General features: G+C 41.0%; 1 non-coding gene across 1 annotated transcript; it reads right to left on the bottom strand.

The window, feature by feature from the left end:
* Nucleotides 1–49,623: 49,623 nt before the first annotated feature.
* On the bottom strand, nucleotides 49,624–51,130 carry LOC114304315 (uncharacterized). The gene is made up of 2 exons (XR_014350277.1): nucleotides 50,334–51,130; nucleotides 49,624–50,133 (listed from the first exon to the last, which is right to left on the bottom strand). It is a non-coding gene; the product is annotated as an uncharacterized LOC114304315 (transcript).
* Between the last annotated feature and the right edge of the window lie 20,959 nt (nucleotides 51,131–72,089).

Here is a 72,089-nt window from a genome sequence, read left to right as displayed (position 1 = left end):
CGACCTAATTTACGCCCTGGTCCACACAAGGTACATTTTACCACTTCATTTCCATTTGTCAATCAAATCCTTCCTTATATTTCCTGCAATTGTAACTGACTTGTCTTATGATCTTTCTGTACAAAGTTTCATCCCTCTGTGCGTCATAAGTTATTGGTTGATATCGTTATGGATGTCAATAATTCAAAGATCGTAGAGTATCGGGAGTGCATTGATATCAGCAATGCCACAAACTAGGGCAGTGATGGGAATAGGTTGGCAGTACGCCACTAATTTGGGTGGCAACAAGACTTCACTAATTTTTTATTCATTGATTTCAATATAGATGTTAAATATGGCTCCCCAGTATTGTTTTTACTAAAGGATGTAAAGATGAACGAACTGAAAAGTGAAAGTCATATGTAAACATGGATCAAACATTTCGATGTGGCTGCTGTGTTATTACTATTTTGTTTACGCATGTTTGCTGTACACATAATTCGGATGAATGCGACTGAAACATATATAATTTACGGCTGTTTTTTTTACTCATATTTTGAGGAATGTACTTGCTAGCCAATTTCTGAGCATAACTTTGATGTCGTAACTGTAATGTTAGTTATAACATATCTATGTTCGCTGGAATTAAGTACATTATCTTCATGATGTTGTTACTCAACAAATTATGATGTCATACATAATGCGAGATTGATTTGACACATCTCATCAGTATTCAATATTGATTTTCAGAGATGCTCCACAGCTCTCTTTTTAGAGCTGTCATTAAATCAATTTGTTGTGGTTGCTGTCTGCTGATTTGGCAGCTTCGATTACTTATTTCGATGTTGCACTGTCAACAAACAAGTACAACCAAACTTTTGATTTCATTTATAACAGTTAAACATGTCACTTCATAACAATAATTATATTACAAGCTTTATACCATTAGAATCGATAGGTCCAATCTTACCGATGTAACATCAAACTTACTATTACTACACGAAAGTACAACTAGTCGTATGATAAGTTCAGCTACTCCCAATCGTCAGGAATTAAAGAAGAATGCACACCAACTGAATAAACAGATCAACCGACTCTTGACAATTTGGTTCAAATTTAGTTAAATGTATGACCAGTTATTTTGAACAAATTACAAACGAGAAGAGGGCTGGAGTAAACAAAGTACACACTGTAATTTCAAAATACAACCAATTTCATAAAGTTATGTAGCACAATTTACAGAGGAAGTACTCCTAAATTACAGAACAACTCCCCAGACCAAAACCGATTAAAATGTTTAGTTGTTCATGTCCCTCATTCCAAAATCCATGGCTTTTATATCCTCTCCCTTGCTGTGTGGCCCACTATCACATGACTTTGAATCTGTAACTCCCCCTACCTCAAATGCTTCAATAACTGCGGCCTTACTCAAAGGATTGGGACTCCAAATATTTTACTCTACTTGTCGAGATACTTTGTCTTATGATGGCACGTGTCCCTCAACCCTTTTGAACGTATGATCGACAGAGATTAGCCCTTACTCTGTACTTCAACACTTCTGCAAGAACCCATTAAGTCCATGGTGAAGCGTAGTAAGTCCTCTATCACTTGGAACAGTTGTTGCATTTCAGCCATTCTTATGATGCCACCTGTCCATTTCAATGATGAAATACTCTCAGTTAAGTCAAAGTGGCACATGTCACCATCTGTTTTATCCACCTGTCCACAAGAATAATCCATAATTTGGTGCAACCAATGCCCAACTTGTATAATTTTAATGTAACTAGCGAGTGGCACACGCGATGCGTGTGCAATTCAGATAAGTAAGCATGCATACAAATATTAAACAAATAATGAGTGTTCTGAATGAAACCCAACGTCTTGGGTTCAAATCTTGCTTCCTGTGACGAATATTTTTTGCTTTGAGGATAGAAAATTTGGCACATGGTACAAGGACAACCCACCATACTTTTCGACACCATTTCAGTGTTTATATATGTAATAGTACTAGCAGTTGGAACACGCAATGCGTGAATAATTCAAATAAGTACAAATAAAATAAAATATTTATTATATATAGAATCAACAATGAACTGGTAAGAGTCTTCCTCATTTCACATAATTCCAAGGTTCAAGTCCCCTCCTGTCATCTATCAAATATGTTTTTATTTTTTAAAAAATAAAAGGTGGACACATGGTAACATAAGAAACCAAGGGTTGAGGACACCATAATGGGTGTTCACTTTATATATAGTACAAATGGATACATAAAATTATTTTCACTTCAACAAACCCCCTTCTTCGGCCCAGCTAAATGTTTACATAATTAAAATCAAACAAGGAATGGGCCCAACAATAGCTATAAAAGCTTCACGTCTTCAACGTCAACATACTTCAGACTACCCTTCTTTACTTCATAAGCTTTGTAGCAGCTCTTACACAACTTATAACCCTAAATGACTCCCAACAGCAATATTGCTTACTAAAGAAGATGAACCTATTGAAAAACTCATTTCATTTCCAAACGCCATTATGTAGCCGTTTGTAGCCATTTTATATGGGTTTCCCATCGACAGGTAGAACATTTGGGTGGTGACACGTGGTACAGTGAAAGTGAGATTTTACGCTCAATTAAGAGGACAAGTGACCTTCAAAGTTGGAGCATCTGCAACGGATGGCTCTGATTATGTGGCAGTTATAAACTTAGGTCACGGACTTGAAAAGTGCATTGCAATAAGACTTGTGTGCAGGGTCAAGGGTTTTCTCTATCGATATGAATGCCAAAGTATTGAGGGGTAGATGGCATCATGGTATAGGAACAGCTCGACCGATAGAAGTGCAACTTTACTCGGGTTTGAGATCCTTCAATTGTATGAGCAGTTCAAACACCGAACCATTAGTAGTTACTGGATTGTGTCGACAGGGGCCACAGAAAGAGGGAGACTAAGAAGTTAACAATTGCGGGGACCAATACAGACATCAGCAACACAACAATATGCACGGTGTACACTTAGTAGTAGTTCTGTAATTTAGGAGTCGATTCTGTGAAAAGTGTGTGTTGTAACTTTGTCGACTTTGGTAGTGCTATTATGAAATTGCCTTCCCATATAGAACAAACATAAATGGAAAGTAGTTGGATAAAATTTTCAAGCGATGTGGGAAAATGTAAAGAAGTAATAAACCAGACTTTACAACATAAAGCATTAACATTCATTAAAATTATTACAATAGCTTAGAGTTTGGTTAAAGTCTTTACAAGAGGTGGAACACAACCAAAATTCAGGTGTTGGGGAACAGGATGGCAATCTGACTGGGCATCTGCAACCATAGCTTGGGCTTCGTCAAGTTCTGCTTTGATGGCTTCGATGGATGAAGGACCATTTCCAATTTGTGAGAGCATGCTCCTTGCTTCTTTGCCAAGTTGGTCCTTTTGTTATTCTAGTAAGAGCCTTCTTCGCTTGACAACAACTAATTCTGCCTTCAGTTTTGATTGTTCACATGCCAACACCTTGTCTTAGTCAGAGATGTTGGAGGAGTTCTACTAAGTGAGCTTTAGGGAGTTCAAGATGGTTTGGGCATTAGCTAGGAAATTTTTCTTCTCTTTGATTTCCATTGAGCACTTCTGAATCATTTCCACCATGGTTGGTCATCCATTCACAATTTTGCCCAGTTGTTTGACTTGACTAGGATTGAAAGGATTGGGAGAAAGGTGTTGGATGGCTGTGAGGCAGGCCAAGGTTTCCTGAGGTTGGTTGAGGGTAATCTCTTTAAGAGGAGTGTTAATGAGTTTCAGAAAGTTGGTCAAAAGTTATTGGACTTCCTCTGTGAAATTATGCAGCCTTTGGGGGAGGAGTGAAATGTGCTATAACCTCTGCTCAAATACAGCAATTTCATCCCATATGTTTTCACTTGATGTGGTTGCCTGTCGACAGTTGAAAGTTAAGTAAGCGTTGGAAAGTACGAACTATACAAACACAGAATGTAGAAGGAATAAAGATATTACCCGCACATCAGTACATGTTGGAATGGGTGTACGTTCACTTGTGGGTACTATAGTTGGGGTTCCCTTAATTGCTGATACCTCAGTTTGTTGAAGATTGGTTGAAGTGGGAGGTTCATATATGGAGGAGATAGTCAACTCTTGGGTTACTCATACAATTGCCTTTGTGTTTGCAGCTGTGTGGGTTAGCTTATTTGAAGGCTTGGGGTTGGTAAATGAAGTTCTTCTAATTATTGTCCCTACCCCTGTCAAAAAGAGTTAGTAAATTGATCAATTTATGAAGAATATGATAGGTTACAGTGTGCTTACCATGAGTGATTTTAGTGTCCGATAGGAGAGGCTCACTTGTTTGGTCCTTGGGAGAAGTATGAGGACTAGAGGGAGATGATTGACCATTTTTGCATGGAGTAATGTCAATTGTCTCTGTTTGCATGGTGGAAGTTGGGAACCTACTGGAGTCAGGTATTAATAGATGATGGGGAAATACTGCTGGACAAGTGATTGGTTCAGTTTCACCAGGGCAATTATCTTTCACTGGCAAGGCTCCAAGTGTTACCTCAATTGTCTTAAGGGGGTTCACAGTGAATAGGTGGAATGGATTGGTTTGGAGTTGGTATATTTTGCTTACTTGCAGTGATATGAGGGGGAGATTCAGTGGTTTGTTTGGGATATGGCATGGGGCTTTCTTCTTCGTCAGAACCAGTTAACGTAAGAAGCCTCATCATTTTCATCTACAAGGAAAGGATATGAGATTAGAGTTTAGATGTCATTGAATTTACTGCATGTACAAGAATAAGTGAGATACCTTAGGTGTGTGCTCTGAAGATGCTGAGTGGTTTGGGCAACTAGTTTGCTGAGTGGAATATCACATTCACTTGAATCTGGAGATGGATTGAATTCTCTTTTCGTGGTTCGAATCTCTTTAGATGGTGATTGGGCGGTTATTGTCTTTGTTTGTTCCTCTTTATGGAGAGCTGTTATTGAGTCTTCCAAAAGTTTATGCATAGACGAAAGGGCTTTAGGATTTGCAGTATGGTCCATTGGTGTTTTGCCTTTGGTCTAGTCTCTGACAGGAGTTTCAGTGGAAGCAAGCTTCGCTACAACAACGCAAAGGAGTTAACAGAAAGCAGAACAGACATGTAAAAAAATGTGAAGTACAAGTGGGTTAGTAGCTACAATAAACTTACTTGAAGTCTTAAAGCTTGAAGTGGGTGGTTCCGACCTTTGATTGTCAGCTGACACATCTCTCAGATAGGTCTGAAGAGGTTTGGAGAAAATTGTTGCTGCCATAAAGGTCCACCAGTGTTCAAAACCCGACATGAGGTCAGGAACAGACTTGAAGTAGAAGTGGCTAAAGCCTTGTAGAAGTTTTTCATTCTCCACTCCGATTAGTTTGGCTTTCGAAGAAGCTATGATGTTGATCCTTGTCCATATTTGTTCTTCAATGATGGAGTGGAAGTAAGGGCAATGTGTGGCTTGCGTAAGTCCAAATTGTCTGGCCCATTGATTAGGGCAATAATTTTCAACACTACAGCTAGACAATTTGTTGGAGGAGATAAAACATCCCACTAGGATATGTCTGGATGTCAGAATATAGTTCCATGTTTGAGCTTGACAAATCTTTTCGTCATCTATTAGGTCCGACGAATCCGTGAAAAGATGTTTTACACCAAAAGATGAGAATCGAGATGGTTGAAATGGCATAAACAGTAGGGGGTCTTTGTGAGATGGAAGGTTGAAGGGTGTAGTAATGCATTAAGAGAAGCTAAGTGTGGGCTTATCAACAAAGGTTAACAAACATTCCACATAAGAGTAATGTTTGGGGATCATAGTGTTTGGTTTGGCAGGTTGTATTTCAGGAAAATACGCATACAACCATGCTTGGAAAAGCCAAAATGGCCCACCACAATTACCAGATATTTTCTTATCAACAAAGGAAAAGATGCCTTTGTAAAGTGTGACAAGCAAGTAAGGAGCAAGGGCCATGGCTTGGCCATCTTGAAGGCGCAGAGCCAGAGAGAGGTATGCTTTAGTAATCTTATTCCTAGGAACACAGAAAATGAATTGGCATAGCCATATGAGGTAAAAGGCAGCCCTTTCTTGGTCAGTGACAGCATTACCTCATTTGCCTTTGTATTTTTTGGTAAATTTAGTGTAACTCATGTCAGTCTGAGGGGTGAAGGGTACTTTAATGGGTTCTAGCAAGGCACTAATTTCTAGCCTTAGAATGGGAAGTCCAATGAGATAGGCGACATCAAGGACAGTTGGGGATATCATCCCAAATGTTAAAAGCATAGAATTACAGTATGTGGACCAGAAGCATGCAACAACGGCTATCAACTATTTATTCGTATTGAATTAGAGGGCGGACAGACGAATTACCTGGGCAATGCCAAGATATTTCCACACATCGGAGTCATGACCTCCAATTCGTTTGACCCAGCTCTGCCAAGTGGAGTCTGGTTGCCTCTATGCTCGAAAGGGAGTTTTGCTGCTCTCCCAACTCGTCTAGTTCAATTTGGGTTAGTTAATAAGCAAGGTTTCACCATTGGCAAGTGGGTAGTATGGAGCCAATTCATCGGGGAAGTGTTATATGAAGGTAGGGCCTAATGTTGCTTTCGCGACAATGCTACTGCTTGGCATCAGAATGTAGTCAAGTTTGAATGAGTTTGTAAGGTCTCAGATGCGTTTGGGAAATCGAAGTTGGTCTGCATTGGTTTCATCTTCTTTCGTGGACTGCAATTTCTTCGGTGCCATGGGTTAGGGTTTTAAGATGGGAAATTTTGAGAGGGAGTAGCATAGTTCGAAAGTTTTGAAAGAAGTCTTTTCGATGTAAGCAAATATAAAGGTTTGAGAGATGAGGAGACCAGGTGAAGTAAGACGAAGTTGAAACCAAGTTCCTTCTTTTATAGTTTCCGTCGGGCCCAGTCGTTGGGTGGGTTGAAATTGGAAAATATTTACTTAAGTGAGCCCAAAAAGGCTGGTTTGTCATCCTATATATGATTACGATTAAAAAATGGGGGACTTACATGTACATCCTAACAAGTGCATTTATTGTCTAATAGATCTTATGATAATTAATGACATTTTTCATTAAACACTACTAAAAAACGTCACTAGTTGTTAATTTTCACGACAATATGAAAAATTTGTTACAAAAAATGTAACTAATTATAAGTTTCAGCGACAGTTTAAAAAAATCATCACAAAAAAGTGTCACTAATTCACAACTTTTGGTGACAATTTTAAAAATTCGTCATAGAAAAACGTCACTAATTGTAAGTTTTAGCAACAATTTATAAAAACCATGACAAAAATAAGACACTAATTGATAATTTTTAGCGACATATGTAAAAAATCGTCACAAAAAAAATATTTTTTGTGACGCTTTTACCAGGACTTATTTTCAATAGGACTTTATGGAAATTAAGTCCAAATATTAGGACCTATTGGTAGTTTACCCTTAAAAATTTCTGTTTTTGCTTTGCGTAGCTTGGTGGATTGTTTCGGATGATATAAATAAGTGTATTTTTTTATTTATTACAAAAATCTTTGCCAAAAAATAGAGACATAATGTCACCCAAAAAAAGATAAAAACTCTACTTATATAGTGTACCCCAAACCAAACGCAAAATGCCACATCATCATGCTTTGTCCATTTATGTATAAAGTTGAACCAAAAGTCAATTTAAATTTTAGGGCAACTTACCCACACCTCCGTTAATGCTTAGCTAAATTACTGATTCCCCACTGAGGTTTCAGAAATTACATCCTATTGTCCAAGACGTATGTTCGCATAACAATTTAACCCGTACTGGTAAGTACACATTAAAAATGGTTAGCTGACATAACCAAAATATAAATTGATGGATGATATTGCCCCTCCTGAAATCCCTTTGATAAATGAACAAATTTTACAAAAGAATTACGCTAAATGGACAAAAAAAAAACTTAAGTTTTTCGAACCATGTTTGATTTGTTGTTTAAAAAACAATTTGAAAATTTAAAAAATAAACAAAAACTAATATAATAATAAAAAATATGAAAAGACATATTTAATTTGTACAAATAATTTGTAAAGCACTCAAAAGATAAAATTATATAAAATTAATAATTAGTTGTATTTTTTATTTGTTAACCAAATGAATTTTGAATTTAATTACAAAAAAGTAAAAATTAATTTTAAAAAATGAAACCAAATATATTAGAAGAATTTTTTTACAAGTCATTTCTTGTGTTTTCAATTTATTTAATTATTTGTTAATTTTATGAGATTTTCACCAGCTGGCAGTACAACATATAAGAGTTTTAGAGACCAATTATTTTGATCTTTAAAACTGGAAAATTGTTGCAACAAACATTTAGGGACTAATTTCTATCGTCCTGAGGGTACTCGCTAAAAGGTCGCTCTAAGAAGTCAAAAATAAAGCTTTCAGTGACAAAATTGCGAAAATGGCAATAATAAATAGACTTTGTGTAGACACCCCATTTTTGACCGTCCTCAAGACTTGGACGTCGCCGTTTGAACACTCGGTGATTATCCATGTTTGTGTTCGTTTGGAGTTCCCGGAGGTCTCGGCCACGCGCCTTGTCTCAGGATCTCCGAACTCGACCGTTTAGTGTCTGGTTTTGCACCAAACACTTGTGTTTTGCCTTGGAAGGGCAGGGTAGGGCTTGTGGACCATCCCCACCCACCACCGGCAGTGGCTAGAAGCCACCGGCTGGTTTTTGCTGCCACCGGCAACGTATATTGCCGGCCGGCACTATTTGTTGCCGGTCAGCACTATTTAGTGCCGTCCGGCACTCTTTTTGGCCAAGATGGCATTTTTGGCCGGCCGATTACTGTGCATCTGCTTTTGCAGATATTTTAAGACAGCTGTCTTGCTTTTGCTCCCCTCCATACACGTGTATAGAGGGATCTCCCTCTTATGAAGCTTGTCTTGTAAGCTTTACAAGACAAGAAGTGCCATATAGAGAGAAAGGTTGGTCTCTTGGCTTGAGAGGTTAGAGAGTTTAGATATTTTGAGAGCAAAAACAGCCATTGTTAAGCTCTGGTTTTAGGGTTAGGGTTAGATACACTTCCTATCTCTCTTTCCATCTCTTTTGTGCTCTAGGTGTTTTGTGTCTTACTATTGCACACAAACACCTAGTGTTTCACCTTCCTTTGGTTACTGAGGTTCTAAGGGACTGATTTTGAAGTTTTGGTGTTGGATTCAAGCCAAGGAAGGTCATTGGAGCATCATTGTTGAAGAGGTCATCAAGGGTAAGAAACTTACACCTTTATTCTCCATTTTTGCATTGATTTTATACCTATCTTAGAGCTGTTTTCGTGCTTATTGTATAACACAAAAAAGTTCTGTTTTTAGACCCTCTTGGTTGTTTGTTAAGAGTGTTTTGTGGTTTGGGAAAGTTTGAACACCCTTAGGCCTTGAAAGGCCTCATTTTGTGCCCTTTTGTGCTAGCTCCGGGATTTTGGTGTTGGGGTCTCTTCACCACTGAAATCTTGAGGGATTTCAGTGGTGAAGGTGATGCCTTGAAGTCCCAAGAAGGAGAGGGCCACCCCCTCTCCTTGTTGTCCTTGAAAAGGGCATGTTTTAGCCTCTTGAGAGAGCATTATGTTTGAGGGTGTATTGACCATGACTTGGCTGCTTTTTATGCTTAATATGTCATGTTATGCCTCTGTTTTTACTTGGTTTTGGTACTCCATGCATGCTTAGCATAGTTGCCATGTAATGCCATGTTATTGCCTCAATGTGCCTTAGGTTGTTAGCCTTTGTTGGAGCATGTTTTAGGCTTAGTCTTGTGAAGATTTTGTGCATGTTTTGCCATGTTCTAGGTCTGTCCTAGGTTGTTTGGGTCGAATTTGGCATGCATCATATAGCCCCTTTGCATTCCGGCTTGTTGGCCTTAAGTATGTGAATGTATAGCATGCTATCCTTGCATTGTTTTGGTGATTTGGGACCATCCACTATGCCATTTCAGACCTTATTGTATGCTTGAGAGCTCGCATTTGATGTCCCTTTAATGCCTTGTAAGGTTGTCATCTCATGCTCCATGTTTTGGTGTTTATGCATGCCTTTGTTTTTGAATCATTTAGATGCCATCTAAGTGGTCCTTAGGCCTTGTATTAATGTCCTAAAACTCTGTTTTGGGTCAATGATTTCATGCCATGTTTGGTCTTGCTAAGTGTAGTCCAATGCTCCATTGGTTTGTTTTGAGCACTTAGGCCATTTGATGCATGCTTGGCTTGATTTATTGCTTGGTTTGGCACCATGTTTTAGCATGATTTCAATGCTTATGTTGCATGCTAATTATTAGTCCATGATTCCCCCTTTCAAATGTGTTTGAGGGTTGTCCAATTTGTGCTTAAGCGTTGGCCTTTCAACATGTGTATGTGTGCATGTGTATTTGGTCCTTCACTATAGCATTTTGGCTACTGTTTTAGGCCTATTTAGAGTTGCCTAATTCATGTTTAAGTCCATCTCTCCATCTATTTGCATTGCCATATGTATGCTTGTATGCTTGCATAAGTTTGTTGCCATGCCATGTTGCATCCTTAGCTTGTATGCCTAGGTTGCATTGCATCTTGCATGCATGCCTTGTTCCTTGACTTAGTGATAGGAATTGGGCCTTGTTTGATTTGATTTGGTTTGCATGCATTTGAAATCAAAGTTGCATACTTGGTTCTTTGGGCCATCATGCATGGAAATGCGTGATTGGTGGTCCGAGAATCGAGGCACATGCCCCTTTGAGTCATTATCATGATAAGGGACATGGTTGGTGCATATATGCCTTGAATTGTGCTGCCATGCTTTGCCTTGCCCTCTGTTACTGTCATTTGCAGATTCTGCAGGAACACTCTGCCGACCGGCAGTGTGAGGTGCCGACCGGCAACAATTCCTCTGCCGACAGCTTCATTTTGTGCCGATGGCCACACACCACTGCCGGTGGTAATTCCACTCAGCCGGTGGCACTCCCCAGTGCCCAAGGACGCAGTCCTGAGGTTTTGACAGCCTCCAGAGGAGTGAAGGAAGGAAAACAGAGGCAGCCTATGCATGGCGGCGCATTTCCCGAGGCGGTTTATCTATTTTCTTAGCTTAATTTAATTTGTTAATTAAATTAATTAATTTGTAATATTTAATTAGCTTGCGTAGTTAATTAATTTGTAATATTTATTTGGTCCCTCCGAGTGAGGGCAAATCTGTAATAAGTGTGCGTGAGTGTGTGTATGTCTTCCAACCTCACGTCTTTCTTCCCTTTTATTTACCTGCTTACGATGGTAGATTAGGGCACGTTTAATTTAGCATACCTTATGCTATGCATGTGTCCATGCATTTGTATTGCATGCATTAGGCTCGGTATATCACGCTAACTGTATTTGTACTTCAATTCACAAATTGAATATGTGGTAGTTAACCGCATTTCACATGCCATGTTTAGGGTTAGCCGAGTCTGCCTAGATTGCATTTTTGCATGTGATGCATTAGCCATTTTTGACATGAACTAGGACACGCATGTTTTGCTAACTAGTTTACTGTTTTGGCACGGAGTACGATATAAGTATTTATGCTTTAGCATCCCGCATGCGTGTGAATGTTGCCATGACAGTATGTCTGCCATGCGGCTAAGTGCTTATATGAGTTAAACTGTTTGAAATGCCTGTGGGTGAAGGTTGGATTGTTTGAGTTGGAAAAACTCATTAAAATCCGTGTTTTAGCCTACTCGCGAGTAGCAAATTCCAAAGTATTTTCAAAACAAACGGATATGCAATGTTTCTTTCCAAATTAGGCAATCTAGTCTATACTTGTTTGCTGCGCGCATAACATAGTAATTCTAGGCTAATAAATGGAATAAGAACACATAACGTTTTCAAAATCGGATATCATGGTTAGTAGAGGCCGGTCTTCGGACCGGGCGAAAGGGGGTGCTCATAGCTGATCTTCCCCGATCGTACCCAAGCTCCCAAGCCGAGACAACTTCGGTGATGACGGACATGTGGCCTTCGGCACCGAGTCAGGGTTTCCTAAATTTCCCCATTTTAAAAATATTTAGGTGGCGACTCTGTATCTGGCAAAGCAGTCCATGTTTGGCACTACTTTTTCAAAAATCAGTTTCTCAAAACGATTTGCCAGATTTGGACTCTTTGGTTCAGATTAAGAACCGCGACAACAAAAATCGAGAGTCCGAACTATAGCGAGGTCCCCCGCGGCCTTGTTACACTTTGACAGACAAAATAAGTTGATCTCAAAATCATTTATTTCTTTAGACAAAAAATAAACTACAAAAATTATAATAATTAATCAGTAATGTTCAATTTTTGTTGCTAAAAATATAATAACGACACTATTTACATCAAAAATATTTAGTCCCCTAAAAATAATTGTCCCTACATTTTGGTCCCTACAACCTTAAGTTTTTTGTAGTGTCATAAGTGTTTTCCCATTTCAATTTTGCATTTCATAACTTATTTGAAAATGATAATTTAGGTAAACATTAGGGGGAATCTGTAAATTAGCTAAACCTTAGCGGTGAATCTATAATTTATGATATCCGTTAACGTCATTAATTGCGATAGAGCTTCGATGTAATTTTTTAAACCTCCTTTTGTGGATTTCATTTTTGGGTACATGAAGTACTACTACTAGCACCTCCTCCTTATTGTTCCTTTGGTAATAGGAAATGTCAGATCACCCGTAAACTCAAACAGCTCTTCGTAAAAGCTGGTTACTATTTTAAACTTGCTCCCTACTCATAATGATATTGTCTTTGTTCTTCGTGCTGTTTTACGTCTGATATTGGCAGAAATTATAATTCCCTATTTCTACTTATGTGTTTCATATTCCAATGAAATTGCTGTCATTGTGAATTGATACAAATTATTTATGTAGCAGTGAAATTGTTACTCGTTTTACTTTATTTATTTTAATTGATTTTTCTAAATTAGTGCTTCCAAACATTATTCAAACCGTCCCTTCAGGCACGGGCATAGCCTTACAGTACTACATAAATATTTCAAGACTACAGATGAATCAAAAATCATTACTCTTTGTAGGTAATTTATATATCAGCCATTACCACATATGTGTGTACAAATGGTTCACTTCATCTATCTTATCAACGATTGTAATTTGTTCCGAAGCAGTCGTAGTACTTCCAACGTATGTGATGTTGTAATGGTGATTTGCAACCACACAGACAATGAAAAATGCAACATCTTACAGGGAAAGTTACAAAAAAAATAAACAAATCTACATGTCTGATGCATCATCAGCAACGTCTTCTGAAGAGTTGTCTGTACTGTCTGATTCACTGTCCTCATCTATTATCTTATCAGACTTTGCTTCGTCCTTCACCAATTTCTCATCGGTGAGCCAATCAACGTTATGCTTCATAGCACCGACTTGCCTCTCTGAAGTTGACAACAGTGTCTCCACTTGATTCAGCCTTTCGTAGATAAATTCCAGCTGCTGTAATACAGGAACAACATGAGCTTCAACAATAGATTCAATCTTCTTTGAATCACACATTTTGGGGGAATATGTGTATGGTTTATTTTACTTATTAGTTTTTTTTTTGAAATGTACAGATTCATAATATTACACAAAACTACTATGTAAGTATTTATAAGATATGCTACATGACTTGTATCTTTTCACAAGACCTCATGCATTGTAACTTACATTGAATTAATTTTTCAAAACCGGCCCAAATTCATCTTGCACACATTCGTTCCTTCTTTCATACATCAAGTCATACGTTCAGTATCCCTCATCGTCCATTATTTTTCATTTCCAACACACATGCATTGTATGTTACATCATTATTTTCCCACTGTCATTGATTTTCACACCCATAGTTTATTATACATTCATTTTATTGATTCGTCATTTGTATTTATGCCCCCGAAAAGAAAGGGCATGTATCAACATTCAAGTCAGAACATGTACTAATTTGTGGTAGTTACCTTTAATTGGCTACATTGTTTCCTTGAAGTGGTTAGTTTTTTCGATGCCAAACTTCAACCCGTACCAATAGTTTATTACACAGTATCTCGCATGACGCGAAAAATTACATCTCCATCAATTAAAACCAAAAACAGTGCTTCTATGAAACTTATAACAGTACATCGTGGAAAGACTAGACAACTTTTGTTCTACCCCAACCCAATTACATGTCTATTCATCCATAACACTTACCAACATTCCTCTTATCAGATACTTATGCCTTTCCAACTACACCCAACATATTAAATGAAATATTCAAATTAATTCATTTGCTTTTATTCAGTTTGGGTAGGTGTTTCCACCAAACACCAATAAATTCGTTCACATGTTTAAACCACAACTGAAGTAGTACGTGTTTCCACCTACCACCAACGTATTAATGAGTAAGGGTTTAAGGAAATTTAAACTTTACAACCAACCACTATTCAAGTTTGCAACCAGTATTGTTTCTTTTGCATTTGGGTTTGTTTTTGCATCCATGTATTCTTTGTGAACCTGCGAAAACAAAGTTGGACTCAATCAAGAACCGTCACACATATGGATGCACACCACAATAAACGCGGTTGTGGAAAATCAGTTGCAATGGGTGAAAGATCTCAACCGAAGTCACCAGAATTGGATTATGCAAGTGGGTATATCGATTCCTTCGGTGATCGACGTTTCTTTGAAACAGGGTTCCCACTATCGAGTTTTGAACCTCTACGGGATTACAATTGCACCCCAATACAAGATGCTAGCTTGGGAAAATATTTTGGAATTCCAGTTTCGCTGTTTGCCAAACGAGTTCAATGTGAACACCACTGTCGATGTGTTTTTCTCAAGGTTACTAAAGCTCGATTGGTTAAAATGCAATGGCAATACCCTCATGTCAACGAGTCCCACGTTAGGCAGCGTTTGCAAACTAAGATTGATCAAATGACTCGTTGACTCATTAGGCACTCACGCATAGAGGACGCAAAAACAGAGTCGAAGATACATGGATTGAACCCGGCATCTACTATCAAGGCTATAATGGAGGATCCTACACTGGTGTCGGACCCTGACCTTTCAGATTACTCAGAGTCGGAGGTTGTTGATTTGAGCAAGGATTAGGAGAGCTAGAGATGTGTATGACATAGTAAGCTTAGTGTTGTAAGATGTCGTCTTAGTACGTAACGACTTAGAAAGTAACAGACCGTCAAACTATGCTCACCATTTCAACTATGCATGCGTTAATGTTTTCATAATTTATACTTTCTTGAAGGTATTTTTTTTGTCAATATCATTGACCGAAATTAGACAAGGTATTTTGTTGGTACGATGACAAGGTAATTGTTTTTTTTAATGTCATTGACTGAAATCAGAAGCTATCATTAATCTATGTTTTTCCATGAGCTTATGTTTTGTTATTCGTTGAATATGGACAATAAGGTTTACTTGTCAGATGCATTGAATGAAATCACAAGCTGTAATTGCAATAAAAAATTGTGCATGGTCTCATACACTCTAATATCAATATAGGCAAAAATATTTTATTTTTTCAAACACAATGGTTGTGTGAAAGCATACACCGTGGGGTCAACCTATGCATTATCATTTTGAACAATATCACGCGTGTGTCATTCGTTCAATATTTACCTGTGATTTTCTTCATCCACTTTATTGAATGAAATCACAAGCTACTATTGGCCAAACAAAGTACCATGGGCAAATAGTAAGACACAGATGATATGAACTGCATAGCTTGTATTGGACACAGCAAGCAGTAAAACTATTTTCCATATGAACAAAATTATGTGAACACAAATCCCGCAGGCAAAATTAAGTGTTTCAACGGCAATACTCCACTATGCCTATTAGGCAGTGGTTGTGTGCTTCCGTGTGTGGTGGACTGTCTCTGATGTTCTGTGAATGGAAGTCCAACATAACTCATGTTTGCACTGATATGCTTTGATGGAAAGTCAATGGGGTAGGGATTACGAAAACAATATGGGTTGCAACTGTAGTGTGTGCGGGGGGCAACTGTAACTTGTGGGCTATGAAGCACGGATACTTCAAAAAGGAAGACGTATCCGTATCAGATACTTATTGGATACCGATACTCCTTGGATACTCATGGATACGTATCGGATACTTCTTAAAAGTATCGGATACTTGTTAATTAATTGTTATTAATATTGGAATATTGAATGCTTAATTTTGAAGTATCAGATACTCAAAGTCACATATTACTTCTAATACCTTGTTTAGTTATTTGATGAGAGGAATATAGTGAGAGTTAAAGTAATAGAATTTGTCAAATTGATGTATCCTTATTGGCTCTCTCACTTCTCTCTCGCTCTCTCAATCTCTCATGTTTCTTCTCTCTACTCTCGTTCTTTTTATGGTATTGGCATGTAAGGATGATGTTTAATTTGCATTTGCATTTGATTTTACTTTTAGTTTTGGATGTTTTTGTGAATGGTTGAAGCTCTTAGCTTAATAGGAATCACTCTATTTATTTATTAATTTTTTTTACATTTTATTTTCATGCATATTACATTATTAAAATTATAAAAAAAAATTATTTTAAAACGTATCACCGTCGTACCCGTATCTGAGCCTGTTGAGGTGCAAGCGTTATAACACCCAATAGTTTGGCGATTTTCACTTCTTACAACCAACACATGGTTGTCACAAACAAGTTGGCTACTCAATTTCGTTATATATTGAGTGGCCAACTGCACATGTATGAAGGAATTGGTGAAGTGCAAGTATATTAATGTGTATGCAACAATTAGATAATCACATACAAACATAGGAATTGGTAAACTGCAAGTATTTTAAAGTGTATGCAACAAAAATTATACCCTAGCTATAGGAACATTGTGTTATGCGTGACAAGCAACGAATATGTGTGTGGTCCATTTAAGCATTCTCTGCAACAGTACTGTGTCATTAAATTAATGACATAAGTATGACTCATCAAGGGCCACCATATTGAATAAAAATGACTACAGACATATTGAATGCAAATAATTTAGTAGGGCGCACAATTGCCCAACCAATGGTCACAAATGAGCATGGTAGGGTGTAGGTGCAATGTGTTATGCTCGAACATTAAACGGACTACAGCCATATTGTCCCACCATGCATCCTCATGCCGTGCAAACTGCATATGGAAAATGTACCATAACAAACTTGGAATGACCTACTCATTCATTTATATTGACAATTGTTTAATGCATATTTGGTGAGTTACCTCGCGCACGTTGATAGGATCATCCAGAATCCCTTTACATTATTTGATCCAATCATGCCTAATATGTTAATCAAAACAAAACAAAATCAACTGAGTTGTACCCATCATGCTTGGAACAAAAAACGTAAAACACCAAGTACTTACAAGAAGATATTGATTGGTCCCCTTGGTTAAAGAGGGGCATCAGCCATATGAGTTGTTGCCATCGTGTATGGGAAACAAAAACACCTCACACCTGCTTTCAGCATAAGTTCCAAAATAAAGTTGTCAGCATTTTCATTTCAGTACACAGTAACGAAACTTGCCCTATACCATACTTACATGATGGCATGTCAACAATTATAAGCATGATAGTTCAAGCTGGAGTTGCTTTCACAACTATTTAAACTATGAATTACAACAATTCTATGTAATGCTCTCTGTTTCTGTATAAAATAAAATATGGTCATGATGATTTCTAAAATGTAAAATCTGACCATTTGGTCAGTTTCCCTCACCCTCATTGTGCTTTAATCTTACCATTAACATGACGCGGGAAAAACATAGCCAGTGAGACCGGGAAAGAACTAGTCCACAAAGTTGGACCCTTTTCAATTGCACTCATCACAGAAGTAGTTGCACCGACATGGTCAGCATAAATATGTTTTCCCCTAAAATGATGTGTACCACCTATGCATATGTTTGTAAAGTGTAATGGTAACCAAAATTCTCTATCTCTCTCTCTCTCTCCCCCCCCACACACATAATATGGACTGTCTTCGAAATCAGAAAAACTTAAAATATTTTGGCTGAGCCCCCACTACTGTAACCTATGAAATATAAGAAAACTGACATGATACAAATTAATGGATATTCAGTGGGACATAAATTGGGTACACGTATATTTTGGAAGGGGTTCAGTGGTTTTCATTTTCCATTTACCCATTTCATCAGACAACTGATGCGTATAGAAAAAGGGGACTCCAGACATAAGGGCCATGTACTTGAATGCTAACAATGGTAAAGGTCAAAGAGACGGACAATTTGACAGTGAGGGACGGATTACCTTCAAATACAAAGAGTGGCTTTTAATTTGGGCTTGAAACGTCACCTTGGAGCACCGCAATAGAGTCAGGAGAGAGACATTGATCGCATAAGGTTAGGGCACCGAAAGGAGATTAGTGAATGGAAAAGGCGAGAGAGTAGAGGAAAGGAGTACGACCGCATGATAGCCATAGAAATGCGCAGAGCTGTGTAAATACTGAACATGGTGGAAGGGGACGAATAAGTGAAAATGAGGTTGTTTTGTTTATTAGAGCATCCCCACCAGTTTACCTAAATTTTAGCCTAAAATATTATTAAAAAATTCATTCCCTATTTTAGGAATCACTTATTCATTTACTTCCCCCAACAGACTCCATATTTTTGCTCTATTCTATTAACAAACTCCTTATTTTTTCTTTATTTTATTAAAATATAATTTTTAATTATAAATTTTTTAAAAAATAAAAATCATAAATGTGTACTACAGTCCCTAAACAAAGCAAAGCAATATATATATATATATATATATAAGGGAGCTACAGTGACTCTCTACAAATAGAGAGCCACTGTAGCAAAATCTAATTTAGGAGATTATTTAGGGGAGTTGATGCAGGTGTATAGGGAGCCATTTACCCCTTAAAATAGGTAAGGAGGAGGTTTAAGGGTTTTTATGGGGATGCTCTTACAAGGTGCAATGCCCATGTTGCAGTAATAACGTGTAACCTGTCCAACACCCTTGTATATGTCTTTGGTTTTATTTTTTTTTTAAATTGAGTTTCCCGCTTTTTGTATTATTTGGTTTTTTGATAATATTATCAAAACTGTAGTTTGGGTTTTATATTTGCAGATGCATCTTACTTAAATGTATGTAGGAAGTAATTTACATGTCATAAGTCCCTTGAAGAAATAAAGGAATACACACGACAACCCAAAAAAAAGTAATCAATTTTCGTAGTTGTTTTGTATTTTTGTTAATTTTGTAATGATTGTTTCGACATAAAAAATCCCATAAATTTGTAAGTGTGTGTATGTTACTTGTATATGCACATTTGATAAACAACTTCTTGTCTATTTTGTAATAGGAAAATCCTTCAACTATCCCGCATGTCCAATGCAGTGCCCATTGCAAAGATGAACATAGTGTCATGTTATCCGATCCGAGTTAGTAGACATGAACTTGCAAACTTGCCCTGCCCTCACAATATAGGCTCCACTTTAGTCATGACGCAGGAAGTGAGAGAGCATTGAACCCACACCAAACGTTGTATCGAGAGCATTGAACCCACACCAAGTGTTGTGGTAACAACAACTTCAGGCTAACCTCCTTATAAACTGCACTACGGCTAGTAGGTTGGGCGAAGGAGTTTCGTTGTTAGAAGTTGAGGTCTTAACCCCCAGCCATTTACCAAGAGTGATATAGCCTTGGGTTTTTATGCATAGCTTCAAAGATGAAAAAAGAAACGATTGACGTGGTTTGAGATGTTCTAAATAAGTGCACTTTTTAACTTTTTATAAAAAGATGTGTAGAAAAGTAGAAATGAAATGTTGATTGATGTGACCCAAAAAAGATAAAAAGATGGACTTTTTTAGGTTATGACAAACAAGGTAAACATGCTCAATAATGTACGACCCAACCCCATTTCTTTGTAGAGGTAAGTTGAGTGGGATTGTTAGTAAGGGAATTATTAGTCAAGGGACTGGCACTGATAGGACTAGAACAAATATTGTTAGTTTGATAACCACTGACCCAGCACAAACACAATATTTGTGGATTCGCAATACCTTGGGATTATGATACCCTCCATAGATGGGATTAGTAGTCCTCCATGGGAGATGGTATTAAAAAAACCAATCCCTTCGATTTACAGGTAGATTTGCTGGTTTCGCCCCTGATCCTACGTAATTTAGTTACTGTACTTCCTTAGTAATGAATTTTCTGTATCAGTTTGTTCGTACTTATGCCATCAATATGTCTTGTACTATACCAAAATAATTTACGCCTCGTTTGGCATGTAACCGCTTTACCGTAACAGCCCAAAAATTACTAAAAACCACCCAATAGCCTAATAATATGTATAATAACCAAAATTAATAGTATAATAATATGTATACCAAAGTAAATTATATTTGTACAGTATGACATGGTACCTCTCACTCCTATCTATGAAAACAAAATTAACTATTACTAGTCCACTGGTTATCAATATAAATAAGTATTTTGTTATAATTCTCTCACTAATAGTCCCCTTACATCTACAATGGATGTATTAGTATATTTGTTAGTGTCAGCTGTTAATTTTTGGCCAACAAAGTTTTTTGTTTGGTGTTGCAGTGCAGCTGTTAAGGGCAACGTTAGTGACCAAAGTTAGTGTCCAATGTTAGATTGTCTGTTAACTGCAGCTAGCCTTTTACCCACCGAGGGAGAGAGAGGAAACTGCTGTGGGGAAGTCCTCCTGCACGTCCGGCCGAAAGTTCCCCCAGACACCCCGCCAGAAGTCCTCCCCGACGTTCAGACCCTTCAATAAAATAAAAACAAAAACAAAAAAAAAAATTGGGTTCCACCAGTTGACCGGCCAGACACCTCCCGGTGAACTACAATTTTTTTTTTTTTTTGGGCTTTTTTAATTGTTTGGATTTTTCCCCGGCTTCAATTTTTTTATTAAATGAAATTAATTATTTACTTTATTTATTACATATATATATATATATATTTATTTATTTATTTATTTATATTTTTTGTAAGACACAGACCTTAATACACCCCTTAGCACATCCATTGTATCACCATTCACACACTACATGTTGTGGACTATTTGGAAAGTGAAATTTTAGCCTACTCTCGTTTAGGAGCATGCTTTTTTTGTAACTTTTTGGCTTTTTGGAAAAAATATGATGTAAAAAAAACTAGTATATTTGGGATGACTTTTTGATTTTTCACGAAAAGGTGTGCAAAAAGTAGAGAGAAAATGGAATCTTTAATTTTTTGGTATAGGTTGTTGGCTTTATGATTTTTTTAGTGACTTTTTGACTAAAAAAGCCACTTGTCAAACGAGGATTAACAAAAAAAAATAAAATAAGCTAAAATAACTAAAAAGACAAAATGTCACATCAAACCTGTAATCAGTTCACTTTTCCTCTCACAAACATTATATCCAACTACAAAAAAATTCAATTATCTTCCGAAACACAAAAATTTTAATCTATAAATATTAAAAAACTAGAATAACCTCCTAAAATAGTAACTTCTCAAACACCCACAAAATGTATAATGTAGTGTCACGTACGTTTCCGTTTCCCTCCCAAATTTGGAACAAAAACCAAAGTTCGCAGACACAGCCTATGAAATCCCACCAAGGCAGTACTATTCATCATGACCCACTAGTCGTAGCCTTTCTAATCAACTCATTTCCATTTCCCACATAGAATTTTGGTCACTTGCTCTCCCTCATTCTCTCTTTATTTGGGTTTTGCTGTCCATCTTCACTCACACACTCTCTGTCTCTGTCTCTCTCTTTCTCTGTGTCTCTCCAATTTGACTGCGCCAGCCCGCCGATGATAACACTCACCATTTTCTCTGGTATGTGTCATTCTGTCTCTTTTTTCTTTGGGAGCACATTATTATTATTACTTTGTTTTTTTTCACTCGCATGACGCATATTTTTTGTAAACTATTATACTATTCGTCATTAGTTCGTTGAAACCATACATACGATTAGGTATATAAAATACACAGGTGACAAACTGATATTGCGATTGACGAGTTCCATAGTGATTATAATTGCTGCATGAACGGTGTTGGTTGAGCAGTGAAGGCGGTTTTTTATTTCTCTGCATGAATGTAAGTTGGGTGTGGTTGCTCTTGGGTTGAATATCTGATGTGGCCCTGTTTGAAGTGTGCATATTGTTTGTTTATTTCTATCTTCGTTACAAGATTTCATGTTGGTTGTTTGTCTAAAAGCCTTCACGAAGGTGGTACCAAATGACTGGGCATTCTCGTCGGTGCAAACAAAGTTGTAGTCATATTATGGTGTTTTGCTTTCATACTTGTTGCATTTCAACTTCTTTATTGGTGTAATGTCATGCCAATTTTCTGTATTGATGTTGCTTTACGTAGTTTTTGGTGTTACTAACTAACTTTATGCACTAACCCAGATAGATTACGTCCAGGCACGAAGGCACGTCTGGCCCGGGGGGGGTCACGTGCCCCTAACTTTTTTGGATAACTTTGCCTTTGTCATCAAGAATTATTAACGGGATCGTAAACCTTTTTGCACTTGTTTGGAAAATTATATATCATAACATTTGTTGGCCTTTTGTGCGAAAATGTGTAAAATTTTGGAAATTATGCATGTTTTTCATGTTTAGCTTCAGCCAAAATTGTCGTAGTGACCCCCCACATGTTGAAGCGCTTGTATGTCTTTCGTCGTAACTCTGTTTCGCCCGATGTTCGCATCATTGGATTATGGTATAATGGCATAGTTTTCATTCCGAGCCCCATAGGCCTCAATTGAATCAAAATTTGTAATACTGTCGGACCACGGCAATTTCGGAACATAAAAATATTTTTTCCTGTCTGTAAAGACTTTAAAATTTTCATATATAAACTCACGTGTTCAAACCCTCGTATCTCCTTGCATGTCTAACCCCAATCTATGTCATGTTTGCGTCGTTGGATTGACCTCATATCATTTTGCATTACAGCGAGTGTACGCCTTATTCAACCTGTTGTTGCATGAAGTTGGAGTTCTGTGTACCTAGCCAATATTAAGATTTTGTACAATTGATTTATTACTTCATTTTTTGTTGGCTACTGTAACAACAATATTCATGGCAGCAGAGATGCAATGGATGATGCTCTAGTTTGCTAACAAAAAGAATTATTACCTGCTTGCAAGTAGCCAACCGAAAGATTGTAACACCACTGCCTCGGCCCCCCAATTATTGCTAACAAATTGGGTTCAGGGGAAAACATTGTAACGCCAACGTACTTCTGGTAATGAGTTCGGTCTTTAATTTATGCCTCACTTGGTCAAATAAAGCTTCGGCATTATATGTGTAAGCATTGAAGTGGTGATTAGTATTTATATGAGATTACCATAAAACGAGTACAAAATATGGCCAATTAATATTCGTAAAATAGTGGCATGCAATAGGTTCATAAATTAACAACAACAAATCATAATTGAACAATAAATGAAAAGTATAACTCATAGAATGTGGGTACGACTGAATGGTCCATTCATTATAAGTTGTTCAAAGCGAAATTTGTTTTCTATAAATTGTGATTAACGTTTTTTGTGCATCCTTATAAATATTGCATGAAATACTTCGCAAGAATTATCGTAATTGGATATGGCTGATATGTCAGACAATGCGAAGCAAATGTGAGTTTATGTCCTTCAATATTTCATACGATTTGGTTTGCAAGGATATGTTTCATGTACCTATTGAATTCCACGATGTCTTCATGTAGGACAAATTGTGGCGGTATGTACTATAATCGGGAGGTTGTGTGATTTGATTTTCATACAATTTGGATAGCCTCAATTTTCACCATGAAGGTTATGAATTTCGTCTAATTGATTAAAACTCTATCCATTTCTTATCAGAATATGTGCACATACGGCACATGTCATGTATTTTGCTGAGAGAAATTGTGAAATTCGTAAATTAGTGACTTATATTAAACCACTTCAGTTAATAATTTTGTATTACAACGACGAACAACATTAGCAATTTTACCAAAATGACACGACATTTGAAATGACAAGGCAAAATTGACTAGCTTTAAAGTTAACCGACGAACATGACAGAATGCACAAAATGTACATACCACCGATGTAATTTGGCCTTCAATATAATTTTAATTATTTGATATTTGTTACAGGGAAAAGAAAACATTGAAGACAAGTGGCGAAAGTTCACAAATAAAAATGGCTGACAGTATTGATCCCCCTCGTCGAAAGCGGCCAGTTGGACCATTTATTTTTTAAAGGTTCAATCCATCTCCTTGAAAGCGGCTCACAGTATTAATCCCTCTCGTCGGAAACGGCTGACAGTAATTTGCACAATCGTGCATTACATATTTTGTACTCACAGATTGCGCCTGTGCAAATTTCAATTTGTACTATCATTACAAAAAATTAAGATTTTAGAGACCAAAAATAAGGGACAAAATTATTTTTTAGGGACCTAATATTATTGTTGCGGAAAGTGTGGTTATTATATTTTTAGCAACGAAAATTGGACATTAGTGATAAATTATTATCTTTTTGGGACCAAATTTTTTTGTCTCACAAAATAAATCATTTTGAGACCAAATTATTTTATCCCTAAAAGTGTATTTATTAGTGTCATTTTCAAAATTTTGTCGGTAAAAGCTTTATTTTTTACGTTTCAAGACAACCTTTTAGTGACTATCTTCATGATGATAGAAATTGGTCCCTAAATGTCAATGGTTGTGATATGTGTATATAAATGTATATATATGTATTCATATCTAACATATACTTATGCCAAAATTGACAATGGTTGCAGCCAGCAACCATTCAAGGAAATACAAGAAGCAGACAACAGCGAAGCCAAAATGAATGGTTAGTGTACAGAGATGTACTAAGTAGAGTACACTAATGGAAACACGTGACTGTTGTGATAGCAAAGTATGGATTTCTATTCCATGGTCACACTAGTCATGTGCTTCTATTGTGTCACATTCAGCGATTTCCAGCAGTCATAGACGGTATTTTGCATGTTTTTATAAACTCCAATTATTTGTAAAATTCCATGTCCTTTTTTATTTCAATTATGTGCAAAATTGTTATTTGTATATGCAATCATATGTAAATACCACAAAATGCACACACATTGTGAGTGATACAACTTGTAGTGACAATTATTTTGGACTTATAGTTGTTATTTGTCTTGTATGAGCGTCACTTTGGTGTAACACTTACAGAGCAGAAAGGATATTAGGGAAAGGTGGAAGGAACTCTCCTACGATGAGAAAAAGAGGTTTCAGGACATGGCTAAGGCGAGTGCCAGGGAATTGAGCAAAGAAGTTGCACATGTACCAAAATCTGCAAAGGTAACTATGTACTTAATGTTTTGATAACTGCATTTGGGGAGGACCTGTTATCGACACATTGTTGGTTCTATTTTTGTATTAATGTTCACGTTAATAACATTGCAGAGTAAAATGAAAGTCTGCATATCATTGAAGTCAATTGTTGATATCGTTAACCGGTGTAACGAAGCACAGAAGCAGGCAGTCATTAATATTGGGTTCGGTGGCCTCCTGGGGATAAAGTGTACTCGTATAGATCACGACTTGTGCCAATGGTTGGTACAGAACTTCGATCCCGACACTAGTTCATTGAATGTTCATGGCCGTCACCTCAGGCCACCTCTGAGGAAGTTCATGTTTTATTGGGTATACGGTCAGAAGGCGATGATGTGCAGTTGACTGGTTCAATAGATGCATATCCTAATATCTACGAAGAGGTTGGAGTTGTTAAGGGAGTCATTCCTTTGAACCAATTGAGACTTTATCTGACTGAAACTGATGGTGCGGACGACGAGTTTCAGGGAAAATTTGCACTGTACATGTTGTTGTGTCCTACCACAATGACCGCCTTGAGTCTGTCGTTCATTCATGCTATGAAGGACGTGAACGGTGTGCGGGCATGTAATTGGGCAAAGTTGACACTGCAATTCCTTGTGAAAGGTGTTTAGAAGTATAAGATAAAAGGTCAACGCGAGGCAACTTGATGTGTTTTCCTTCTAAAGTTGTTTGTTTGTACCATGCCGATTACATATTTCATCCATTGCTGTCCATATGGTTCAATAAATTGGCAGTCGTTGCGAAATACAAAGTTACCTGTTATTAAACAATAGCAATAGAAATACTTGTACAGGCCGCATTTTTTTAACTAGAAAGAGCTTATCTTTTTAACCAGAAAGGTGCATGGGGATTCTGCCATTAAGACACAGAAACACATAGATATGACTGTGTTGTAAGTTGTATGCATCAATAAAGTCCTTCGTTCGCATGAAAAAAACAATAAAACATAGCTATCGTACCATTGTCAAGTGTAAACTTCTATGGCATCAATGATTTGTTCACATCACAATTTCCTCACTTTGCATTCTTAAGGAATACATATTATTTTGCTCGAAAATGTAAACTAATTATCTTGTCCCCCTTATAATGCAACTATATTACTTGGATCGTTTTTCGCCTCCCTGTAAGAGTACGTCGGCTATTACATGCTCCATCCCTCGGCTAAATGATTGGGGTGATGCCGAAATACGAGAGACGTGGCGACGTATGGGAAAGAAGCAAATGTTCAAGCAACATGAGGTAATCAACCCATTCGTTGTGCACATTTGACAGCATTGCCCCACTTGTGTTATGCAAACAATAACAGACTTCATTTGTGTTCCTATGACTAGGTGGGTCTGTTATTGGGCTCGTACAATTCGTGATTCCGCACATATGATTTGAATCGATTCCGTAGGAAATCGATTTGAATAGGTTGTGTGAATCAGAAAAAGCTGTGAATCGTAGTTGAATCGATGAGCCAAATTGGTAGGAATGGCAACGGGGCGGGGCGGGGCCGGGGATCACACTCCCCGTCCCCGATCCCCGATGGTAAAATTTTCCCCATCCCCGGCCCCGATCCCCGACGGGGACTTATCACCGCCCCCCGTCCCCGCCCCCCAACGGGGATCGGGTTTCCCCGACCCCGAAATTCCCCGGACCCAAAAAAAAAAAAAAAACAAAAAAACCAACAACAACAAACAAACAGAGGGAGAGATCTGATATACAACATCATCATCAACAACATCACAAACAACATCAAACAATATTATCAACATCAGGGCAGATCTGATGCTATTTTTTTTTTTTTTTGAGTCGATCTGATCTGATCTGAGAGAGAGAGAGAGAGGGAGTAGAGATCTGATCTGAGTCGATCTGCTCGTCGCCCGTCGTCCTTCCATCTCTCTGTTGCTCGTCGTCGTCAGAGGTGGCACTCGTGACTCGTCGTCGTCGTCCGAGTCGGAGGTGGCGTCGTCGGAGACGGACCGTCGTCGTAGTTGGATGTAGCGTTTCAGACGGAGAGGAAGAGAGAGAGAGGAAGCAAAGGGAAGAGAGAGAGGAGCATCAATGAAATGAAACAAAAAAATAGAAATGAGAGAGGGCTGGAGAGACGGAAACAAATAATAAAAAAATATATTATATATATATATAGACCAGTTCGGGGACGTACGGGGCGGGGCCGGGCCGGGGCCGGGGATTGGGCACTTATCACCGTCCCCGGCCCGAAATTAATCGGGGATTGGTTTTTGAATACCATCCCCGTCCCGTCGGGGGTATTTTTCGGGGAAAACCCGTTCAAATCGGGGTCGGGGGATCGGGTCCCCGTCGGGCCGGTTTCAAATTGCCATCCCTACTAATTGGTGAATCATCAATTCATTCGACTTGGTAAAATTGATGTTTGGCTATCTGTTTAGGTTTTTTATTGTTCAACAAGGGCTGACACGACCTTTTTAAGGTATTTCGGAATTTAGGATTACCGTATGCCATATTTTCACTTTCTCTCTTCCTATTTACTCTCAAATACTCAAACTTTTGCAGAATAAACATGAACTTTCCCTCTTTACAATATTGTAGCCTTACATATTCAATTTTATGTACTACCTGCATTAATGAAATGAATTTTTTTTTAGCCATCAAGTTAAATTTTGAAAAAGTTTGAAGGTTTTGGTTTTTTAACCTTGTAAAAAGGTCAAAACATTGTCGTTCAGCTATTGTTAGTTAGTTTGTAATTGAAAGTTTGCCTTTCTTTATCTAAATGGGAAAAGGTCTAGTGGTAAACATGGGATCCAATGTGAAGTTTTTATCCACACCAGTTGATCATCATTTACAACAATATTTTTGTTCATTTCAGACAAAGAAATTAATTTTTATTAAATATATTTACTATGTAAGTGTGTACATATATATTGTGTGTAATTTAAGAAAGCTGACCGAAACTTTATGATTCACATTTCAGATCGATTCATGATTCAGTACAATACCATTTTCATTCATGATTTGAATCCCACTTTGACAATTATGTTAGGTGGAGTTTCATACCACAATGGAGGAAAGCAACGACAATGATGACGCAATTGACGCACACCATGTCCATAAAAAACAGAAACCAGAGTTTGATAAAGTTCGTATGACCAACGTTGAGTCTGACATTGGTGAACTGAAGGAAACGATGAAGTAAGTGCTTTACAGCAATGCGGAAATAAGGAAGATGTTGCTCAATTTTCGAGAAAAGAAAGTCATTGACAATGCCAAGGTAAGTAAAAGCAATCACTACACATGCTTGACACAGTTCAGGGGGGTTACTTGAAGATGAAATATCCTACTAAGTTCATGTATGTGTTTGTCTGATTAGGTGGAGTCGACTGAAAGAAATTGTAACATTAACATATCCTCCAACATTGGTGAACTGAAGGAAATATTGAACCAACTGGTTGTAGCTATATTGTCTGGGAAACAACCATTTAATAAACAGACACATATTGCTGAAATCAAACAAATGATGCAGCAAGTGCTGGAAGGTTTATTGAAAACAGCACAATTGGCTCGCGCGGAGGAAAAGGGTGTCGACCCTAGTGTAGGAGTCGAGTTGCATGACGGTGGCGTGGTCTTCCTAAATGATTATATTAACCCAATAGAGGGTAATCTTCAAGATTTACAGGGGGTGGATCACGAGGAAAATAATGTGAATGGAATGTTGCCAAATGAGATAATTGATATGCATGATGGACATTTATGTACCGTCAAAGAAGTTGGGAACACGCACAACAACCGTGGCCTTGCCTTGGAGGAAACATACACAAGCGAAGAAACCAAATCTATTTCGGTTCAGTTTCTAGCCATCAAGAATGTAGTGAAAGAGAGTGTATCTTCCTTCGATGATATGCAAACCTTGCCTCTAATACGAGGAGAAGCAGACAAAGTGCATACTTCTCCTAGTAAGATTTCCCAAACATTGGGAGCGGGTGGAATTGTAACAGGCAGAAGAAAGAGAAGATGAAGAGGTAGAGGAAGAGAAAGAGGAGTTGAAGCCACAAACGTAGGGGATATGAATTCATGCAACGATAGCAAAATAAGTACTCGACTTACTGCAGAAAAATTCCCAAGTCGCCACATCACTTCACCTTTCGTATGTTTCATTATGAATTGATGCCGACAGCATTATTGTTCATAATTGAACCATTATTTGTGCTGTATTTTAATAGTTATCATTTTAGTGCAAGTTTGTACTAACAGATGTTGTACAATTTTCTTACAGATTTTGGACAAAGTCCTGTCCAAGCTGCACGAGTTGGACAAGCAGTTCCATTCAAAGGTTAGACATCACTTCACTAATTTTAGATGCGTAAGGATATGTAAATTTATTTTGTGAACTGTATTCAGTTAGTTCATTGTTTATATTAATAAGAGGAGTTGATGTTAGTTGATTGTTTATATTAATAGGAGGAGTTGATGGTACTGGAGAGCACAGAGGTTTTATCGGCGGACGAAGACAAACTTGTTGACTATGTACTTGACAACATAAAAAATGAAAGGTACAGTTCAGTTTAGTACTTGCAATTAACTTGTTCCGTAGTATTTGTCAAATAAGTTCGATTTTGTATGAATACTTCTTCCCTGTAGGGACATTGTCGTGTCTATGAATCTTCATGGAATGCCATACGAATATGATACCCGACGTGACATGCGCACGCTTAAACTAGGGGCGTGGCTATCTGACACAATAAGTGTTAGCATCGACAATGTTCTTTCCAGTATATGTGCATGATGGACATTTCCCTGTAGGGACATTGTTCTTTCCTATTAGATTTAAACAAATTGCAAACCTTATTCATCAAGTTGCCTCGTCTCTTACAATGTTCCAGCCAATAAACTAGGTCACGGTTCAATTGACTAACGGACAGCGGGATTTAAACAAAGGCGTGAGGCATACTGCCTAGTTCTTTCCAATATATCTATCGGTAAGTAAGTGTTTTAGGTCGGTTGTGTATTGTAGATGACATATTTTCAGAAATTTTTGGTTGAATGACCTTTACACACTAAACATGCAGACTTTGATACTAAATAAAAATACTCAACCTCTGAACTATGAAAATATCGTCAAATCATATTTTGGACATGACAGATATACTAGTGTGCTTGATGCATGTGAGAAGGTAATATGAATGCCCATCCCATTAAAGTGAGCAGATTTAATATGAATGTCAATCCCATTAATATGAATGTCAATGTAAATATGAAAGTGAGTAGATGTTTGCATGCCCTCTAAACAATGTCTTCACTTGTGTTTATGTGTAGATTTACATGCCTTTTAATTATAGAGGAGTACATTGGTTGTGCGTACAAATAGATATGGTAGACCTTGTGGCGTACCTATTTGACTCATTGGCATCCGCCACACTGGACAGCAACAAGCTTAATGCGGCAAAAATGTTGTTATGTCCTACTAAATTTGATAAACTACTTCCAAACTGTGACATCCTTTACATAAGCCAACTATTTCCTTCTGCAATAGGTTCAAACAATGCATGCCTTACTGCAACTACAGTTTGGGAATGAATATGGTCAAGACGTGCGTATCTTTGACGTCTGCATGTTAGACAAAAGGCCATTACAACAACTGGACGAGTAATCCACAAATCCTGCGTCACATTTATTTGACTCCTGAATGACTTATTTAACGAACCTACTTATATTTATGAGAAATTTAATGTTATATTTCATTTATAACACTTTCGACTGTGGGATGTTTGTGATCAAGTACATACAGCGGCCTGATATACCCAACGGTCCACACAAGGTACATTCTATCGCTTCATTTCCAATTGTGAAAGAAATCCTTTTATTTCCTATAACTGTAATTGTACCTGATTTCTGTTATTCGCTTTCCCTACAAAGTTTCATTCTTCTGTGCGTCGTAAGTTGTTGCTTGACTTCCTTATGGATGTGAATAATTCAAAGATCGGCGAGTATCTTTCGTGCATGATTGATTGCAATTACAACAAATAGGGCAGTGATGGGGAATGGGCTGCGAGTACGATAGTAATTTGGATGGCCAACCACAGTTCAATTTTTTTGTAGTAATTGTTTTGCAGAGGGGTGTAAATATGAGTCCTCCCGATGTTTAGGAACAATGATGTAAAGATGGATCACTAATTTGTTTATAGTACAAGTACTATGTGAAGATGAGTGAACAGCTTGTTGCGACAATTTTGAGGTCGCAGCTATGATAACACTAATTTTCCACGCATATTGATTGTACACATAATTTGGATGTTTGGGATTGGAACAAACGAAGGACAATACTAATGTTTGTTCACTTTTATCATGGCCTGTAAGTACTTACCAAATTGTGCGTAAGTTGGATGTGGTAACTCTATCGATCAGTGGAATTATGGGTACGTATTTGGATAGGCTGATGTAACCTTATGTCATGAATAAATCGAAGCAGTTACACTTGAATTTGTACAAATCTGATGTGACTGAGCGATGTCTTTCTTTGTGGCTTTGTTTTTGAATGCCATAATTTTCTCGAAAACCAAGCAAAAAAATAACCCACAGAACAAACAAATACCAGTGACAAGAATGCATTAACAGGGGTCCACCTGTCGACAGGAATTGATGTGGTTAACAAACTACTGAAATTCTCCTATCGAACCACCTTACTATTATGTTTCCAACTGTCCCTCCATATTATAGGCTTCACATCGACAGGTCAAACCCTGTATTCTGGCAATGACCCTTTCCGCAATCCACCCAATTAGTCCATGCCATATCCTCGTAACTGCTGCACCATGTGGGCCTTCACATGCAGTTAAACTAAACCCTTGTCATATGTGTAACTGATGGACTCTGACATTGACTTTGGCACATGTCATGTTGTGGTTGATCCACGTGTCGACGAGAACAAACAGGTACAAATTTTATACTGCAAACAATAACATAACACCAATTCCTAATCAATCCCAACTTATTACAAGAAATAACATTTCATGCTCAAGTCTGACTATAAATCATGCTTATTATGAATGGACACAAAATCAACAACAATTTCAAGTAAACAATTAAACTAAAGTTACCAGGCAACTGAATCGAACTGATTAAAATGCTTGAGAAGTAGGACTTGGATATTGATTCCAAGAAGAACATGCACCTGATGACAAGACCTGAAAGTCCTGCCACGGGTGAACTGCGTGTACAAGCCACTGCATGGACAATCAAAGTACAAAACAATGATACATGTTGTTTTAATAGTATAATACGTGTACATGTACGACTATACATGTACAACTAGGAACCGATTTCAAAACAAAATAAGAAACTTGAATATGTTTCTTTGTATTTGATTGAGTGCAATATTTATATTGTCAGTAGATGACGAGTGCGAAAGTGGGCATGTGCTTAAAGTAGGTTAAACTTAATACTGCCCATATAATCTTGTGCCACGCCAATGATGGTACTCGGAAGACTCTGCTCACGATGATGGTAAGCTCAATGGTCCAATACATAAGAAGAGAACTGAGCACCTTTTGCTTCCTTCAACAAGTTGGGCTCAAAGAACAGCAAAAGGATCTTGGTTGGACATGGTTTGATGCCATGAAACATTGAAAGAATGTACAAGTTGAAGATCTGCCACACAAAATAGAAGAACATCGTAGGTTTGAATGATACAATTTTCAGAAGAACCTGTTCGTTTAATGATAAAGCTACTCCTAAATTATGCAAGAATTATAAACTTATTAACTTGTGTTGTTGATGATGTTGTCCTATCTTCGGCCAACATCGTGGGTTTTGATATCCGTATACTCTTTTTGTGGCCCATTATTGCATGATCTCACACTTGTACCCCATAACTGCCACTGTAACTGCCCCCTGATTTTGAATGTTCCAACTCTACCAAATATTAAATCTTCTCTGTCGACCTTCCTTTCCACCATGCTGGCGCATGTCCCTCATCATTATGAGACAAAAAGTGACAGAACATTATCAACTTAACACAAGCACGATCCTTTCCAAGTGGGCCACTGAACCACAACACTTAGCCACTCACTGTAATTGCCCACTGACTTTGAATCTTTAAACTCTGCCAAATATTCAATCTTCCCTGTTGACCTTCCTTTCCACCATGCTGGCGCATGTCCCTCATCATTATGAGACAAAAAGCGACAGAACATTATCAACTTAACACAAGCACGATCCTTTCCAAGTGGGCCACTGAACCACAACATTTAGCCACTCACTGTAACTGCCCACTGACTTTGAATCTTTAAACTCTGCCAAATATTCAATCTTCGCTGTTGACCTTCCTTTCCACCATGCTGCCACATGCCCCTCATCATTATGAGTTAAATTTCGACAGAAAATTGTCCACTTAACACAATCACAATCCTTTCCAAGTGGGCCACTGAACCACAACACTTAGCCAGTAAGTGGTTCAAAGTTGGTTGCACATTTTTTGCACATAACCACGCAGTTCCCATCTTTCCTTATATTGCATTGGTAATATTTCACTTTCAGTCCATTATGTGTCATTCTTTCATTGGTCCACTTGTCGACAGGTTCATGAACACAAGTACGTTCAAACAATTACACACCAAATTTCGTAACTTAAGAAATGCCTAACCATGTTCAGCTGAAGGACAGACACTGCTCAACAAAAGATAGATATTGAAAAAGTTATTTTTTTAACCCCAACATTAAGGTTATATTTACGGAAAACCCATACCCATAATTGGAGTGGGCAACTCACCATTGGAGCGATAACAAAAGCCTACAGTTTTAGCCTGCTACAAACATTACAACTGAGTACTTACCATATCGTAATTGAAATCATAATATTTGGATTTCCTTCAATCCAAATCATAGTAAATTTTTCGCTAACCTGAACCATTTTCACAAGCAATAATTTAATCAACAAATTGAATGTCGATAAACTTCTTAATATTTGAAATACCATTTTTTAATATTGTAATGACTTAAACACAATTGTTGTCCTACATTTTACCTAACCACAATACACAACTTATTTATATTGAAAATAAAATATACATTTCGGGTTTATAATAAAAAAAATGAAAATTGTTTTTTTTTTTTTTTTAAGTTGACTCATATTTGAAGCTAAATTATGATTCGTTTTTTTAAAAAAAAAAAGAATTTATGTTTCCACTTACTTTTGCCAGATCCTGTCAACAGGCACTCCACTCAATTAAGGACACATGCCAAGTCCATAGTGGATATTTAGTATCAGATGACAAGGGTCATCAACTACCATTGAATCTTGCATGCCACCTTAGATGGTGGAGCAGTTACTGACACTGATCATGAACTTAGTGGCCAATCTTGAAGAGGAAACATGAATGAAGTGGGAGTCTGCATCTGTCGAGGGAAGGCTAAAAGGGCTTGGAGACACGTGGAAACTTCAAGGGTATACAGTTCGACAAATAGAGGTAAAGGTTTTATGTAGTTTGAAGACTTCGAAATGACAGTGTAGTTACAGAAGTTACACAGCAACTGTTGGAGATTCAGCACATCATGGGGTCGTGGCAAAGAAGAGTTATAAAGGCTAGAAGGTTTGCAAAGAGAAAGGACATCAACAACAACACATCAACTTACTTTTTACATTTAAGAGTAGTTTAAATTGTAACTTACGAGTAGTTTTTTCCTTTGTAATTGCGTGAATGTAGACACCCTATTTTTGACCGACCTTAAGACTCATACATCATCGTTTGTGCACGCGATGATTGTGCATGTTTGTGCTTGGTTTGAGCGCCCGAAGTTCTCAGCTGAGTGCCTTGTCTTTGGGTCTCTTTACACTCTGTGTTTTGGCCTTGTTTTTGGGCCAAACCTTGGTGCCTCTTCCCTGGAGGGGAGAAGGGCCTTGCCGGTCACTTTTGGCTATTACTGACCACTTTTCCTTCTTGCCAGCCACTTAAAATGGTCGGTCGGCTAGGGGAGGTGGCCGGCCGGCCACCTGAAGTGGTCGACGACCAATTTTCTCCTTTTTCAGATATTTTCAGATCTTTTGAGCCAACTGTTGGTCACTGAACACATCCTCCATAAGGGATGAAGCAAGCTTTTTGCTTGCTTGTTCTATATAAGGGGAGGTCCCTCCCCCTATTTGAGGGTTCTAAAATTTTAGAGACAAAATTTCACTCTTTCTCTAGAACTCTCTCTCTCTCTCTCTCTCTCTCTCTCTATATATATATATATATAGCTTGAAGGTGAGTTTTCTTTGCATTTTTGCACATAACCCTCTTAGCCAACACCACTAATTTGGAGCTGAGGTTTTTAGAAGGCTTTGTTTGGGCTCAAAAAGCTAGTTTTGGCTCAGAAGTTACTAGTTTGGCTGTTGTGCTTCAAGGGGAAGCGTTTACCCTCTTTTAGCTTGTTTTTGTACACTAGCTTGGGCCACCTTTGCATGCTATTTTGGCCTAGCTGTCAACTACAAAAACCTCTATTTTTAAGTGTTTAAAATGGTTGTTTGAGGCCCTTTTGGAGTTAGGGTTGGTCCACCCTCTTTTGTAGCTTTATTTGCTAAGCTTGGTGCTATCCTTTAAAGATTTTAAGGCACCCTTTGTTTGGCCTTTCTACCACTGAAACTCAGACGTTTTTTCAGTGGTAGAAAATTGGTTTTGAGGACCAAGAAAGGAGGGGCTGGTCACCCCTCCTCACATCTTGTTTGCATGTGTTAATGGCCTAGTAGTTGAGCATGTTTTTCTACCATCTCATGGCTTGTTCTTAGCATGTTTTTGGCTTTATTTTAACATGTAATAGCTTTGTTTTTGGCTGGTTGAAGCACCTCTTGTTTGCTTCTTACACTTGTAGTGTAATCTTGCTCACTAGACTTGTGTGCTTAATGATTTAGCCTATTGTTCAAGCTTGTGTTCACTCCACTCCAACATGTTTTTGACCTTCCTTTAGCATGCTTTAACTCTATTTCAAGTGGTCTTGGTCACATGTACTCCGCTTTGTATAGCTATAGTGTAAATGGCCTTGACTAGCTTTGTGTTTTAGGCCCTTTAGCATGCTTTATTTGAGTGATTTGCATGATATAGCATCATTTAACATATGATTTCAGAGCATATGCCTTTGTCATACTCTCACATCTGTCACTCTTTAAATGCTTTTGGGAGTTGTTCCTTATGCCTTGCTTGTGAGCCAATTGTGTGCATATTTGTTTAGTCTTTTGAGCTTCAATTCCAGCATGTTTAGGCCATTGTTTTGGCATGATTAAGCCATGTTCATGGCTGGTTTAGTCATTTAAGCTTGCTAGTGCATGCCTCTTGTGTGATGCTCTTCACTAGCTTTAGTGCTTTGGACCCTTAACATGTCTTGTATGCATTGCTTACATGATAGAGTCATTGTGCATGCCATTTCAGCCACTGAAAAGTCTGCCACCTCCCTCATTTCTTCACTTCTCCTTTTGCTTTGAGGGTGTGTTGGCCTTAAGGTTGTGTTTAAGCATGAGTTAGAGTTTATGCTCAAATGGCTTTAACCCTTTTTTAAGGGTTCCTCCTAGTCAGGGGCATGATCCCTCTTTCATGTTTTAAGCCCTACTTTGGTTGACCCCTCTCATTAGAGGACAATCACATTGAACTTAACCGGTTAATGGACTAATTGGTAAGGTAAAATGAGTAAACAAGAAAGTGGATAAGTAAAACATGTGAAAGATAAGCATGTTGCTTGCATTGCATTGTGTTTGGATCAGACGTTAATCCTAACACGAGAAATGTGGGACGTTTCATACTCAAAGTGACGAAACGTGTCACATTTCTTGGTCACCAACCCCCTTGATCATGCATGATAGGGTGGAGGCTCTTTATGTGTTGTTTGTGCATTCATTAAGCTTGTACAAGCTTGGGTTTCGGGCCATCATGCATTGAGATGCTTGGTTGGTGGCCTGAAAGCCGAGCGCCGCACTCCTTTGAGCTTGAGAAATGATAAGGAGTGTGGTAGTACACATATTTCCTGCAAAATACATTGATGTGCCTCTGTTGTCCTCTGCTATAGCAAAACCAGAAGTTTGGAACAGCAGGTGGCCGATCGGCCTGTTCAAGTAGCCGACCGGCCACTTTCACTAGCCAACCAGCCAGTTAAGGTGGCCAACAGCCACTTTTTGTGGCCGACCGTCCACCAGTTCAATTTTGTGCAGAAATAATCCTGTTTTGGAGCATAAACAGTGTGGAGGCTGGTTCAATGTTCAGAAACCAAGGCAAGTGCAAACAGAGTCAATTGACGGCAAAGCAATGGATTTCTAGAATGACACCAACTGAGCATGCATGTGGCCCTCGCCCGCGAGGCCATTTCATTGCTTATGATTAGTTTGTGTAATTATTCATTCAATTTGTTTTGTAATATTCTAATCAGCTTAGCTTAGCTATGCTATTTATTTCAATTCGGTTTGTAATAATTAATTACCTAGAGTTAGTTAATTAGTTGGTTTGTAATAATTAGCTTAGCTTAGTGTAGCTTAGGTTATTTATTCGGACCCTCCTTCGAGATGGCGTAATGTTGTAATAAGCATGCGTGCGTGTGTGTGCGTGTGTGTGCATGTCTTCCAACCCCATTTCTTTCTTCCTTTTATTTAACTACTTTTGATGGTTAGTTTGAGGGCATTTTTCAATTAGCATACTTTATGTTTGCATGTTTTCATCATTCATTTGTCTTGCATGCACGGGGCTCAGTGCATCATTCAAACTGCATTGTATTTCAGTACACTTCTTTGAATACGTGTTTAACAGCATATTATCAAGTGTTGCATTCATATGCCATCTTAGATAGCCGAGCCTATTTATTTGCATTTTTGCATGCGTTGCATTAGGCATCTTGAACATAGTTAGGATCATGCATGATTTCTAACTAGTTTTCTGTTTTGGCTCGGAGTACACTGTAAGTTTTACGCTTTAGCATACTCGCATGAGTGTGAGTGTTGCCATGTTTAACATGCTTGCCATGAGGCTATGTGCTTATTTGATTAACTGCATGAATTCCTGTGGATGGAGGCTTGATTGCCTGAATTGGAACAACTCGAGGATTGTGAGTTTTAAGCCCACTTTGTGAAGTGGCAAAATCATTATGTTTTAAGCCCACTTGAGGGTGGCAAATCTGCGCTTTAGCCTACTTGCGAGTAGCACTTTCAAACCATTTTAAAAAACAAACATGAGTTTTTTTGTTCCAATTCTCGTGATTGAGTCTATACTTGTATGCTGCGTGCATAACATAGTAAAATTAGCTAATAACCAGAATAAGAACACATGAGTTTATAAAACAACATATCATGCTTAGTAGAGGCCGATCCTTTGATCGGGCGAGCGGGGGTGCTCATTTCAGGACCTTCCCCTCTCGTACCCAAGTTCCCAAGCCGAGGCAACTTTAGTGATGACGGACATGTAGCCTTTGGCACGAGTCAGGGTTTTCTAAATTTTCTAAAAATAAAATATTTAGGTGGCGACTCTATAATCTGGCAAAGCAGTCCATGTTTGGCGCTTTTTGATTCAAAATCGATTTTCCAAAACCAAATTGCCAGATTTGGACTCTTTGCATTTGCATTTGCATTGGTGCGCTTAAGTCACAATGTTTGCCATCTGCTATTCCTGAGCAGTTTGCTAGAGGCTTGCTTGGAAAAGCGTGCCATAAGGCTAACCGGTTGCGGGCTCTGCCACGATGGGTACACAAACCTTGGATCTGGATCACCGTCGTACCATTTGATCCACCTTTCACTTCTCGGTGTTTGGTGCGAGAGGTATATTAGGTGGTCCTGCTGAGGCACCCGTTTGACCATTTGATCTAGTTACATATCGGAAGCCTTAGAGACTGTTCCAAACTAGGACAGGTTGCTCACTCGAATGCAGGATTGTTTGAAACCGCATGCGTGCGTAGTAAAACCCTAGCTCCTAACAAAATAGGACAGGAAAACCCTACCCCACCATAGGGGTGTTTTGGCTCTCACTTGCTTGATATGTGCTGTTAAGGTGTGCCTCTACAGGATGTATGTATCAGTTGCAAGTCTGGGTATCATGTCTGAGGACATCAGTGTTTGAGGGTATCGGTTTTACCTGAGGGTATCAGTTTTGAGGCAGTAATTTGGGAGCAAAGATCGATGTTTGAGTACAGATTGTCCAGCTTAGGATATCAACTGTGTGTTGTCTTTATCTAAGTCGAAATGCTGTTTGTTTTCTGATTTTTGTTTTCTTTTTGCTTTATTTATCTTTTTGCAAGGTAGTATTCCATCATTGCTTCCGACGAGGCAGATACCCCCCGAGCACTGTGGACCAAAGTTGGGAGAATTCATCGATCTGAGGATCTAGTTAACGGACAACTAGTGTTTGCTTCATTACCCCCAGTCACGAGACAGAGGTCATCTAGGCACAGATCATCAGTACAGCGGTCACCAGATCAGCGGTCATTATCTACCTCACCTGTGCGCAGTTGGGCTGAGATATCTGTTTCCACCTCACAGAGGGAATGCACACCTGTTCAGTCAGATCAGCACTTTACAGTCAGTATGGAGGACATGATGCGTCAACTCCAAGAGACCATGCAGGCCATGCAACAGGATACTGCTCGCCAAGCAGAGGTTACCGCACGTCAGACAGAGGTTGTGGCCCAGTAGGCAGAACTAATTGCTAGGCTTCAACAATAGCAGCAACCACAATAAGCCGGAGCATCTGTTTCGCATCCACTCCCACCCCCACCTAGGGTTCCAATACCCGGGGATACAGCTAACGTCCAGGAAAATACAAACGCTCCAACAGGGCCAGTCCCACCACCAGTCCTACCACAGACTTCAAAAACACTGGCCTTCCCAATAGATACACTGTTTGAATCTGAGGTTGATCTGACCGCTCTGAAAGTCAGTAAGCTCGATAAGTTGTTCAAGCGAGCTCAGGGAGTTAACTTGATCCCAAATATTGAGGATGGATACACTGATTTGGCAGTGACATTGCCGGACAGGTTCAAAATGCCTCACATAGATCGTTTTGACAGCTTGGGCGATCCTATGGTTCATCTAAGGCTATTTTCTGATATTCTGCGCCTGATGGGCTTGAGTAAACTCCAGAAAATATCTCTTTTCGGTCAGACCCTATTGGGTATTGCAGCCATCTGGTATGCCAAACTAGAGGATTCAGTAAAAAGGAGCTGGGAGGAGATGGCTGAGGCCTTCATCGCCCAATATGCCTACAACACCCAAATTGAGGTTACGGCCCGTGATCTTGAAGCAACCAGGTAAGAGCCAAAGGAGGGATTTTCTGACTTTGTCACTCGATGGAGGGCCAAGGCCTCCATGATGACAACTCGACCACCCGAAAAGGATCAGATAAGGATGGTTGTGCGCAACCTACAACCCAAGCTGATGCAGTAAATGATCATCCTTCCCCTCCTCACCTTTGCTGACTTGCATGAGATTGGGATATAGATTGAAGATGCTATGAAGCAAGGTCTGATCGACCAGGAAAAGGAGCAGTCGAAGAAGGCATTTACACGCGGTTCGAATGCAGCTACAAGTAGTAGTGCAGCCTCCAGAACTTCTGATGTCGGCATGGTCACCACCATGCTAAAAACAGTTACACCTTTCAACGGTGCATCTAGAACCAGCTCGTAACTAGCAAAAAATCCACCTCGAGGTCAGAGGACTTTCTCCATGCTCTGTATGTCTTTATCAGCGGCCTTGCAGGTCTTGATTAGGAAGGGGCATCTGAAACCCTTGAAACCACGCCCACTACCAAATAACCTCCCTCCCATACATAACCCAGCCAAATATTGCGCCTTTCACCAGCAGCACGGTCACGACATCGACTTTTGTTTCAGACTGCGTCATGAGATCCAGGATCTCATTGACAACAAGGTGATTACGCCTCCCGAGAAGCCAAATGTCACCACTCTCCCACCACACAACCCTCCTCCTCTACCCAGGCAGATAAACCTAATCCAAACTGCGGCCGTTCCATACGATCCTAGCATATACATCACTCCCTCCTACCTACCTAAGCCTGAGGTGTTCATCCCAAATAGCACAGCCTTGTGCATGATGAGCACCTCCCTAACCCAGCCCAAACCAGTGGTGGTGACTGTCGAAGACAAGACTAGGGTGACCTTGGAGGGGAGTGACAATGTTGGTTCAGAACCTGAGGGATTTGAGGGCTTAACAGAGGAAGCATACAACCCGTGCAGTTATATTGTGTCAACAGATCAGGCTAATCCGAGGGTAGAGTTGCCAACTGGGGCAAAGATTCATGTTGTCCGGGAAGATGGGCCGAGTTAGGGGCTAAATGATCTTGCCGAGCTGGAGGAGGATATTGCTAATCTGCAGTTCTTTAACGAGCAGGATCCGGAGGATGTGAGCATCAATTGGTTCGACTTGAATGGATCGACAGATAATGCAGGGTGGCTCAGTGACGAGCCGGATGTTGTTAAGGTGCCTCAATCAGAATAGGGTCAGTTAGAAATAGGAACATTTGCAGTGGCCGGAATGGCCGAGAACAAGGAAGAATCGCCGAAGAGCACCGGTGTTGAGAATTTTGCTCGAGACTTGGGCAGTTTGTGTACAGCAGACACTGAACAGGAGGCTGAATTAAAAAGGTTTAAGCGAGAGAGAATTGAGAATCATGACAAGGCTAGAAAAGCCAAGGCACCTGAGGAGGCAGAATGTGTTGAGAACACAGAAATAGTTATAGCAGAACCAGACAGGTATCTGTTGGTTGCCAAAGGGATGTGGTGGGAAGACGATGACTTACTTCTTGCCCATATTGACGAGGACTAGGGTCAGAACCAACCAGATGACACCTGGTACACCGAGGAGGTCGACCATATGACCTGAAGTGGCGGTACTTCAAGCCCCCACATTTGGACCAATCGGAGGCGTCCGGGAAAGACAAGGAAACAGAGAGGCAGAAAGACAAACTGCTAGAGGAGGAAGCTATGCTGAAACAGCTAAAGAAAATTCAAGCAGATATCTCTATCTAAGGACTGCTTATGGCCTCGAGGGTGCATAGACGAGTTGTCCTTTTAGCCATGGACAAAGCTAAGCTTTCAATTGATACAACGCCCGAGCAGTTGGTGGGATTGGTGTTCCTAGGTGGAGCTTCACCGACTTTAACCTTCACAGACAAAGAACTACCACCAAAGGGCTCTGATCATAACAAGCCACTCTACATCTCTGTGGAATGTAAGGAGAAATGGATACCGGTGGTCCTGGATGATACGAGATCTGCAATCAATGTATGTCCGTCGCGAACGGCGTATGTTATCGGGTTCAAGCCCGCAGATTTCGCACCAATAGCCCAGGTAATTCAGGCCTATGATAACACCAGTCGGGAGGTGATGGAGACAGTACAGATCAAAACTTAGGTCGGCCCGGGGTAGCAGGACATCGAGTTCCATGTCTTGGATGTTCCAGCCACCTTCAATCTACTCCTTGGGTGGCCGTGGCTGCACCAAGTGAAGGTTGTCTTTTCCACTTTACACCAGATGCTGAAGTACTCCCACAGGAAGGGGGTAGCAATTGTTTTCGGAAACTCTTCCATACATCTACTGCCAGAGGTTTCTACACTAGTTCTGGATATTGAGCACGGCATGGAGGATGTCTTTCTGTCAGGATTCACCTTGGCTGAGGCTCGGGTTGTACAGGACTTGCTGGCTGTCAATGAGGGGCTGTATGTCAATACGCAATCTGTTTACCTCATGAACAAGCTTCAACACATGCCCGGAATAGGATTGGGATGAAGTGGCCGGAAGGGCATGGCTACATTGGCCAAAGTGCCACACAACCCTTATACATTTGGTTTAGGTTACTCGTCTACCAAGGAGGATTGGGCAAGGAAAGGAAGGGAAATGGCCAGAAGAGCCAAGGCTAAGCAAGCCGGGAAGCACTACAAGCTGGTGCACAGACCTATCCGAGGAACCCTGAACGGACGCTTTGTCTAGGAGGGGGAAGATTTCTCATTTTACGGCTTTCCGAAGCCATGGTTGAATTCAGAGAAGCGGCGTTTGCCTGGCTTCGAGATCTTTTTTGACCTTCAGTTGACAGGGGATGACGTTGCGGAAGAGCAGACTGACCCACCAGCTGAGGCTAAGCAGTGCAAAGAGGATGAGTCCGAGGGCACAGAACTCGAGATTGGAGCAGCGCTGGCTTGTCTCCTCTCAAATCCTCAGATCACACTGGAGTGCTTTGGGGATAACTTCTCAGTTTCCATGATTGGGGATCAAGCGGCTATGGGGCCATCTTCTGGCATTCTCGATGCATCCATCGCACATTCCCTCGTTTGGCAGTACGAGGAAGGCTTTGTCAAGCAGTTCTGGGTCAGGTAGTGAACCAGAATCTAATTCCACAAAGTCTGTGGAGTTGGAATCAAATTCTAGTTCTTCTGAGTCAAAGTCAGGTATTCCTGGGGTTGATAACCCAGAAGCCACTGTCCTGTCCAGGTCATCTTTTTCATTTTCCTTTGAGTCGGTTGTAATCGAAGAATCAGACGAATTGGAAGTTATTAATAAGAATGGTACAGTTGTGGCTTCTGAGTACTTTTCTGTGCCTTTAGTTTATTGCATTAATCAGGACTTTCAAAACTTTGATAAAAACGACGAGGAAAAAATTCCTCCGGTTTTGAAACATTTGATTAATCAAGAGCAGGAGAGGTTTGTAAAACCTTTGGTTGATGAAATCACCTCAATTAATGTTGGTACTGAGAAGGACCCGCAGCTGGTCCAGATCGGGTCCACGTTATCTTTTGAGGAACGCGAGCGCTTAGTCGCTTTATTAAAAGATTTCAAAGATGTTTTCGCGTGGTCCTACGAAGACATGCCTGGAATCGATCCTGAGATTGTACAGCACCGGATCCCTCTTGACCCAGAGGCTCGACCTGTTAAGCAGAAGCTCCGAATGATCCGCCTGGATTGGGCTCTGAAAATCAAAGAAGAGGTCACCAAGCAGATTGATGCAGGGTTCCTGTTACTATCTGAGTATTTGACTTGGTTGGCCAATATAGTTCCGGTGCCGAAGAAGGACGGCAGAATTCGGGTATGTGTGGACTTCAGAGATTTAAACAAAGCCAGTCCGAAGGACGACTTTCCTCTACCTCATATCGACGAATTGGTGGACTTCACTGCTGGGCATGCGCTGCTCTCGTTTATGGATAGGCTCTCAAGCTATAACCAGATTTTGATGGCACCCGAAGATAGGGAGAAAACTGTCTTTACTACCCCGTGGGGAACCTACTATTATAGGGTGATGCCGTTCGGTTTGAAGAATGCTGGGGCTACATATTAACAGGCTACAACCACGATTTTGCACGATATGATCCATAAAGAGGTCGAGGTGTATGTGGACGACATGATTGTCAAGTCCAAGGAAAGAGAGGGCCACTGCACTGCCTTGAAGAAATTTTTCCAACGGATCAGAGAGTATCGGTTGCGGCTGAATCCTCAGAAATGTACTTTCGGTGTTACAATAGGAAAAATACTAGGGTTCTTGATCACACAGAGGGGCATCGAGGTCGATCCTTCAAAGATTAAGGCCATCTGAGAAATGCCACCACCAAGGACTGAAAAGGAGGTGCGAGGTTTTCTGAGTAAAGTGCAATTCATAAGACGGTTTATTGTAAAATTAACCTTGACTTGTGAACCACTGTTTGGTCTCCTAAAAAAAGGGAAGAAGTTCCAATGGGATAACCGATGTCAAGTTGCTTTCGAACAATCAAGCAGTATCTACAGAACCCACCTGTGTTGTCGCCGCCAAAGCCAGGGAAACTGTTGATTCTGTACCTATCAGTGACCGACATGACAATAGGCTGCATGCTTGTGCAGGAATCTGAGGATAAGGTGGAGAAGGTTATCTACTACCTAAGCAAGAAAATACTAGAGTACGAGACCCACTACACTCCGCTGGAGAAGGCTTGTCTGGCCTTGGTATGGGCTACCAGGAAGTTGAGGCACTACCTGTTCGCTCACTCTGTAATACTGGTTTCGAGATTAGATCCCATCAAATATCTTTTCAAGAAACCAGCACTTACGGGTAGGCTAGCTCGTTGGTTGCTTCTTCTCTCCGAATTTGATCTGAAGTACATGACGCGCAAGTTTGTGAAAGGGAAAGCGATAGTGGAGTTCTTAGCTGATCACCCAGTAGAGTGAGATGAAGCAGTAGAATATCTGTTCCCGAACGAGGCCATTCTACAGCTTGAAGAAGAGGTCTGGACTATGTACTTTGACGGAGCGTCTAACCAATACGGGTATGGGATAGGGGAGTTGCTGATAGCACCCGACAATTCCCACATACTCTTAGCTTTCAAACTCCAGTTCAAGGTATCGAACAATGAAGCAGAGTATGAGGCATGTATCGCTGGCTTAGAAGCCGCCCTAGAACTAGGGGCAAAAAGGTTAGACAACATTGGGGACTCAAACCTAGTTGTGTCTCAGACAAAAAAAGACTGGAAGGTAAAGTAAGAGAGGATGAAAATCTATCACCAAACTTTGGACGTGCTAATTCCTAGGTTTGAGAAGTTAACCTTCACCCATCTATTGAGAGAGAGTAACAGGTTCGCAGACGCTTTATCAACTCTATCTTCTATGATAGACATCCCTTTCGGAGTCCAGATGCATCTGATCATCATTGAACAACGGTATGTGCCGACCTACGAGCTGATTGCTACCATAGATGAGATACAAGATCAAAACCCCTGGTATCATGACATTTGGAACTTATTGGAAAATGAGGCTTATCCACCAGGGGCAAATGCCAAAGATAAGAGGGCGATACGAAGAATGGCTGCTCAAGAATCTAAGCACCTGATGGAGGCCATCCACAGAAGAGAGTGCGGAGCGCACATGAGCAGGGTGATGCTAGCCCGGAAGATCCTTAGACAGGGTTATTACTGGTCAACCATGGAGGAGGATTGTATTGGCTTTGTTCGGCGATGCCACAAATGCCAGATCCATGCGAATCGCATGAACATTCCGCAGTCAAAGCTATACAACATGACCTCGCCATGGTCATTTTCAGTCTAGGGGGTTAATGTGATTGGGGTAGTTACTCCAAAGGGTTGAACGGGCATGAGTATATTCTAGTGGCGATAGATTACTTTACAAAGTAGGTTGAGGCCCAATCCTACGCAGTGCTAAAGGCATCGCATGTTGCTAAGTTCATCAGGAACAATATTATTTGCTGCTATGGGGTCCCGATTGAGTTTATTTCGGATAATGGTTCCCACTTTAAGAAGGAGGTGATCGACTTGTTGGAGAAGTACAATGTGGCTTTTCATAAGTCATCCCACATATCAGCCACAAACCAACGGAGCTTTTGAGGTCGCCAACAAGAACATCAAGCACATTCTGCAGAAGATGGTGGAAACCTACAGGGACTGGCCAGATAAGCTGCCATTTGCTCTTTGGGGATACCGGACTTCAATTCGAACTTCTACTGGGGCAACTCCGTACTCCTTGGTCTATGAGATGGAGGCTCTTCTGCCTATCGAAGTTGAGGTTCCATCATTGCAAGTAATGGCTGAGTACCAGATAGCTGAGGCAGATTGGCAGCAGAGCAGGCTCGAAGAATTCATGCTGTTTGACGAGAGAAGACTGAAAGCACTGTATCACGTCTAGGGTTATCAATGCAGAATTGCCAGGGCTTTCAATAAGAAGGTTAAGTCCAGGAATTTAAAAGAAGGGGATTTGGTGCTCAAAGACAACCGAGCTCCCATCTACGACCCTAGGGGCAAGTTCAGACCTAATTGGACTGGTCCTTATATCATCAAGTCTATCTGGTCTAGTGGAGCTGTCGTTCTTATGGACCTAGATGGCCTAGAGTTCTCCCAGCCGATCAACATGGACAAGTTGAAGAAATACTATTCCTTAGTGGCTCGCTAGGCCGAAAACCCAAAAGGGCGACCTAGGCAAAAATTAGAGCACAGAAAATTTAAAAAAAAAAAAAAAAACTGAGCTTGAAAGGTTGAAAACCCAGAAAGGGCGGCCTTGGCAAAAGTTAGAGCACAAAAGGAGAGTGTTAATACAGGAGTGAACTTGAACCGAACTACGTAAGGCTTGATTCCCACCTTTGGGATACGTAGGCAACTTCATTCTGAAGTCCAGCCATAAACACTTCCAAATCAACTTTGTCCGTGTGATCATGTTGGTCATCTTTATCTATTCTGCATCCAAGAGCTCGGTTGTGATCTCCAGTGCAGTGCTCTTCAGATTAAGGGCAACTTTCCAGTTGAGCGAATCCGGGGTTGTACATCTCAATGATAGATCTCAGGCGTGTCCGGTTGTGATCCATATCGAAAATGGTTTTGAAAAGTTTTAATAAAAGTTGATTTTGCTCAAATTAATCTTTTTACAACTTAGACCATTTTTCGACCAAACGGAAAATTTTCAGTTCCCACAACCTTCAATTTCATTGATTTCAATACAGAGTTCTCCGGCTCTTGATACAAATTGAAGTTTTTTTTTATTACATTCATAAAGAAAACTTGAAAGTACAGATTAAAGCAATAAACTTGAGGCATAGTCAGGTGTTCCTGCATCCCCTCCCAGAGCTTGTGGAAGCTATTGATGCCAAAGTAGGCCCGATTTGTGCCACGTCTTCAAGCCAAGCTATGCATTCGCCAGAAAGGGCACAATTGAAAGTGGGAGCGGGGGCCAGAAGTTCTCTTGTTCTCCATGCTGTGGCATACCGAGCTAGCTGTGAGCCTCAGACTAGAAATGAAGCTGGGTATTCTATCCCCTCTTCTGGGCAAATCTGGTCGCGCCCGAACTAACATCGAAATCGGAATGGGAAGTAGAAAACACAGTGTGTCAAACCAACCAACTGAATGCCAGGCTGCCGAGACATGTTGTAGCTCATCTCAGGTAGATCAAACTAGGGGCACCGCCAAGCAATGTCAACAGTGGATCTGCTGCACATCCAGTGGCACCACCATCCCTCGTTTAGGAAGTCAACTAGCCGAGGGCGGAAAAAATAGCTGCGTGCTGAGTATGCGGGACAAGCGTCCACTACTTTCAATTTCTCCATCAGCCATACCTGGGGAAGGATGAAAAATAAGAGAGATTAAATAATAGAGAGGTGTGCATAGAGAGAAAAGCGAGAAAGGGATTTGAGAGAAAAATAGAGCCTGAGGGCCGAGTGATGTGAAACACACATATGAGAAGGGTGGGAAACATTACCTGCAAGAGTAGTGGACTCCCTGCGAACTTGGTCGTCTCCCGACGGTGGAAAGCATCCAAGCCCATCAAAGTCTCGTCTAGTGTCATGACAATGCAGTTTTTGCCCTCTTTCAAGCCCTGGGCAACTTCAATTAGGCGAATGCTAGACCCTCCGAAGCCAGGGGCAAGTAGAAAATGGGCCAACATACACAAAAAGAGGGCGTGTTGCTGAAAACTTTGCCAAAAGTGGTCGCCGCGGTCATCGGCGTCAGAAAACTGATGAATCAAGCTGGGGATGTCCAATTCCCCGTTGTGAACCAAGGACCGAGCATCCTGTGTAGTTAGCCTGCATATCCTTCCTAAAGCTTGAATGTGTCCAAAACGAGCCTGGGGCAAGATCTCCTCGTCGCGCCAAGATTCCATCAAAGCTTAGAACTCTTCAATTGTGGGGCCCAGCTCTTGTCCGCCAAAGCTAAATACGTGCGTAACCAGATTCCAACATCTTGCCGCGGCATGGAGGAACAAAAAACACAGCGGAGTACGGCTCAGCGGGAATAGTGCATTTAGCCCGAAACCTCGGAAGTTCAACTTTTCCAAGCCGTCCAAGTTCGCAATCCAGGTTGAGAGTTTTTCGACAAAGAACGGTTCCATTTGGAGCAAAAATAGAGCAGGAATGAGAAAATCACGAAGCTGGAGCTTTTGTAGAAGATAAGGCATTGAGTGGAGGATAGGTGGCAGCAATCTGGAGATTCTCAGAATTTCTGGCTGACCGGCCACCTTTACTGGCCGACCAGCCACTTCAAGTGACCGATAGTGAGAATAAGTGGCCGGCAATGAGCCTAAGTGGCCAGCAGCCACCCTTTGTCTCCAGAAGAGAGCCTTTAGCCGTCCTGTGTGTTGAGGATGCTGAAAACCTGAGTTTGATCCTACTTCGGATGCGTCCCGCTGTTCTGTTTAACAGTTGTATTTGTTTATCGAGTTGCTGTATTTGTTTATTGAGTTGTTGCAATTTGCTTATCAGGTTTGTTGCTCTTTGCTTATCGAGTTATTCTTTAAGTTGTCTTATTTTGTTTGTTATGTCAGTTCACTACCTGACGTTGCAATAAACAAATGTTCAATTTCCTTCAAATCTCATCTTCATGCAAAATGGTGTGATGCGATGCTCGGAATGTAAAATGTAACACTTTTTCAATTAAAAAGCTATTTTCATTCCGTCATGGTTCCTTTTTACAAAGTACAAGTTTTAACGAAAATAAAACTGCCTAAGGCTGTACGATATGCTAACACTACTAGCAAAAAGAGAAATAAAGCAAAAAGCATTTGAATCGGTGCCATCTAGCTCAGGATTGAGAGCCCTCTTCATCCTCTTCCTCGGCTGAGCAGACTCTGTGTCATCGCCATCGGCACCACCATCCGAATCTGAACTGGAGCCAGAACCAGAGTCACCTCCGCTCCCCTCCTCGGAGCCCTCCACAGCATCGTCGCCACCCTCAGAACCTGAGCCGGTGCCATCGCCTCTACCCTCAAATGACTCTGACTGGGGACTCGCCGGCTCCTCCTCCTTGTTGGACTTGCCATTGTCATCGCACGTGATAGGCTCCTGGCGTCTCCCTCGGCTGTGTGCTGGAATCTCTCTCTCTACCACTCGAGAAGACTCTGAGGGTCCTGTCTGCAAGGGTGTGACCTGAAAAGGCAGTTTGAATACATCAGCTACAATATATGTATCAAGTGCAAGTATGTTATGCAGAGTATATACAAAAATCAGATACAGTATGTACATGCAATGTGTCGTGTCAAATGTGATCTATGCATGTAGTGCATCAGCGCAATGAGGTGTTAGTTTCGATGTGTTAGCAGAAGTATGCAAGGAAACTGAAAAATTACCGGAATCCTGTGGGAGGTCAGCATCATCTCTCTCCTTAAGATCATGCTCTCAAATGAGGCCATCACCTGGAGTAATCCCTCGACGTACTCTACGGACGGTTGTAAATGCAAATTGAAATCATGAGTCCATGAATGAATAAGAATCTAAGTAAGACTGAAATGAAATGTATAAAAGCTGTAAAGTATACCGATGGTGAGCCAGGTGTCCTGACGTATCGGTGATCAGGCAATGGAGGCTCAAGCGGAATCTGATAAGGCACTCTAGAGATCCGCTAACTGGTCAACTCAGTCGGGGGATCAGGCCATCCAACGCACCGCCTAGTAGAAGGCATCCCTCTAGTCTCACCCCTCGGTGCTCGAGCCCTACTCGTCGAAGGGGCATCTGCTGCCCGGACCCTACTCGTCGAGGGAACGCCTGCTGTCCGAGCCCTGCTCGATGAAGCAATGTTAGCTGTCCTCCTTGTGGAAGCACGAACGCCTGCCAATTGAGGCATGAGGTACGTCTAGATGTAGGTCGTGTAGTCCCCCTCCCCAATAAATCGATCTGCGTCTGCACCTTGTATGACGTCAGTAAGCTCCTGAGAGGAGAAACTCTTTGTGTCCTGCATAGACGGTGGAGGTGGCAAAAGAACTGACTGCAAAGGCAAGCCTAATGTCTGGCGCATAAAGCGCTCACCTAAGAACCAAGCTCGGCCCATGGGTCCCTCGAGCAGGATCCGGTATCGGGAGGCACCCCGAACTCCGGCAAAATGAAATCGGGCAAACTCTGGCATTGCCTCCCAAGGCTGCCATGTGATCTACAAACAACAAGTGGATTAGTTATTAGTAGAAATATAAAATGAAGTGAAGCCGAAAATGGGAAAAACTGTGAGCTTTGAATTACCTCTATTGTCCTCACGGTGTCAAAGTACTGGTGCAAGTATGAGAGGGTCTCCCGCGCTCTCAGCTGGCACCAGCCATCGTATCGATGTGAGTAGGGTACCTCGGGCGGCGTCTCAACCTCTAGCTCGGGAGCAAGTGCTGGGAAGTAGGCGTATACCCATAGCTGTGAAAAGTAAGAGGGTAGCAGTAAGAATACAGATAAATACAAATAATACAGAAAGCAAAGTGTGGCACAGTGTATGGAAAATACAAGTGCAGAGCAAAGTATGTGTGCAATGTCCAAAAAATATAGACTGCAGAAAGTACAGATGCAAGGCAGAAAGCAAATTGTGTATATGCAGTGTGTGGTGTGTGCAGTGTACAGAAAGTGCAAAGCAGAAAGCACAGCAGAACTATAAAATTGAAAAGTAAAGCATACCTCCTAGGCTCTCCAATAGCAGCCTAGTATGTTCCCGCTCCTACGAGAGGTCGAGCTCATATAGCAGTAGAGGGTAACAAGGCCAGCGCCTCCCCAATCATAGTGCCGAACCTGGGATAGGTCCACTAAGGCGCTCAGAAGATATAGTCCAACAGTGTTCCCCTTGTCGGCAAACAAAGTAGTGCCGAAAAGGAACATGAGGAAACCTCGAGCGTACTGCTCTGTAGCCTCGATCGTTGCAGGCTCTCCCCCTCTGAAGTGGTCGGCGAACCAAGTATACCGGACCAAGCTTGATAAGCAGTAAATAAGCGGATGTGCTCCCAACAGGTAGGTCCAAGCAGCCTCCCAGTCGCCAATGTCAGAGTTGTACGGGATCGGCTGACCTCCCACCTCAAGGCCTGTCAGCATGGTGAAGTCGTACGGGGTCATGGTCATGTCCTTAGTGGCAAAGAAATGGAAGGAGTTGGTGGTGTCCTGCCATCTCTCTACCAATGCTCCTAACAGGGTCCTACTTACCATGAGACGCGAGAGCCCCACACAGAATAGCCCGAATCCTGCCTCGTCAACAATCTGGCATACGCCATCAGGGAGCTCCATGTACCACTCCTTCGCCGTGATGGACCCATACCCGCGAGTAAAATGGGAGTCAACCTGTGTGAATAAGCAGAGATATAGTGTGTGAAAGTGTTCAGAAGAAGCAGAGATACAGTGTTGAAAATGTTCAGAATGAGCAGAAGAAATACAGTGCAAAAGTGTGAGCTATGCAAGAAATGTAAAGTACATCGCAGGAAATATAAGAGCACAGTGTGTACCTCAGAGGCGTCGTGGGATAAATGGAACTCAGGCTCCCATAGTAAAAGATCTATGGGGGCGCGCCGTGCAAATTCAGTGAAATGGCGCACTGTGCTAGACGGAAGCACATGTACCTCGGGATGGTACGTCGCTGGGTTGAATGGCCGGACTCTCGGTGGTAATGAAATGTGCCTAAGCTCCCCCTCCATCCTCGGAGGGCCCCCGTCGTGTGGCGCGTCGTCTGCCATCTGAAAGGAAGGTGAAAAAATGAGCAAAATGGACAAAAAGTGTCAAAAGTCAACAAAAGTCAAACCTCGGAAAGAAAAAAGTCAAAGAAAGTCAAAACCCAGGAAATGGGCGCTAAACTCAAGATCAACTTGAGGGAAACAAACCTCGAATGGTGAAAATGGAGAAAGAAACTCCGAAAACAAGTTTTGATCGGTTCAAAACAAAGAGAATCGAAAGGTTTTTGCAAATCAACTTCGCTAGAGACGTTAAAAAACGCGAAAAGAGTACAGATCTGTGAAGGAAAAGTGTTTGGGGTTGAAGAACAAGGGATTTCGGCAATGGGTGTGTGAGAAAAATTGTTTAGGGTTGTGTTTTTAAAGTTCCCCATGTAAAAAACCAAAACTGCCCCGAATTTGTTGCAACTGGCCGACCGGCCAGTTTTTGTGGCTGGCAGATGTGGCAAGTGGCCAGCATGCTTCTAGGGTGGCCAGCAGAATTCCAGTGTACTCCCTGTGTGTTTTCAGGCTGTTTTGAGTCCTTGGCCCTTAAGAAAGTACAAGAAAAGTCCACTTTTTAGCTCAAAATGTCTCTGCAAAAGTCCAGCCCATGTCTTCGATGCGTGACTCATCGTCAGTCGGCATGCACAAGGTGTATCCTTTTGAAATACATTGTAACCCTTCTGAGAGATAAATCGGAGGTTGCAACTGAATCGTTCTTTCTCAGACACGCATTTCTTTATTCGATGTTTCACATTGAACATGCTATCGATGTTGCATTGCATGTGCATCGTTGTCATTGAGCACAAAATACATATGATGCAGCGCGTTGCGTTGCCCATGTTTCTATGCTGCATAGAATATGCATGTCATGTTGTATTGCACTGCGCATGCCCTTACATTCGTATAAAAGTTGTCCGTACCTGTTGCATTGTGCATACATGCGGTGTTGCATAGAATATGCTCCATGTTTTGTTACATAAGATATGCTTGTGTTTCGTTCCTCGCATGATGTGCATGAAACATGCCTCGCTAAGCATTGTGTCATGCTGTCAATCTCGCATAGAACGTACATTCTTATTATATTGCATTGTACCTGTAAAGTTTCTTTCTTATGTAGGCACGATATTGCATGTACGGTTCATTTGAAGCTAGCGCAACCAGATAATATTGTATGTACGGTTCATTTAGAGGAATTCTGGGCAAAACCATTCCTCTCCCTCATATCGTTGGTTAGAGACATTCGGGTACGCCCGATGTCTACACTGACTTTTCATTGGTTAGAAACACCCGGGTACGCCCGATGTTTACACTGACACCTTGTTAAAAGTATTGGGACATGCTCCGATGTTTATACCACCCTTCGGTGCTTGCACCGTTTCCCTTCCCTCTCTCGCGTGTGATACGCTGAGAGGTGTTTCCCTTCCTTCTCTCGCATGTGATACGCTACAGGTGCTTCCCTTCCCTCTCTCGCGTGTGATACGTTGAGAGGTGCTTACCTTCCCTCTCTCGCGTGTGATACGCTGAGAGGTGTTTCCCTTCCCTCTCTCGCGTGTGATACGCTGAGAGGTGCTTACCTTCCCTCTCTCGCGTGTGATACGCTGAGAGGTGTTTCGTTTGAGACATCGGGTTTTCCCGGCAGTCACTTCTGGCCCTTCCTAAGTGAGACACAGTGAAGATTGTATAATTTTCTTACATCCTTTCTGTTAAAGTGTGTGGGACTGCTGTAACTTGTAGGTTTGCTTAAAATATTATATTTATTTTGCATAAATGCTTCTTTACAGCCCTCTTTGCATGATCATAGGTTATGCTCTTGCATCATGCATGTCATTTGCATTTTGCCCTTACCTACAGGCGCATCTGTTTTGTTATCTTGCCTGTTTGTCTAAGTCTTCGGTCTTGTCAAAAATGGGTCATCTCTGGGCTTTGACATTCACTCCTGTCATTTCATGACTTCTGAGTTCTGCCAAAGAGGGGCAACTGTAGACACCCCATTTTTTACCGACCTTAAGACTCAGACATCATCGTTTGTACGCGCGATGATTGTGCATGTTTGTGCTTGGTTTGAGGTTCTCGGCTGAGTGCCTTGTCTTTAGGCCTCTTTACACTCTGTGTTTTGGCCTTGTTTTTGGGCCAAACCTTGGTGCCTCTTGCCTGGAGGGGAGAAGGGCCTTGCCAGCCACTTTTGGCTATTACCGGCCACTTTTCCTTCTTGCCAGCCACTTGAAATGGTCGGTCGGCTAGGGGCGGTGGCCGGCCGGCCACCTGAAGTGGCCAACGGCCAATTTTCTCCTTTTTCAGATATTTTTAGATCTTTTGAACCAATTGTTAGTCACTGAACACATCCTCCATACACGTGTATGGAGGGATGAAGCAAGCTTTTTGCTTGCTTGTTCTATATAAGGGGAGGTCCCTCCCCCTATTTGAGGGTTCTAAAATTTTAGAGACAAAATTTCACTCTCTATAGAACTCTCTCTCTCTCTCTCTCTCTCTCTCTCTCTCTCTATACTTTTTGAAAGTGAGTTTTCTTTGCATTTTTGCACATAACCCTCTTAGCCAACACCACTACTTTGGAGCTGAGGTTTTTGGAAGGCTTTGTTTGGGCTCAAAAAGCTGGCTTTGGCTTAGAAGTTACTGGTTTGGCTATTGTGCTTCAAGGGTAAGCATTTACCCCCTTTTAACTTTCTTTGGTACACTAGTTTGGGTCACCTTTGCATGCTGTTTTGGCCTAGTTATCAACTACAAAAACCTCTATTTTTAAGTGTTTAAAATGGTTGTTCAAGGCCTTTTTGGAGTTAGGGGTGGTCCACCCTCTTTTGTACTTTATTTGCTAAGCTTGGTGCTATCCTTTAAAGCTTTTAAGGCACCCTTTGTTTGGCCTTTTCACCACTGAAACTCAGAGGTTTTTTCAGTGGTAGAAAGTTAGTTTTGAGGACCAAGAAAGGGGGGGTGGTCCCCCCTCCTCACATCTTGTTTGCATGTGTTAATGGCCTAATAGTTGAGCATGTTTTTCTACCATCTCATGGCTTGTTCTTAGCATGTTTTTAGCCTTATTTTAACATGTAATAGCTCTGTTTTTGGCTGGTTGGAGCGCCTCTTGTTTGCTTCTTACACTTGTAGTGTAATCTTGCTCACTAGCCTTGTGTGCTTAATGATATAGCCTATTGTTCAAGCATGTGTTCACTCCACTCCAGCATATTTTTGGCCTTCCTTTAGCATGCTTTAACTCTGTTTCAAGTGGTCTTGCTCACATGTGCTCCGCTTTGTATAGCTATAGTGTAAATGGCCTTGACTAGCTTTGTGTTTTAGGCCCTATAGCATGCTTTATTTGAGTGATTTGCATGATATAGCATCATTTAGCATATGATTTTAGAGCATATGCCTCTATCATACTCTCACATCTATCACTCTTTAAATACTTTTGGGAGTTGTGCCTTATGCCTTGCTTATGAGCCAATTTGTGTGCATATTTGTTTAGTCTTTTGAGCTTCAATTCCAGCATGTTTAGGCCATTGTTTTGGCATGATTAAGCCCTGTTCATGGTTGGTTTAGTCATTTAAGCTTGCTAGTGCATGCCTTTTGTGTGATGCTCTTCACTAACTTTAGTGCTTTGGGCCCTTAACATGTCTTGTATGCATTGCTTACATGATAGAGTCATTGTGCATGTCATTTCAGCCACTGAAAAGTCTGCCACCTCCTTCATTTCTTCACTTTTCCTTTTGCTTTGAGGGTGTGTTGGCCTTAAGGTTTTGTTTAGCATGAGTTAGAGTTTATGCTCAAATGGCTTTAACCCTTTTTTAAGGGTTCCTCCTAGTCAGGGGCATGATCCCTCTCTCATGTTTTAAGCCCTACTTTGGTTGACCCCTCTCATTAGAGGACAATCACATTGAACCTAACCAGTTAATGGACTAATTGGTAAGCTAAAATGAGTAAACAAGAAAGTGGACAAGTAAAACATGTGAAAGATAAGCATGTTGTTTGCATTGCATTGTGTTTGGATCGGACGTTAATCCAAACACGAGAAATATGGGACGTTTCGTACTCAAAGTGATGAAACATGTTACGTTTCTTGGTCGCCAACCCCCTTGATCATGCATGATAGGGTGGAGGCTCTTTGTGTATTGTTTGTGCATTCATTAAGCTTGTACAAGCTTGGGTTTCCGGCCATCATGCATTGAGATGCTTGGTTAGTGGCTTGAAAGCCGAGCGCCGCACTCCTTTGAGCTTGAGAAATGATAAGGAGTGTAGTAGTACACACATTTCCTGCAAAATACATTGATGTGCCTCTATTGTCCTCTATTGCAGCAAAACCAGAAGTCTGGAACAGCAGGTGGCCGACTGGCCACTTTCACTAGCCGACCGGCCAATTAAGGCGGCCGACAACCACTTTTTGTGGCCAACCGGCCACCAGTCCAATTTTGTGCAAAGATGATCCTGTTTTGGAGCAGAAACAGTGTGGAGGTTGGTTCAATGTTCAGAAACCAAGGCAAGTGCAAACAGAGGCAATTGACGGCAAAGCAATGGATTTCCAGGATGACGCCAACTGAGCATGCATGTCTCCCTCACCCGCGAGGCCATTTCATTGCTTATGATTAGTTTGTGTAATTATTCATTCAATTTGTTTTGTAATATTCTAATTAGCTTAGATTAGCTATTTATTTCAATTCGGTTTGTAATAATTAATTAGATAGAGTTAGTTAATTAGTTGGTTTGTAATAATTATCTTTATTCGGACCCTCCTTCGAAAGGGCGCAATGTTGTAATAAGCGTACGCGCGTGTGTGTGCATGTCTTCCAACCCCATTTCTTTCTCCCTTTTATCTACCATTTTCGATGGTTAGTTTTAGGGCATTTTTCAATTAGCATACTTTATGCTTGCATGTTTTCATCATTCATTTGTCTTGCATGCACCGGGCTCAATGCATCATTCAAACTGCATTGTATTTCAGTACACTTCTTTGAATACGTGTTTAACAGCATGTTATCAAGTGTTTGTAGACGTCCCCGAACGCCCCGGGAGGAACGAGCTCCCGTTCCGTTCATTTGGGGTCACTACAGCTCAAGGACTTCTCAAATTTGTCACGGTTCTAAGTCTGAACCAAAGAGTCCAAATTCGGCAAATCGTTTTGAGAAAACAGATTTTTGAAAGAAGTGCCAAACATGGACTGCTTTGCCAGATACAGAGTCGCCACCTAAATATTTTTTATGGGAGAATTTAGGAAACCCTGACTCGGTGCCGAAGGCCACATGTCCGTCATCACCGGAGTTGTCTCGGCTCGGGAGCTTGGGCACGATCGGGGAAGGTCAGCTATGAGCACCCCCTTTCGCCCGGTCCGAAGACCGGCCTCTACTAACCGTGATATCCGTTTTTGAAAACTTTATGTGTTCTTAAACCAATTATTAGCCTAGAATTACTATGTTATGCGCGCAGCAAACAAGTATAGACCAAATCGCCCAAATTGGAACAAAACATTTCATGATTGCTTTGAAAATAGTTTGCTACTCGCAAGTAGGCTAAAACGCAGATTTTGCCACCCTCAAGTGGACTTTTAGAAAAGATGATTTTGCCACTATCGAGTGGGCTTAAAACTTGCAATTTTAATGAATTATCCTAATTTAGGCAATTCGACCTTCCTCCACAGGCATTCAAGCAGTTATGTCACGTAAGCATTTAGCTGCATGGCAAACATGCTGTCATGGCAACATTCACACGCATGCGAGATGCTAAAGCATAACTACTTACATTGTACTCCGTGCCAAAACAGTAAACTAGTTAGCAAACATGCATGCCCTAGTTCATGTTAAAGTGACTAATGCATCGCATGCAAAAATGTAATTAGAGTAGGCTCGGTTAACCTAAATATGGCATATGAGATGCAACCAATTGATTCACGTATTCAATTTGGAATTTGAAATACGAATGCAGTTAGTATGATGTACCGAGCCTAATGCGTGTAATACAAATGCATGAATGCACGCATGCATAGCATAAGGTATGCTAATTTCAAAAAATGCCCTAGTCTACCATCATAAGCGGGTAAATAAAAGGGAAGAAAGAAATGGAGATTGGAAGACATACACACCACCCACACACACTTATTACATCTTTACCCTCACTCGGAGGGATCAAATAAATATTACAGTCCCAAAATAATAAACGAATAAAATTATTACAAGATTTCTAATTTAATTTAAAAGAAAAGATGGCAAAGGAAAGAAGAGGGCAGCCGCAGCTTTTGCCTCGGGATGTGCGAATGATGCATGCTCGAATCCGTCTCGCCCGGAAAACCCGTACTGTACTCCTGCCGCCTCTGTTTGTACTGCCTTGTCTTTCTGAAAATTTGCCCAAGTACTGGAGCAAGTTCCTTGCATCCTGCAGAGCACCACCGGCCGGACAGAATTCCCACCGGCACTTCCAAAATTCCCATCGGCACTTGTTGGATTCATCGGCACTCCATATATTGCCGGTCGGCACTAAATTCTGCCGATCGGCAGAAACTTCCTGCAGAAGACAATTTGACAGCAAACAGAGAACAGGCAGTGCATGGCATGGGGGTCTCAGGTACATGTAGGCATGGTTGTGCTTCTTATCATATTTTAAACTCAAAGAAGCACGGTCTTCGATCTTTGAACCATCAATGGAGCATGATGACCCAAGGGATCAAATTCGCCACTCAATGTAAGGATGCATGCAACAAACAAAATGAGATCCGAAGCCTTATCATGTCGAAGTCAAAGGCCCCGGTGACCGAGAATCAAGGTACATTGCATCACTTGGAGTATGAATGTCCCTTGACCCTCATGTTTGGCTTGACACCCCAAGCCAAACGATGCAATGCATGTTATGCTCACAAGGCTCAAAATGCAACATGGTACCAAAATGTAAAGCACAACGAGTACTATGCAACCAACATGACAAATGTGTAATGCCAAGCATGCAAGATGCAAATGTGGTGCAAACATAGACCAATTTGGTAATGGGATTAGCATGCTATGAGGCTTAATGAAGCAATCATGCAACTTACATAAAACAAGCATGCAATGGAGCCTTTGGATCATAAAGGGACAGTCCTTAGTCCACCCCAAGACAGCACCAAAAAGTGCCCAAAATGATGGACAACAATTCATGCCAACATGTAAGCTAATGGTCCCAAAGTTAAGGCACAAAAAGGAGGCAACTTACTCCCATCAACATGACCTCTCATGGCATGATTAAAACAAGTAAAAAAAAAGAATTTTTACATGCAAAATGGGACTCCAAAAACTCCTAAAATGGCAGCTACAATACCTCTCATGAAATGCTACCACCGAGACTCTTTCCTAGGCATAAGAGAGTACACCCTCAAGGCATGAAAGAGGTCAAGCATGCACACATGCAAACATGATTCTTGGACTAAAATAGCATGGCAAACAACTTCAACTCATTAAAGTGGATCAACTAAGGCATGCTAGTGATTCATGTACTTGAGGGCTCACAAGCCAAAATGCATGGCAACCATATCAAACATGTCAAACATGACCAAATGGATAACCAACAGGTTTTAAGCATGAAAAAAAAGTGCTAACATCTTCATGGAACCAACCCAACACACACAAGAATCATGGCCTAATCATGAGATACACTTCTAAGCAAAATGGAGCAATACAAAGCAAGTATTACAAGCATACGAGGAGACATAAATCCAGCCAAAAACAGAGATCCCACATGACCTAAAAACACCCAAAAAGTTCTGAAATGAAGCAAAAACCAAGCAAGCATGCATGTCACCCTTTTGGGCCACAACTCAAGGAAACAAGACCATAAAGGGAGAGGGGTGTCCCTCCCCTATGCAAGACTTCAAACTGACTTTTTTAACACTAAAAATACACTGATTTTCAGTGATGAAGGGATCAAGATACAAAGATGACCAAAGCTTAACCAAAGAGGCAACAAAAGTGGCCAAACAAGGCCTAATAGAGTGAGTTTGCACCCAAAACACCAAACCACCTTAATGAAAGTTCTAAAGCATGAAAATATAAACCTTTTTTTATGTTATACACAAGAGCTAAAACAGCAAGCAAGATAGGTAGAAAACTATTGCAAGTTTGGGGAATAAAAAGCAAGATGCTCACCCTTGAAGAACCCTTGAAGAACAAATGGTCTAGCCCTCTTCTTTTGATCAAAACCAGTCCAAAAACTCAAGAAACAACCCCCCAAGTCCCTCAATCTCAGAGTAAGGTGTAATGGTGTGTGTAATGGTGCAAAAGTAAGGTAAAAACCACCTTTTGAGCTAAGAAACACACACAAAGGAGGAGAGAGAGGGAGGTATAGAGATAATATGTATCTATATCTCCAAGGTCTGGTTTTTGGTTACAAGAGTGTAACCTAGATCAAAGAGGAAGGTCCTCCTCTTATAAGACTCCCTCTTGCAAAGCTTATTCAACAAGCTTGCTTAGAGGGAGATCCCTCCATACACGTGTATGGAGGGGGGAAGAGTTGGTGCCAGCTATCACAGCTGGCACAAAATATCTCCATAAAGTGTATGAACAGTGGTCGGCTGCCCAAAAATGCCTTTTCGGCAAAAAACAGTGCCGACCGGCAATAAATTATGCCGACCGGCAATAAAGTGTGCCGACCGGCAAACAAAAGTGCTGATGGCAGAAAAAGACCATCCGGTGGCCTCCAGCCACTGCCGGTGGTGTGTGGGGATGCCTCATAAGGCATTCCCTGCCCTTCCAAGGCAAAACATAAGTGTTCGGTGCAAAACCAGACACTAAACGGTCAAGTTCGGAGATCCTGAGGCAGGGCGCGTGAGCCGAGACCTCCGGGAACTCCAAACGAACACAAACATGGATGATCACCGAGTGTTCAAACGGTGACGTCCAAGTCAAAAATGGGATGTCTACAGTGTTGCATTCATATGCCATCTTAGATAGCCGAGCCTATTTATTTGCATTTTTGCATGCGTTGCATTAGGCATCTTGAACATAGTTAGGATCATGCATGACTTCTAACTTGTTTTCTGTTTTGGCCCGGAGTACACTGTAAGTTTTACGCTTTAGCATACTCGCATGAGTGTGAGTATTGCCATGTTTAGCATGCTTGCCATGAGGCTATGTGCTTATTTGATTAACTACATGAATGCTTGTGGATGAAGGCTTGATTGCCTGAATTGGAACAACTCGATGATTGTGAGTTTTAAGCCCACTTTGCGAAGTGGAAAAATCATTATGTTTTAAGCCCACTTGAGGGTGGCAAATCCGCGCTTTAGCCTATTTGCGAGTAGCACTTTCAAACCATTTTCAAAAATAAACATGAGTTGTTTTGTTCCAATTCTCGTGATTGAGTCTATACTTGTATGATGCGCGCATCACATAGTAAAATTAGCTAATAACCGGAATAAGAACACATGAGTTTATAAAACAACATATCATGCTTAGTAAAAGCCGATCCTTTGATCGGGCGAGCGGGGGTGCTCATTTCAGGACCTTCCCCTCTCGTACCCAAGTTCCCAGGCTGAGGCAACTTTAGTGATGACGGTCATGTAACCTTTGGCACGAGTCAGGGTTTCCTAAATTTTTCAAAAATAAAATATTTAGGTGGCGACTCTATAATCTGGAAAAGCAGTCCATGTTTGGCGCTTTTTTATTCAAAATCGATTTTCCAAAACCAATTGCTAGATTTAGACTCTTTGGTGTTTATCAATCTCACATTGCACTTTGTGAGATTAGATTCAGAACCGTGACAAGAGTCCGAACTGTAGAAGACCAATTCGCGCCCTCTCCGAAAGGGGGACGCGCGAAGAAAGTCGGGTGCTACAGTGAACTTTGCTGCTTTCAACCTCAAATCACCAAAGGTTTATCTTCTCTAATATGTTACCATCAGCTCATATCAGAAAATTCATTTCACTTGTTTACTTTGTTACCATCAGTTCATTCAAAAAAGTCTTCATCATTTTTAGGCATTCGAACCAATACCACAATTGCTTGATTGTTCTTCTTTAAATTGTCATCATTGAATTACTGTTTGGTTGCTGTCGATATAGGTCCACCATAATTTTACTAACAATTTCCCCATTACTTTCATAGTTAACATGAAATTATTTCACAACTCCTGTTCGTAATTTGTAATTTATAAACCAATCGGCTTAGACATAAAGTAAACTAGTTCGTTGGGCTAATTTGTCCAACTAATACCCAAAAATTAACTGGTACTTAGATTAGATAGAAAATGCATGTATTGGGATGAAATTTTGCAAAACCGCATGGACAAATTCCATGTTTTAATCAGAAGACAAATTATAATACTAATTTACCGAAACAAGTCATAACAAATCAATACGAAGCCAAAACACATCATTAGTTGTCAACTACACCGCAACAACCCTTCAGTCATATCCAACCAAATTTGGAACAGAAACAATCAACCCCCAGTAGGAATCTTGGAATACAGACATAAGCCAATTTTCAACCCAAAACAATACACAGACAACAAACACCCATATATATCTGACCTTCATTTAGTTTTGAAAATGACAAGTCACTGCAAACAAAAATGACAAAATCACTCTAAACAATATGCAAAATAACTGTTCTTGGCCTTGTACATAAGCAACATTGTGCCATTTCCTGGCCTTGTACATTAGCAATTATTTACACGTTACGTACAGTAATCCATACAAAATCATAACTACGTACATATCTACCCTGTTCATGCCAATGATGTGTTTTCAGAAACTAGTATTGTGTACCTAATAAATTAAGGGAATAAATAAATCATACAATTCCCTGATTCACCTCATCAATTGTGGTCGAATCATTTTTGCGCACTTGTTCTTCGACATTACCGTATTGGCCCACGGGCTGTTTTGAATCAGGAGAAACATAAAAAAATAGACGTCGTTGCTTAATGTACGCTGTACTTGGATTCACTTACCCAGTTTTGCAACGAATGGGCAATGAGTCCGCATTGTACTCACGGTCAGTGATGTGGGTTGTATCTGCAACTGAGTTACTACCCACTGTTCGGCTAAACCAAACCTTAGGACACGTTCGCTTCGTGTGGCCAATGCATTTGCAATTCCCACATTTTTTTAGTCTTCGACAGTTAGACAAGGCCCGTCCTGGGTTCCCTTTTGTCTTCACAAGATCAGGATCTTCTACTCCAAATTGTCATGGGATTGAATGTTTCCCTTTGTCTCCACCCCCATCATTCCTCTCATATAACTCCTTCATCCTGCTCGTCATCGGAAGACATGCATCCCTAGCATCTTTAAAACCTTCGGTTGATTGCGAGGCATAGAAACACATTTCATTGTAAGAAGAACTCAATATCCCATAGTGAACAGTCTGTGTCGTAGTGCTATCAATTGAGGGTTGACGCCATTGCTGGCCATCCTTACTTGCAGCCCTTGTCCATCTATGCAGCACAGAAGTTGGGGAATTTTCGCTAAATTTTTAGCTTTCATAACACATATCATGTGACAGCAAAGTAACCCGAACGACTAAAACTTCATACAAAAGCATATCATTGCGGCATCCACTGGATTGTGTGCTACTATCCACAATCTATCCTTCACCTTATACTTATGAATATAGTAGCATTTCTAACTATCCGGCAAAGGGAACACATCCTTCACATTCAACTTCCTCTCTTCTAAGATTTCATCACAGAACATTTTAAATGTATTCCAGGTGAATAACTCAGCTCCATGTCTCTCTATATCTCGCAATGGAGTAATCAATACCGAAAAAGTGTTATTTGTTTCGGCATCATCTCCAGCCTCATTATACCTTATCCTTGCAAGAACCGAATCATAGTGCCTAACAAATTCATATAGCTTCAATTTATGTTAGAGGAAGGGATTGAAATAAGCATTCATACTCTCCGAGCGCTGAGTGCTCTTCATCCCAGCAAAGAAATGGCCACGCATATATGCCTCAACCCACATATGACACTTCTCATATGTCTCCAACACCCAACTGTTGTTTTCAAGTCCAAATTTTTCGACCATTCTCGTCCAACCATCCTTAAACTTTGCCTCATCCATTTTCATCTCCATACACTGCTTGAAAGCATGTGCAAAACCACTTTTGTAAACATTTGACACAATATTTTTCCTAAGATACCAATTACATAATCGATGTCTTGCGTCTGGAAATACTCTTCTGATTACCTCTCGCATCGCCTTATCCCCATCTGTCAGTACGGACACATATGCTTTATTGTCCATCGCCTCCATAAATGTTTCCAAAACCCATGTGTATGTATCAATTGTCTCATTAGCTAGCAAAACACATGCAAATATCATGGTCATGAAGTGGTTAGTCACACTAGCCAACATGACAAAAGGTTTCTTATATGCATTGGTACGGTAAGTTGAGTCAAATATCAACACATCACCAAACTTTGCGCAGTTAGCCTGCGATTTCGAATCTGCCCAAAACAGATTTTGTAACTTGTTATCCTTACACACATCATACTTGTAAAAAAAATGTGGATCAACATCAAGTTTTGCACATAGGTAAACCAAAGCACCCTGCACATCAACATCCTCAACTTCTGCTCTACGTTCGGCTTGAATGAGGTTATGCAGATCCGTACGGATGAAACCAACATTCTCATAACACCCGGATTGATTTACCATATAGTCCATGATTTGGCTAGTCTTCACACCGACATTGCACATAGTCATTGCTTGAGCTTTGTCAACGTTGTTTAAATCCCGATGTGACCTCAGATACATCACACAGTGTTGTTCTGCCAATTCATGGTTGTGGTCTGCGATGAAGTGAGTCACAATATACTTTCCCCCTTCACCAGCCTCTGGGTTGTACCACTTAAACGTTGATCCAAAATATAAGCCAATCATTCAGAAAAGTCGACGGTCAGCCGCAGAGCATACTTCAACCGTTGTTGAAGAAGTTGACCGATTGCTTGATGCCGGGGCAATTCGTGAAGTAACCTATCCTACATGGTTGTCCAATACCGTGGTTGTGAAGAAGAAGATGGGATCTTGGCGTGTTTGTGTGGATTTCACGAATTTAAACAAAGCTTGTTCCAATGATTGTTTTCCCTTCCACAGAATAGACCAACTAGTAGATGCAACAGCACATCATCAACGCATGAGCTTCTTGGACGCCTACAGAGGCTATAATCAAATTGCCATGCATCCAGAAGATCAAGAAAAGACCACATTCCTCACCCTAAGAGGAACCTATTGGTATAAGGTCATACCTTTCGGGCTGAAGAATGCAGGGACAACTTACCAGAGATTGGTTACTGCCATGTTCAAGGAACAGCTCGACCGCACCATGGAAGTATACATCGATGACATGGTGGTCAAATCCAAGGAAAAGCACGCCCATTTAGCCGATTTGGCAGATACATTCAGCATTCTTCGAAAGTACAAAATGAAATTGAACGCCTCAAAGTGTGCATTCGGCATCGGATCCGGCAAATTCCTCGACTACATTGTTAACCACCACGGAATAGAGGCCAACCCAAGGTAGATCACAGCAATTCTAGAACTTGGTTCTCCTTGGTCGGTTAAAGAGGTTCAAAAGCTTATGGGAATGGCCGCCGCGCTCAATAGGTTTATTACCCGTTCCACAGAGCGCTGCCGACAATTCTTTCACACACTTCGGCAAGGCAAAGCTTTTGAATGGACTCCCAAGTGTCAGGCCGCTTTGGACGGCTTGAAAACGTATCTCCGATCAGTACCACTCTTGGCAACCCCCTCGGCAGGCGACCCACTCATTTTGTATCTGGTGGTATCTGACTGGGTGGTCAGTGCCGAACTTTTAAGGGAGGAACTCGAGGAGCAATGACCAGTTTACTATGTAAGCAAAGCAATGACTAACGCCAAAACACGTTATCTACCACTAGAAAAGCTCATCCTTGCTCTCGTTATGGCTACAAGAAAACTGATGCATTACTTTCAGGGGCATACCATAGGTGTACTAACGGACTATCCCCTCCGGTCGGTGCTCTGTAGCGCGGAAGCATCAAGGCACATTTCGAAATGGGCTTTGAAACTCAGCCAGTATGATATCCAATTTTTGCCTAGAGCTACCATCAAGGGGCAAGTGCTTGCTGACTTTTTAGCCGAATTCACGAGATGCCTTGCCAACTTCAAGTCCAAGCAAGTGCAACCTAAAGAATATATGTTGGAGACATTTGGCAGTTGTACTGTGACGGATCATCTAACCAACGTGGCAGTGGGGCAAGCGTAGTAATCATGATCGCCGAAAGAGCAATAATTGAGAAGGCGGTTAAACTGGGCTTTGATGCATCAAATAATGAGGTCAAAAACGAAGCATTGCTAACCGGCCATCGGAACGCACTTCACCTCGATGCATAGCGGTTGCTTGTTTTCTGTGACTCAAAACTAGTCATCAACTAGTTGAAAGGGGATTATGCAACTAAAAATGACCGCATGGCAGCCTACATGACAATGGCAAATTCCTTGCTCGCGAAATTCGACCATCACGAATTGAATCAAATAACCCGGGATTAGAAAACGCACGCGGATACCCTTGCTTGCCTAGCCTCTATCATCAATTTAGAAATCAAATGGACAATCGAAGTAGGATTCATTCCTGAGTCGAGCATTACCTCTTCTGAACCAGTTTAGATTAACATCATTGAACCAGGACCAAGTTAGATGGACCCTATCGTCACATTCCTTTCCTCAGAACAACTCCCAATGGACAAGAAAGAAGCCCACAAATTGCGAAATAAAGGCTTGCGATACTACTTGGATCCACATGGAAAACTCTACAAAAAATCCCTTTCTGGGCCGTACTTAGAATGTGTTCACCCAGATAAAGTTGAGGAACTCTTAACTGAAATACATGAAGGTAGCTGTGGTGCCCATTCTAGAGGACGCTCATTGACCCATCGAGCCGTAACACAGGGGTATTATTGGCCGACCATGCGAACAGAAGCCGAGAATTATGTCAAGAAATGCAAACAATGCCAGAAGTTTTCCCCTTTAACTCATCTGCCTGCCAAGGAATTAAACTTTATCACTAGTCCTTGGCCATTCGCTCAATGGGGACTCGATATTGTCGAACCACTACCACGAGCTCCAGGGAACAGGCGATTCCTGATTGTCACAACAGATTATTTTACAAAATGGGTTGAAGCAGAGGCCTTAACACAAATTTGAGATGTCGATGTTAAGCGTTTTGTATAGAAAAACATCATAACACGATTCGGCATACCAAAAGCACTCGTCTCAGACAACGGCACCCACTTTGATTGTGGCGTCTACAAAGAATTATGCAACACGTATGATATCTGGCCTTACTTTTCCTCGCCGACATATCCATAAAGCAATGGTCAGGTAAAGGCCTCCAATAAAGTCATCCTGGACGGCATCAAGAAAATGTTAGAAAAAGCTAAAAGTAGATGGGTCGAAGAGTTGCCTAGTGTGTTATGGGCTCATCGCACTACTCCAAGGCGATCCACTGGGGAAATGCCGTTCGCTTTGTGCTTTAGAACCTAGGCAATTATCCCCCTGGAGATCGGCCTACCCACGTTGAAATCCAAGGTTTTTGACATGGGCCATAATGATGTGATGTTGGCCTTGGACTTGACTCTGATTGAAGAAAGCCGAGATCGTGCCCTTACTTACATGGCGCGGTATCAACAATAGCTCGCTAAATCATATAATCAGTGCGTGCAGTTGTGTCGTTATACGCCTGGAGAATTGGTCTTCAAGAGAGTGCTTCCTGCTACTAAGAATCAGGCAGATGAAAAATTAGGTCCCAACTGGGACGGCCTTTATCAGGTTGATTCAATCGCCGGAATTAGGGCATATCGACTCAAAGACATGGCTGGGAGAAGCTTGCCACGTCCCTGGAATTCCACACATTTGTGCAAATTTTATCACTAAGCCAACTTGTACGACATGCTAGTTTGTTTCGAATTTTTGCTGATACGTTATGTATATATCTTTCAATTTCCCAATACAATGCCCTTTCTTATCGCAATCTCGTTAATAATGGTTTAATAACGAATATAAGACTCTAAATTCGGAGCACCCTACGTGGATGTCACGTTTGGACCGAATAAGCCTCCGAATTCATAGCGCCCTTCGTGGATATCACGATTGGCAAACACAATAAGACTCCGAATTCAAAGCGCCCTCCGTGGATGTCATATTTGGGCCGAATAAGCCTCCGAATTCGGAGCGCCTTTCGTGGATATCACGGTTGGCCAGCACAATAAGACTCTGAATTCGGAGCGCCCTGCGTGGATGTCACGTTTGGGCCGAATAAGCCTCCGAATTTGGATCGCCCTGTGTGGATGTCACATTTAGGCCAAATAAGCCTCCGAATTCGGAACGCCCTTCATGGATATCACGATTGACCAACACAATAAGACTCTGAATTCAAAGCGCCCTGCATGGATGTCACGTTTGGACCGAATAAGCCTCTAAATTGGGAGCGCCCTTCGTGGATATCACAATTAGCCAACACAATAAGACTCCGAATTCGGAGCGCCCTGCGTGGATGTCACGTTTGGGCCGAATAAGCCTCCGAATTCAGAGCACCCTTCGTAGATATCACGATTGGCTAGCACAATAAGACTCCGAATTCGAAGCGCTTGGCATAGATGTCACGTTTGGGCCGCATAAGCCTCCGAATTCGGAGCACCCTGCGTAGATATTACGTTTGGGCCGAACAAGCCTCCAAATTCGAAGCGCCCTTCATGGATATCACAATTGGCCAACACAATAAGACTCTAAATTCGAAGCACCCTTCGTGGATATCATGATTGGCCAACACAATAAGACTCCGAATTCGGGGCGCCCTTCGTGGATGTTACTTTTGGGCCGAATAAGTATTTGAATTCGGAGCGCCCATCGTTCGTAAGCCTGAACGGCCTGGTAATCCTCTGAATTTGGAATGACCAAATTTGACAATAGAATGGCATGGATCAATATACGATTGTCACAAGTAGATACAAACATTAATCGAAACAATGCCGCAAATATTTATTTCATTAAATAAGCACAAATACATGGCTTTTGACGAATTCAAGAGTACAATAATTTGTATTGATATCTAAGTCTATTCGGCACCCTCTTCATCGTCGGATTTCTCAGCATCGTAAGCTTCGAAAGGAAATTTGTAATTCTGAGGTGACACCGAATTGATACCCGCGACTTGCAGAGCCTTAATCCATCTATGCTTAAATCCACGATTTTCGCACCGACAGACATCCTCAACTAATTTTTCCTTTGTCTTTTCAATACCAATTTTTCAGCCGTCATGAAAACCTTGTTCGTAGGCCTTCGTTCTAATTGCTTCTCTTGCGAACATGTTCACCATATCTCGGTCGACAATCGCATGATCCAACAAATGTTGGTTTACTCTTTCCGCCACAATCGGGTTCATTTGACTCGCCGACTGCGTTTAGGAAGCCTTAGCTTTCTTCAGCTCGTTCTCGACTTTCTCTGCGCGAGCTTCCAAGCTTCGAATGCGGCCGTCTTTCTGCTCTATCTCTCTTTGCGTGGCACGAAGATGCATGCCGATTTCATAGGAGGTGTATAGTCTATTTACAGCTCCATAGACGCCCTCTTGAAAAACTTCATAATCAGGCCGACCGACCATTGATTGCTAGACTTCAGGCGAAAAAAATTTGTCGAGCAAACTTGACTGCCATATTTGGATCGTGGATAATCGAATCCGCTTCAGTCATCGGTTTATTCCCAACGAAGACCGAAAAACTCAACGGGCATGGTGTCCTACTGGTTTCGTTTTGCGAACAGGGGGAGCTCCCTCGCTGCTGCCTCTCCTTCCTGGGTGACTTCTCTGCCCCGCCCCCTCTTGAAGACCTACTTCGACGACAGGGGGAGCGACACCTCTCACGCTCCTCCAACGTCCTATTTCCCGTTCGCGTAGGTTTGCCACCTCAATTCATCTCTAAGTCTAGTTCAACTAGTGTCCTTCCCTCCCCTCTACTGTTGAAGAATATTCTTTTTGACATCTAAATTTCCTCAATTTGACACAATGCTCCTTTCCCTTTCGCAGTCTATTGAATTTGAACACAGCAGAAAACCCACGCGCACCTAGCCCCCACCCTGCTTATTAATTAAGGGTGCAGCATTCCCAAAGCGATCGCTTCAATGCATTGCGTTGACAAGTTATTGTACCCCACCCAATCCATGAACTACAAATATTCGGCAATTCTGTTCATTAATCAGCTAGGGCAAAGACAGATTCATTAATATATTCAGCCCAATTGCAATGCATTGCGCTGACAAGTTACTGTACCCCACACAATCCATGAACTACAAATATTCGGCGATTCTGTTCATTAATCAGCTAGGACAAGGGCAGATTCATTAATCTATTCGGCCCAATTGCAATGCATTGCACCAACAAGTTACTGTGCCCTACCCAATCCATGCACTACAAATATTCGACGATTCTATTCATTAATCAGCTGGAGCAAGGGCAGATTCATTAATCTATTCGGCCCAATTGCAATGCATTGCGCCGACAAGTTACTGTGCCCCACCCAATCCATGAACTACAAATATTCAACGATTATGTTCATTAATCAGCTGGGGCAAGGGCAGATTCAGTAATCTATTCGGCCTCTATTGATAAATATATTAACAATGCCCCATCTGATCAGCAGATTTTATTCAATGTGACGCTGCAAGCTGTATGTTTTATTCGGCCCTTCAATGTTCAAATTGGCATAAGACATGATTATTCGGCTTTAGAACGACTTGTCCATATGATTACATCACCCCACTTGGCCAGTTGAGTTTGGCATGGAGCCGTATATTTAATTCGGCAGATTATGGTATAACCGATTATGTTATCGCCGAATTAAGTTACATCACCCTACTTAGCTATTAATTAGCACATGTAGAATGATTATGGTATAGTCGACTATGTTATCGCCGAATTAAGTTATATCACCCTACTTAGCTATTAGTTAGCATATGCAGAAGACAGACAAAAAGTCGATTTTCATTAATAAATTGAGTACAAACAGTTATCATTTTACACATGAAAATTGCCCTGTATTTAACTTCTAAACAAAATAAATAATCAAAAATCTACAAAAATTACGTACAAAAAACACCAAACAAAAAGCAAAATTACATTGACACTACTCATTCTTCAGGGTCAGACACCAGCGGCTCAACCTCTAGCTGCTCGTATGGAATTGGCTGCTCCAATGTCACATGAACAGCAGCCAGGGCTTTGAGTCAGCCGTGTTTGAAGCCTCAATTTTCGAACTTAGGTACTTCTTCCACGTATTTTTTTAAGGCGGCATTTTCTCCGGCTTGGAACGCCTTGGAGATCTCTGAGTCGGCGATTTCTTTTGCCTTCTTTGATTCTTCCAAATCGACCTCCAGCTTGGCAATCACCTCTTTGGCCAACTTGAGCGCATCATCACTCGCGTTCGCCCTTTCTTCGGCAGCCAGCC

Source organism: Camellia sinensis, chromosome 2, assembly GCF_055761805.1.
Source record: "Camellia sinensis isolate YWXY chromosome 2, ASM5576180v1, whole genome shotgun sequence".
NCBI lineage: Eukaryota > Viridiplantae > Streptophyta > Magnoliopsida > Ericales > Theaceae > Camellia > Camellia sinensis.
This window is presented reverse-complemented; position numbering and strand designations above follow the sequence as displayed.